The sequence below is a fragment of the Archocentrus centrarchus genome, chromosome 10 (assembly GCF_007364275.1).
Source record: "Archocentrus centrarchus isolate MPI-CPG fArcCen1 chromosome 10, fArcCen1, whole genome shotgun sequence".
Taxonomy (NCBI): Eukaryota; Metazoa; Chordata; class Actinopteri; order Cichliformes; family Cichlidae; genus Archocentrus; species Archocentrus centrarchus.
In genome coordinates, this window is record NC_044355.1 from 39,252,034 (window position 1) to 39,302,971 (window position 50,938).

Below are 50,938 nucleotides of genomic sequence, written 5' to 3' on the forward strand. Positions count from 1 at the left end.
CAGCCCTCTTGTGCGGCGCATTGCTTATAGTGCAGACCCACTTTTAGCGCCACTGTCTCCCACCTCATGGTCTATATTTTCCCCGCTTACTGGAGTTCATTCTTGCGCTGCCTCCTCACTCTGGGCTGTTATGAGTGTTTGTTTGGGTGTGCGCCCGGTCAGCTTGTGCAGGAGCGTTAAACAGGAAACGGGGGCTTGGAAGGGACAAACTACCTGCCACTCGTCTTTTGCTTTATTATAGGGCGCCGAGAGATATTCAAGGAGTTTCACTCGGAAAGAAAGTCAAGCCCAAATAAGCAACTCCACGTTCAAAAACAAGCCCAAAAAACCGCAACCCGCGACTCACGAGATTTGCAACGACTTTAGAAAAAAAACAAGCCCAAAGTCGCTTATAATAAGCGGACTTGGCAACACTGCTGGCCAGTTCACATTCTTTAAACGATGCATACCTAACTTGGCCAGTAGGTGGCACCAATACACAAAACGAACTTCCAATACACATTGTCTATGGAACATTACAGGTGTTAAAGGAGGTTTTCCACTCGTGTATGTTAACGTGTTCAATTAATTGTGAAAGAAGATGCCTGAAACACTTTAATTAAAAAGATAAGACATTTAATATATTAAAGAATCAGAAATGATCACACTTGCATGTGGGGGACTCAGAGGAAGAGACAGGCTTGTATCTGCACTGTCTCATTCCCTCCCTGAGCCTGTGTTCCTCTCTAACCAGCGTTAGGGATTATTTTTTACTCAATGAATGAAGGACAAGTGTTTAAAGGTAAACTCCAGTAAATTAATTAATAAACAGTGGATCAACCAAATAATAAACAATTAAATAATACATTAGACAGAGAGCAACTGATCAGAAAGTACCAGACTAACTTCTCTGTTTCAGTGCATCTTATCTTGAGGACCGGCCACAAGGACGCAGAATTAAAACATCAGGAGAGAAGACGTACAGGCTCCACGAGAGGAATCTGAGTCATGAAAACCAGCTTGAACAAGACTGAGTGACGAAGGTCAACTCATAGCGCCCAGAGATTGTTTATGTTTAGGTAAGAGGAGGCTGTCAGTATAAAAATGTTCTGGTTAGACAGGAACACGGGCTCAGAGGGAGAGCACACACACAGGCCTGCTGTCTCCTCCGGGTCCTCGCATATGCATGTGTGATTTTCTGATTCTTTCATTTATTAAATGTCTTACTTTTTTAATTAAAGTGTTTCAGGTGTCTTCCTTCATAAACAACCTGTTTACCTGTCACCATAACATCTTTATACTGCCACTATCTGCACATAAACAGATTCTGGGTGCTGCAAGTTGACCGTCGTCATTCGGTCTCGTCCAAGCTGGTTTTTCATGATTCCTCTCATCAGATGTTTTAATTTGTCATACGGGGCAAACTTGCTCCAATTAATGACAGAACATGGTGATGTTGGTGATGTTTTTATTGTACGTAGTGTGGCCGAATCTCCAAAATAAGATGCACTGAGACAGAGAAGTTAGTCTGGCACTTTTTAATCTGTTGCAATCTGTCTAATGTATTATTTAACTGTTTATTATTTGGTTGATCCACTGTTTATTAATTAACTTACTGAAGTTTACTTTTAAACATTTGTCCTTTTATTCATTGAGTAAAAAAATTATCCCTAACATGTCCATCCTTGAGCACGGTGGCGTGGTGGTTAGCACTGCTGCCTCACAGATAGAATACCATCTGGACGGCCTGGGTTTGATTCCACCTTGGCCCAGGCCCCTCCCTCTCTCTGTGTGGCGTTTGCATGTTCTGCCCATGTCTGCGTGGGTTTCCTCCCACAGTCCAAAGACATGCACTTACTGGGGTTAGGTTAATTGGTGACTCTAAATTGCCCATAGGTGTGGATGCGAACGGATGTCTGTCTCTCTGTGTCGGCCCTACGACAGGCTGGCAACCTGTACAGAGTGTACCCTGCCTCTCGCCCTATTTCAGCTGGGATTGGTAACCATCTCAAAGATTTATCTTCATGTTCGGCTGTTTTCAGCACTGCTGGTATATGTTTAGACTTTGTGACGGCCCACAGCGGATGGACTCAAATGCAGGACCCCAGGTTAACGTTCCAAACACAGTTTTATTTGCAGTCCAAAACTATTAGAAACAGTTCAAATGTACAGAGGTCCTCAGGTCAATCCAATTCACAAGGCAGGCAAAAACATCTCAAGATCCATCTCTCCAATGGGATCTCTTGCTCCAAAGTCTCTTAAGCACAGTCTCTCTGATTTCAGTGAGCAGAGCAACAATCTAGCGAAGACTGAAGATTCACCAATACCTTAAATAGTCTTCAGGAAAATCACCGGATTGACAACAGGTGAGCTCATTACCTCCGTGACCACAGAGAGGCAGGGAAAGTATCTGACCTGCCCCTGAAACAAAGGGTTAGGTACTCCTTCACACCACACCCACTGACAGACAGGAAAGGTAGAGAGACCAACAAGGGAACATGGAGATCTGCACAGGGAGACAAGGGCACCATGGCAGTGTCTCTCTCTCTCTCTCACACACACACACACACACACACACACACACACACACACACACACACACACACACACACACACACACACACACACACACACACACAGTGATAACAGTGCCTCAAGGATTTCTGCCCCTGCAACTGCAGCATGCAGCCTGTGGGGGGCAGTACTCCATCACCTCTGCCTATCACTAACAAAGAAGAAAAGGCGGAAGTGACCTGGAGTTTCCGGGGCGCGCGGTGGTCGGATCGTTTGTCTTCTGTTTTTGTTGTTGTGATTTTAGTTTTTCTGGAGATCAAACATGTACGACCAGGACGAAGGTGAGCTGCAGACCTGTAACAATGTTATTATTTCCCAGGCTGGATAGCTTTATTTGTACCTGGGTGCTTCAGCTTATTAACACGACACCACAGAGATGCTAACCGGTGCTAATGCTAAACACTTTAAATATTTCTGAGTGACTTCCACACCTGTCACACACCTCCAAACATCTGTCACGCAGGTAGGCGTCAGCTTCATCCACCTCACGAGCCTGTGAGCGCGGTGTCCTGAAACTCTCCAGCTCTCGCTGAGCGTTTAGAGCCAAACTGGGATTTTATGAAACAGCAGAACTGACCTGAGCTGTCCTTTTCTCAGCACACGGCGAGCGTCTCCTTTCTGTTACAGCTGCAGCAAACAAAAATCAAACTGCAGCTGTTAATGAAACTGTGTTAGTGTATTAGATGAATGTTACTAATATGCTGGAGAACAGAGCGTTACATTTACCCACGTGTCACAATAACGGGACCTTCATGAACGCAGGGACGGCTCTGATCTGAAGGTAGCTCATGCTCATCGCGCAGGTCAGCTTCCACCGATGCAGGTCTCCTCTGGATGAATCCTGAGCTCCGCCCGAGTCTCAGGCCTCAGGACCTCACACAGTCCTAGCAGCTTCTATCAGCAGAGTTCTCCTGAGATCAGTAGGCCTTCGTCCACACTCCATCAGCTTTTTCATTGTGTCTGCTGGGTTTGGTGCTGCACCTGGCAGTTTGCTGGTTATTACTGAAGTGAACTGGCTGTGCCAACTGCTCAGTAAATCTGCCCCACAGCCAGTAAAATGAAATAAATCCTATTTTCTCTGTTCCTACTGCAGAGATGATCCAGTGGAACTCCTTCTGTTTGTTTAGGATTTCTACGACCAAAGTTAAATTCCCTCCATCCATCATTGGTCCCAGCTGACCCAGAGTAAACACAACAACAGACATTACTGATGCAAACTTGGTGATACAGAACTTCAGTCTCAATTTGATCAGTTAATATTGATCATAATGTGGATTTAGATGCTCCAGTGTCATCTCTGCTAAAGGAGGTAACAAAGGAAGCTTTGAATCTCCTTCCTTTAGAGTTTGGAGACTTTAAACAGCTCTGATTACGGCCACTGCGCACATACTTCCAGGTCATTTCTTAACCTTAAACACAACTGAATACTCTACTCATGCTTCTCTGAGGACCCACAGTCAGCATGTTACCTGCAGCAGGTGGTAGGAGGCCACACCCCTAAAAGAATACATTTTAAGTGCATGCTGCATTTGTCTGCAGTCAGACAGGAAGTGATATCATTATACTTTAGTCACACAAACGGGAAGTTTAGTTGACAGACCAGGGGAGTTGCTGCTGATTGGTCAGTTTGTGTTGCTGTGACTTTTTAATTCATCGAGATGACTTGTTACAAACAGAGGGAGTAATGTGAACCTCCAAACTGTCGGTTATTGTCTTTATTCATCCCTGACTGATTGTGTGTATTGATCAGTGCTGTCTCTCTATCAGATAATCAGTATGATGAAGACGATGATGAGATCACTCCTGACCTGTGGCAGGAGGCGTGCTGGATTGTCATCAGGTAAACTCACACATGTCCATATCAGGGATCTAGCCAGAAAAAATTCACAGCCCAGTGGTATCAGGAGGACGGGTGACGAACCGGTGAAATTCTCAGCCTGGCGCAGCACCACGCGATGAAGAACCCTGCATGCGGAGCTGTATCGGTCATCTGTTATTACAGGGAGAAATACACATGCACTCAGTGAAGTAAAAACCTGTACAGTCAGTGATCAGAAAATCATTGATTGTATTGATCGTCATCTGAAACTGAAGTAATTATTCATCATCGGGTCTGTAGTCGGCCCTTTTGAGCTCACCTACAGGTAGAGATGGTTCAAGGCCCAGGATTGAAGTAGTACCAGAACCAGACTGATCAGTACTGAAGTATTGATCAGTGCCTGGGCAATTGGACCTGCAGCTTTAATTCATTCTGAATTCTGGGGTCAGGCGTTCTCTGATTGTGTTAACAGTCTGAGCTCTGATTGGCTGACAGGATATTACTGAGTCTAAAAAGGTAACGTGAGTATGACCTCTGCCCTTTTTTCCTGTGAGCTTCTGATGATCAGAGATCAATCATTTGTGAAGATTACCTGGTCATACCTGTGGCGAGTACCTACAGCTGAAAACTGTTGTCACAGAGCACACCTAGACAGGTCAGTGTCCATGACAGGGTCAACACAGGCGCTAAGCTCTTATTTTGTCATGTCTCTCTCAGCTCTTATTTTGACGAGAAGGGGCTGGTGCGGCAGCAGCTGGATTCCTTCGATGAGTTCATCCAGATGTCTGTTCAGAGAATCGTGGAGGATGCTCCACCCATCGACCTGCAGGCTGAAGCTCAGCACACCTCAGGAGAGGTTGAGGAGCCGGTGAGTATGACCACCTGGGACTTGGGGGAGCCTGGCTCTGTGACATTACTGTGACATCACTGTGTTTTCGGTGTAGCCACGATACCTGCTGAAGTTTGAGCAGATCTACCTGTCTAAGCCCACCCACTGGGAGAGAGATGGAGCACCATCTCCCATGATGCCCAACGAGGCACGCCTAAGGAATCTGACGTAAGTTGCACCTCTCATCAGTCTTTACTGTTATCTCCTGTTTCACCAGTTCTCACATCCTCTCCCATCTCACCTGCCCGTCAGGTACTCTGCACCGCTGTATGTTGACATTACGAAGACGATCATTAAGGAGGGCGAGGACCAGCTGCAAACACAACACCAGAAGACCTTCATTGGGAAAATTCCCATCATGCTTCGCTCTACATACTGCCTGCTGAGCGGCCTGACAGACCGAGACCTGTGCGAGCTCAACGAGTGTCCACTGGACCCCGGAGGTTATTTCATCATCAATGGCTCAGAGAAGGTACGCCATCATGTGACGAGCTGCCCCATCACACTGATGAGGTCACTGTTAACATTGCTGTGGTAATTTATTGATCAGAACCAATCAAAATCTTTTAAATTAGATAATTGGACTATCAATTTTATTGATGACTTAATGACTCATATTGATCCATCAGCTGGTGTGTTAGAGTTCTATTGAAAGGAGACCGCACAATAACTTTTGAGCTCCGCCCACATGCTGTGACCTGTGGTGGCGAGCCTCTAAACCAGCAGTCTCAAACTCCTGGCCCCGCCCCCTACCTCCGGTCTGTGATTCGATGTCAAAAATATATATATATACAATTTGGCCCTTTAAGTTACTTTTTTGACATTTCGCTTTTCCCTCCAATTAAGAGGAGTTAGCAAAATGTCAGGGATTGACTCTCTTGGTGGCGCTGTCACTGGTGTTGGCTCTCACTGCGGTATTGTATCACTTCCTGTTCCTGTTTCGGAGCACAGTGTTTTGCTGTCTGTTAGCTGTTATATCTGTATAACTCGATTTATCTGGATAATAACATATTTTAGTGTAATCTTCACCTACTTTAAATAGCATACTCTTTGCTGAATCACCTGTATTCACATTACTCACTTTATTTGTTTTTAGAAATTCGCTAGCTTAGCTCAGCTAGTAGCTTAGCCCTTAGCCGACTCACTACCAGCATGGCTTCTTCTCCTGTCTCTCCTGCACTTTCCTGCTCTGGGTGTCACATGTTTAGTTACTCCTCGGCCTCCTTTAGCAGTAACGGTACTTGTAATAAATGTAGTCTGTTTGTAGCTCTGGAGGCCAGGCTTTCTGAACTGGAGACTCGGCTCCGCACCCTGGAAAATCCTACATCTAGCCAGGCCCCTGTAGCGGGTGCGGACCATGGTAGCTTAGCCGCCGTTAGCTCCCCCCCAGCAGATCCCGAGCAGCAGGGAAAACAGGCCGGCTGGGTGACGGTGAGGAGGAAGCGTAGTCCTAAGCAGAAGCCCCGGGTACACCACCAACCTGTTCACGTCTCTAACCGTTTTTCTCCACTCGGCGACACACCCGCCGAGGAACAAACTCTGGTTATTGGTGACTCTGTTTTGAGAAACGTGAAGCTAGAGACACCGGCGACCATAGTCAAATGTCTTCCAGGGGCCAGAGCAGGCGACATTCATGGAAATTTGAAACTGCTGGCTAAGGCTAATCGTAGATTTGGTAAGATCGTTATTCACGTCGGCAGTAATGACACCCGGTTACGCCAATCGGAGGTCACTAAAATTAATATTGACTCGGTGTGTAACTTTGCAAAAACGATGTCGGACTCTGTAGTTTTCTCTGGGCCCCTCCCCAATCAGACCAGGAGCGACATGTTTAGCCGCATGTTCTCCTTGAATCGCTGGCTGTCTGAGTGGTGTCCAAAAAACGACGTGGGCTTCATAGATAACTGGCAAAGTTTCTGGGGAAAACCTGGTCTTGTTAGGAGAGACGGCATCCATCCCACTTTGGATGGAGCAGCTCTCATTTCTAGAAATCTGGCCAAATTTATTAACCCTCCTAAAAACTGACTACCCAGGGTTGAGACCAGGAAGCAGAGTTGCAGTCTTACACGCCTCTCTGCAGCTTCTCTCCTCCTGCCATCCCCCCAAAACCCCATCCCCATAGAGTCGGTGCCTGCTCCCAGACCACCAAAAACCAAAGCTAAAATCAGCAAAAAGCTATTTAAGCATAAAAATTCAAAAACAATAAATAATACAGCTTCATCAACTGCACCAAAGAATAAAACAATTAAATGTGGATTGTTAAACATTAGGTCTCTCTCTTCCAAGTCCCTATTAGTAAATGATTTAATAATTGATCAATGTATTGATTTATTCTGCCTTACAGAAACCTGGTTACAGCAGGATGAATATGTTAGTTTAAATGAATCAACACCCCCGAGTCACAGTAACTGTCAGAATGCTCGAAGCACAGGTCGAGGAGGAGGATTAGCTGCAATCTTCAATTCCAGCTTATTAATTAATCAAAGACCCAGACAAAGTTTTCATTCTTTTGAAAGCCTGACTCTTAGTCTTGTCCATCCTAATTGGGAAAATCAAAAAGCTGTTTTATTTGTTATTATCTATCGTCCACCTGGTCCTTACTCAGAGTTTCTGTCTGATTTCTCAGACTTTTTATCTGATTTAGTGCTCAGTTCAGATAAAATAATTATAGTGGGTGATTTTAACATCCATGTAGATGCTGAGAATGACAGCCTCAACACTGCATTTAATCTATTGTTAGATTCAATTGGCTTCTCTCAAAATGTAAAGGAGCCCACCCACCACTTTAATCATACTCTGGATCTTGTCCTGACATATGGCATAGAAACTGAAGACTTAACAGTATTCCCTGAAAGCCCCCTCCTGTCTGATCATTTCTTAGTAACATTTACATTTACTTTAATGGATTACACAGCAGTGGGGAATAAGTTTTATTACAGTAGAAGTCTTTCTGAAAGTGCTGTAACTAAGTTTAAGGATCTAATTCCTTCATTGTTATGCTCTTCAGTGCCATGTGCCAACACAGTGCAGAGCAGCTACCTAAACTCTGCTCCCAGTGAGGTCGATTATCTCGTCAATAGTTTTACATCCTCACTGCGTATAACTTTGGATACTGTGGCTCCTCTGAAAAGGAAAGCTTCAAATCAGAAGTGCCTGACTCTGTGGTATAATTCACAAACACACAGCTTAAAGCAGATAACCCAAAAGCTGGAGAGGGAATGGCGTCTCACTAAATTAGAAGATGCTCATTTAGCCTGGAAAAAGAGTTTGTTGCTCTATAAAAAAGCCCTCCGTAAAGCTAGGACATCTTACTATTCATCATTAATTGAAGAAAATAAGAACAACCCCAGGTTTGTTTTCAGAACTGTAGCCAGGCTGACAAAGAGTCAGAGCTCTGTAGAGCCGAGTATTCCTTTCACGTTAACTAGTAGTGACTTCATGGATTTCTTTACAAATAAAATTTTAGACATTCGAGAAAAAATTATTCATAACCATCTCAAAGATTATTCTTCATGTTCGGCTGCTTTCAGCACTGCTGGTATTTGTTTAGACTCTTTTGCTCCAGTTGATCTTTCAGAGTTACCGTATTTTTCGGACTATAAGCCGCTACTTTTTTCCCACGTTTTGAACCATGCGGCTTATAGCCCGGTGCGGCGTTTCTGTGGATTTTTCTTTAACCACCAGGGGGCTCTTTAGCAGGATATGAATCATGGGACGTCAAAGTTGGAAATCAAAGAAGAAAGCGCCAACAAGTGCTAGCAGCAGGCACAAAAGAGATTTTTTTCCAAACTCCCTCATCATGGAAACCACAAAAAGAACTTCCTATGATGCCGCTTTTAAGTTGAGGGCTATCGACCTGGCACTACAGGAGGGAAATAGAGCCGCTGCACGTAAGCTCGGCGTGAACGAATCAATGGTGAATTGACTTGTTATAACTCAAATTTGGGGTTGTCTGTCCCCCTCTGCTGAGTGCCGAGTAATTGTGGAAAACCGAGAGCGGCGGAGATACCAGCGGCTTATAGCCCGGTGCGGCTTATATATGTACGTTTCCAGTTTTTTCCAAAAAATTTGTAGGTGCGGCTTATAGTATGGTGCGCTCTATAGTCCGGAAAATACGGTAACTTCAATAGTTACTTCCTCCAAACCAGCAACATGTTTATTAGATCCCATTCCTACTAGACTGTTCAAAGAAGTCTTTCCAATTATTGATGCTTCAATCTTAAAAATGATCAATCAGTCTTTATTAGTTGGCTATGTACCACAGACCTTCAAGGTGGCTGTAATTAAACCTTTGCTTAAAAAGCCATCACTTGACCCAGCTGTCTTAGCTAATTATAGGCCAATCTCCAACCTTCCTTTTCTCTCAAAGATTCTTGAAAGAGTAGTTGTAAAACAGCTAACTGATCATCTGCAGAGGAACGGTTTATCTGAAGAGTTTCAGTCAGGTTTCAGAATTCATCACAGTACAGAAACAGCATTAGTGAAGGTTACAAATGATCTTCTTAGAGCCTCTGACAGTGGACTCATCTCTGTTCTTGTCCTGTTGGACCTCAGTGCAGCTTTGATACTGTTGACCATAACATTTTATTACAGAGATTAGAGCTTGCTATAGGTATTAAAGGTACTGCACTGCAGTGGTTTGAGTCATATTTATCTCATAGACTCCAATTTGTTCATGTAAATGGGGAGTCTTCTTCACACACTAAGGTTAATTATGGAGTTCCACAGGGTTCTGTGCTAGGACCAATTTTATTTACATTATACATGCTTCCCTTAGGCAGTATTATTAGAAAGCACTGCATCAATTTTCATTGTTATGCAGATGATACTCAGCTTTACCTATCAATGAAGCCAGATGACACACATCAATTAGTTAAACTGCAGGAATGTCTTAAAGATATTAAGGCCTGGATGACCTCTAATTTCCTGCTTCTAAATTCAGATCAAACTGAAATTCTTGTTCTCGGCCCCACAAATCTTAGAAACATGGTGTCTAACCAGATACTTACTCTGGATGGCATTACTTTGGCCTCCAGTAACACTGTGAGAAATCTTGGAGTCATTTTTGACCAGGATATGTCCTTCAATGCACATATTAAACAAATATGTAGGACCGCTTTTTTGCATTTGCGCAATATTTCTAAAATTAGAAACATCCTTTCTCAGAGTGATGCTGAAAAGCTAATTCATGCATTTATTACTTCTAGGCTGGATTATTGTAATTCATTATTATCAGGCTGTCCTAAAAGCTCCCTGAAAAGCCTTCAGCTGATCCAAAATGCTGCAGCTAGAGTACTGACAGGGACTAGAAAGAGAGAGCATATTTCTCCCATATTGGCTTCTCTTCATTGGCTCCCTGTTAAATCTAGAATAGAATTTAAAATTCTTCTCCTCACCTACAAGGTCTTGAATAATCAGGCACCATCTTATCTCAAAGACCTCATAGTACCATATCACCCCAACAGAGCACTTCACTCTCAGACTGCTGGCTTACTTGTGGTTCCTAGGATACTTAAGAGTAGAATGGGAGGCAGAGCCTTCAGCTTTCAGGTGCCTCTTCTGTGGAACCAGCTTCCAGCTTGGATTCGGGAGACAGACACCCTCTCTATTTTTAAGATTAGGCTTAAAACTTTCCTTTATGATAAAGCTTATAGTTAGGGTTGGATCAGGTGACCCTGAACCATCCCTTAGTTATGCTGCTATAGGCCTAGTCTGCTGGGGGGTTCACATAATGCACTGTTTCTCATTCACCTTATTTACTTTGTTTATACTCCACTCTGCATTTAATCATTAATTGATATTAATCTCTGGCTCTCTTCCACAGCATGTCTTTCTCTCCCCTCAGCAGATGACCCCCCCTCCCTGAGCCTGGTTCTGCTGGAGGTTTCTTCCTGTTAAAAGGGAGTTTTTCCTTTCCACTGTCGCCAAGTGCTGCTCATAGGGGGTCGTTTTGACTGTTGGGTTTTCTCTGTATTATTGTAGGGTCTTTACCCACAATACAAAGCGCCTTGAGGCGACAGTTTGTTGTGATTTGGCGCTATATAAATAAAATTGAATTGAATTGAATTGGTCATTGGTCCTCAGCCAGGTTCAGTGTGAACGAGGGTATGTGAACAGGTGTGTCACTGTTTCCAGGTGCTGATCGCTCAGGAAAAGATGGCTACCAACACAGTCTACGTGTTCGCCAAGAAAGACTCGAAGTACGCCTACACTGCCGAGTGCCGGTCCTGCTTGGAGAACTCGTCCCGCCCTACCAGCACTATCTGGGTCAGCATGATGGCCCGAGGAGGACAGGTAAGTCACCTGGAAGCAGGAAGTGGAGCGAGTAACCAAGAAGGGCTGTGATTGTTGAGGCATGAGTGAACTGCAGCTCTTTATGTTAAACTCAGAGATGATTAGACACTTTAAAAAAAAGAAAAAAATCTGGTGCCCTTGCGAGTTAAATTTTGTTAAATAGAGCAATTCAAGACAAATCTGATGCTTTTTGAATTTTTAAAATCAGTCAAGGCAAAAACCAATCAACATGGCTCAATCTGATTAAATTAAATAACAGTAGAAATTTGGGAAGAGGCTCTGGTTATGGCAGAATCCACTTCAGAAGTGTCTAAATAAAACATTGTCAAACCTGCACCGTGTTTCATAAAATTTCCAGTCATAAGAGCTTTAGAACGTGATATTTGGTGAGTGTAAAAATGAGCTGATGATGCACTTCAAACAGTCACAGGGCTGAAATCTAAACGCATGAATGATCGGCCCAGAGCGTGGACAGCCAACTCCTCAGTGTTGTATATTTTGATGAAATCCAGCTCAAAATGATTTTTGGACTTTTGCTGTTTGTGACACATTTTGGTGAAATATGTTATCACAAAACGTTGACACAGAATAACTCCGGAGTCTGACTTCCTCAAAATTTTGTTTCTGCACCACCAAAAAATGTACAACAAGATCAGTTTGGTCACAAAATTTCTGAACAGTCCGGTGACGTGTAGAGTGTCGCCTAAGCGTGCGATTCTGCCAGAGTCCATCAAACGCTGATCCTTGCACCTTTTTGTACTTTTGGATTCTAAAATTTACATCAAAATGAATTTCAAGAGGTAATTATTTATTTGATACTCCCAGTTAGGAACAGTTATTGTTGAAAATTGATTGACTGTTTAGATCAGCTGATTGCTGACGTGATGCTGGTGTGGGGTGAATGGGCTTTGTATGCACAAGTGGCCTTCCTACCTTACATCACTTCCTGTGTGAAAGTTACTACAAACACAACGCTGTCTGCTCATTGATCCAGAGCACTGATTATTGATTATGGTTCATCTCTCAGGGAGTGAAGAAGAGCGCCATAGGTCAGAGGATTGTCTCCACGCTGCCGTACATCCGACAGGAAGTTCCCATCATCATCGTGTTCCGGGCGCTGGGCTTCGTGTCGGACAGAGACATCCTGGAACACATCATCTACGACTTCGATGACCCTGAGATGATGGAGATGGTCAGTCTGTGACTTATTGATCATTTATTGGCTGTCTCAGCCTGCAGGTATTAAGTATTAACCCCGCCCACTACAGGTGAAGCCATCTCTGGATGAGGCGTTTGTGATCCAGGAGCAGAATGTGGCGCTGAACTTCATTGGCTCACGAGGAGCAAAACCAGGTGTGACGAAGGAGCGGCGAATCAAATACGCAAAGGAAGTCCTGCAAAAGGAGATGCTGCCGCATGTCGGCGTCAGCGACTTCTGCGAGACCAAGAAGGCGTACTTTTTAGGGTGAGTCACACCTGAAACTGATATACCTAGACTCACCTGAATCACACACCTGACAAACCGATGCGTGTCACTGTGTGCGTTTTCAGGTACATGGTTCACAGGTTGCTGCTAGCCGCTCTCGGCAGACGGGAACTGGATGACAGAGATCACTACGGCAACAAGAGGCTGGACCTTGCTGGACCGTTACTGGCCTTTCTGTTCCGAGGGTGAGGCCGAACTCAATGTTTTCACCTTTGACCTTTGACCGCACACAGTTTCCTTTCTGCTTTACAGTAAACACTTTTCGATGTGAGGCTTTTATTATGAAGCAGCTTCCTGTTTGAATATACAGTGGCTTGCAAAAGTATTCATACCCCTTGAACTTTTCCATATTTTGTCACATTACAACCACAAACATAAATATATTTCACTGGAATTTAATGTGAAAGACCAACACAAAGGGGTTTGTGTGTCCCAGTGATCCCAGGAGCTATGTTGTCTGGGGGCTTGTCCCCCTGGTAGGGTCTCCCATGGCAAACTGGTCCTGGGTGAGGGTCCAGACAAAGAGCGGTTCAGAAGACCCTTATGAGTGAAAAAACAAGGGAACAGTTTACCCTGCCCGGGATAGGGTTACCGGGGCCCCACCCTGGAGCCAGGCCTGGGGAGGGAGCTCGAGGGAGAGCGTCTGGTGGCCAGGCATTAGCCCGTGGTGCTTGGCCGGGCGCAGCCCGAAGAGGTTACATGGGCCCGCCCTCCTGCAGGCCCACCACCCGCAGGAGGTGTCGTAGGGGTCGGGTGCAGTGTGTGTCGGGCGGTGGCCGAGGGCGGAGGCCCTGGCGGACCGATCCCCGGCTATCGAAACTGGCTATTGGGACATGGAATGTCACCTCTCTGGTGGGGAAGGAGCCTGAGCTAGTGCGTGAGGTTGAGAGATACCAGCTAGATATAGTTGAGCTCACCTCAATGCATGGCCTGGGCTCTGGAACCAGTCTCCTGGAGAAGGGCTGGACTCTGTTCCAGTCTGGAGTTGCCCTCGGTGAGAGGCGGCGAGCTGGGGTGGGTATTCTTGTATCCCCCCGGCTTGCTGCCTGTACGTCGGAGTTTTCACCGGTGGACGAGAGGGTAGTTTCCCTGCGCCTTCGGGCTGGGGAACGGGTCCTGACTGTTGTTTGCGCTTATGCGCCGAATGACAGTTCAGGGTACCCACCGTTTTTGGAGTTGCTGGGTGGGGTGCTGGAGAGTGCTCCATCTGGTGACTCCATAGTCTTGCTGGGAGACTTCAACGCTCACGTGGGCAATGACAGTGAGACTTGGAGGGGCGTGATTGGGAGGAACGGCCTGCCCGATCTGAACCCGAATGGTGTTTTGTTATTGGACTTCTGTGCAAACCACAGTTTGTCCATAACAAACACCGTGTTCGAACACAAGGATGTCCATAAGTGCACATGGCACCGGGACACCCTAGGTCGCAGGTCGATGATCGATTTTGTAATCGTATCATCAGATCTGCGGCCGTATGTTCTGGACACTCGGGTGAAGAGAGGAGCTGAGCTGTCAACTGATCACCACCTGGTGGTGAGTTGGATCAGGTGGCGGGGGAAGATGCTGGACAGGCCTGGCACACCTAAACGTATTGTGACGGTGCGCTGGGAACGCCTGGCAGAAGCCCCAGTCCGGGAGATCTTCAACTCCCACCTCCGGCAGAACTTCGACAGCATTCCGAGGGAGGCTGAGGACATTGAGTCCGAATGGACCATGTTCCGCACCTCCATTGTTGAGGCTGCTGCTCAGAGCTGTGGCTGCAAGGTGGTTGGTGCCTGTCGTGGTGGTAACCCCCGAACCAGATGGTGGTCACCGGAGGTGAAGGGAGCCATCAAGCTGAAGAAAGAGTCTTATCGGGCTTGGTTAGCCTGTGGGACTCCGGAGGCAGCTGACAGGTATCGACAGGCCAAGCAGAATGCAGCTCGGGTAGTGGCCAAAGCAAAAACTCGAGTGTGGGAGGAGTTCGGTGAGGCTATGGAAAAAGACTTTCGGACGGCATCGAAGCGATTCTGGCAAACCGTCAGGCGACTCAGGAGGGGAAAGCAGTGCTTCACTCACACTGTTTATAGTGCGGGGGGGGTGCTGCTGACTTCAACTGAGGCTATAGTCGGACGGTGGAAGGAATACTTCGAGGACCTTCTGAATCCCACTGACACGCCTTCTGTAGTGGAAGCAGAGTCTGGGGATGAGGGGGATGACTTGACCATCACTGGGGGTGAGGTCACTGAGGTAGTTAAACAACTCCTTGGTGGCAGAGCCCCTGGGGTGGACGAGATTCGCCCTGAGTTCCTGAAGGCTCTGGATGTTGTAGGACTGTCTTGGTTGACACGCCTCTGCAACATCGCGTGGAGATCTGGGGCAGTGCCATTGGATTGGCAGACCGGGGTGGTGGTCCCCATCTTTAAGAAGGGAGACCGGAGGGTGTGCTCCAACTTTCGGGGTATCACACTACTCAGCCTCCCCGGTAAGGTCTATGCCAGGGTGCTGGAAAGGAGGGTGCGTCCGTTAGTCGAACCTCGGATTCAGGAGGAACATTGCGGTTTTCGTCCTGGTCGTGGAACGCTGGACCAGCTCTTTATTCTCTCAAGGATATTCGAGTGTGCGTGGGAGTTTGCCCAACCAGTCTACATGTGCTTTGTGGACTTGGAGAAGGCATTCGACCGTGTTCCTCGGGGTGTCCTTTGGGAGGTTCTGCGGGAGTATGGGGTGTCTGGCCCATTGTTGCGGGCCATTCAGTCCTTGTACAACCACAGTGAGAGCTTGGTCCGTATAGCCGGTAATAAGTCGGATTTGTTTCCTGTGGGTGTTGGACTCCGTCAGGGCTGCCCTTTGTCACCGATTCTGTTCATAATTTTTATGGACAGAATTTCTAGGCGTAGCCAGGTGGCGGAAGGCTTCTTCCTTGGTGGCCTCAGAGTCTCATCTCTGCTTTTTGCAGATGATGCGGTTCTGTTGGCTTCATCAGGGGGGGGCCTCCAGCTCGCAGTGGAACGGTTCGCAGCCGAGTGTGAAGCGGCTGGCATGAGAATCAGCACCTCTAAGTCTGAGGCCATGGTCCTCAGCCGGAAAAGGGTGGAGTGCCATCTCCGGCTCAGGAACGAGTTCTTGCCTCAAGTGGAGGAGTTTAAGTATCTCGGGGTCTTGTTCACGAGTGATGGGAGAAGGGAACGGGAGATCGACAGGCGGATCGGGGCTGCTTCTGCAGTGATGCGGACGCTGCACCGGTCCGTCGTGGTGAAGAGGGAGCTTAGCGTAAAAGCGAAGCTCTCGATTTACCGGTCGATCTACGTTCCTACCCTCACCTATGGTCACGAGCTTTGGGTAGTGACCGAAAGAATAAGATCGCGAATACAAGCGGCAGAAATGAGTTTCCTTCGAAGGGTGGCTGGCCTTTCCCTTAGAGATAAGGTGAGGAGTGCGGCCATCCGGGAGGGGCTCAGAGTAGAGCCGCTGCTCCTCCACATCGAAAGGAGCCAGTTGAGGTGGCTCGGGCATCTGATTAGGATGCCTCCTGGCCGCCTCCTGGGTGAGGTGTTCCGGGCATGTCCCACCGGGAAGAGGCCCCGTGGTAGACCCAGGACACGCTGGAGAGATTATGTATCTCGGCTGGCCTGGGAACGCCTTGGGGTCCCTCCGGATGAGCTGGAGGAGGTGGCTGGGGAGAGGGAAGCCTGGGCTTCTCTGCTTAGGCTTCTGCCCCCGCGACCCGGCCCCGGATAAGCGGAAGAAAATGGATGGATGGATGGATGGATGGACCAACACAAAGTGGTATACAAAAGTTCAAGGGGTATGAATACTTTTGCAAGCCACTGTGTGTGTGTGTGTGTGTGTGTGTGTGTGTGTGTAATATAATATAATGTGTACAAACACATATTTCATTAATAAACGTGGCTGAATCCAAACCTATTTCCATAACATCAGTAATGTAAAAGGAACACGTAACGACTGCAAAGATAACCATTTCCTGTTTGTGGATTTTAATCAGGAAGCAGAAATGTTCTCAGTGATCTGATTGGATGAGTTGTTTTCTTCTTCTTCACCAGCATGTTTAAAAACCTGCTGAAGGAAATCAGGATTTACGCTCAGAAATTCATTGACCGTGGAAAAGACTTCAATCTGGAGCTCGCCATTAAGACCCGCATCATCTCCGACGGGCTCAAGTATTCACTCGCCACCGGCAACTGGGGTGACGTCAAGAAGGCTCACCAGGCCCGAGCTGGCGTGTCACAGGTAACCTTACCACCTGAGTCTGTGACACATGTAGCTCTGTCTGTCCTGTTTGTGACCACTTGATTGTTTTTGTACTTGCAGGTGTTGAACAGGCTCACCTTTGCGTCCACCCTGTCTCACCTGCGCCGCGTCAACTCTCCAATCGGCCGAGACGGAAAACTGGCAAAACCCCGACAGCTGCACAACACGCTGTGGGGGATGGTGTGTCCGGCCGAGACGCCCGAGGTGAGACACGTGGACAGTTTCAAGATCAGTGCGCCTGTAACACGCAGAACATGTTGATTATGGTCTTGATTGTCTGCAGGGCCACGCTGTGGGGCTGGTGAAGAACTTGGCCCTTATGGCATACATCTCTGTGGGCTCGCAGCCGTCGCCCATCCTGGAGTTTCTGGAGGAGTGGAGCATGGAGAACCTGGAGGAGATCTCACCTGCAGCCATTGCTGAGTGTGTAACAGTTCACGGTCTGATCAGATTACTGATTACCCTGCAGGTGTGACACGTGTGTCCTGCTTTGATGTTTTAGTGCCACTAAAATCTTTGTGAACGGCTGCTGGGTGGGAATCCACAAAGATCCAGAACAGCTGATGAACACGCTGAGAAAACTCCGCAGACAGATGGACATCATCGTCTCTGAGGTAACCGCCGCCACCACCCGGACACATCCGCACAGGAACAGAAATCAGTACCTGGGTATTCATACAGTACATAATGATAGAAGAATATGTAAATAAATCTACTTGCTACTTATGAGATATCACAAACACTTTGATTAAAGCTCACAGTGACTCACAGTGATCAATAATTTTGTTTCCTGTGAGGTAAAAACCTGATTCTGTTAATAAAGCATGATTGATTGATATATATACTTTTTTTTTTTTTTATTGGTGCATTGTTTGCACCAATCACTAAACTTCATTGATTTTTATTACACATCAAAAGCAGACAGGAAGTTAACATAAACCTTCAAAATTCAACTTATTTAAGGGACTCAGTTATCAGAGTTTAAGGTAGATCATTGCTCAGACTGTTTACCTGATCAAACATTTGTAAGATGATATTTAAGTAAAATCCTCATTAGGACCACCAGGCAGTTGATCAGTAGATCGGTGCACCCTCTCCTGATCGTTTCAGGTGTCGATGATCAGAGACATTCGAGAGCGTGAGATCAGAATTTATACAGACGCCGGACGAATCTGTCGACCGCTGCTGATCGTTGAGAAGCAGAAACTGCTGCTGAAGAGACGCCACATTGACCAGCTGAAGGAGCGCGAGTACAACAACTACAGGTGAGACACAGCACATGGACAGAATACAGGTGAGGCGGTGTTAGAGGTTGCTGCTGATTCTTCATGTGTCGTTGACGTAAACATTTGTTGGCGCTCAGCTGGCAGGACTTGGTGGCCAGTGGCGTGGTGGAGTACATTGACACACTGGAGGAGGAGACTGTCATGCTCGCTATGACCCCAGATGACCTCCAGGAGAAGGGTGTGGCATATTGTTCCACCTACACCCACTGTGAAATCCACCCTTCTATGATCCTTGGAGTGTGTGCATCCATCATCCCGTTCCCCGACCACAACCAGGTAGACACAGCAAAGTAAACAAACAACAAATAAACCAATGGGAAGCTCCTCCCTGAACATGCAGGTTTCTTTCAGTCTCCCAGGAACACCTATCAGTCCGCCATGGGGAAACAGGCCATGGGCGTTTACATCACCAACTTCCATGTTCGAATGGACACGCTTGCTCATGTGTTGTACTACCCTCAGAAACCGCTCGTCACCACCCGGTCCATGGAGTACCTGCGCTTCAGAGAGCTCCCTGCAGGTAACGCTCACCTGTACACTGAGAGACTCACCTGTACATTGAGACACTTAACTATAACGATAGTCACACCTTTCAGGTATCAATTCGATTGTGGCAATTGCATCATACACGGGTTACAACCAGGAGGACTCTGTGATCATGAACAGGTCAGCAGTGGATCGAGGCTTCTTCAGGTGAGTTACTGGCTGCGGGATCTGTGCGCACCTGAGCGTGTTTCAGGGGTGTTAATGGTGTGTTTCACCTGGCAGGTCCGTGTTCTATCGGTCATACAAAGAGCAGGAGTCTAAGAAAGGTTTTGATCAGGAGGAGATCTTTGAGAAGCCGACACGTGAAACCTGTCAAGGTGAGAACTCGTTACACACCTGTCTGGTTTGCAGAAAGCCATCTGTCAGGCATCTCGTGAGGCGGGGGTTAATCTTGCATCATATTTAAAATCACTGTCAGGGATGCGACATGCCATCTACGACAAGCTAGACGACGACGGGCTCATTGCACCTGGCGTGCGTGTTTCCGGCGAGGATGTGATCATTGGGAAGACCGTGACGCTTCCGGAGAATGACGATGAACTGGACAGCACGAACCGCCGTTACACAAAGAGAGACTGCAGCACATTCCTGAGAACCAGTGAGACCGGCATTGTGGACCAGGTCATGGTGACCCTGAACCAGGAGGGCTACAAGTTCTGCAAAATCAGGGTGAGTGCACACCTGACATACCTGTGAGGTTAGCTGACTGTGACACACCCTGACAGCTTCCTGTTTCCTGCAGGTGCGCTCTGTCCGAATTCCTCAGATTGGAGACAAATTCGCCAGCCGTCATGGACAGAAGGGAACCTGTGGGATCCAGTACAGACAGGAGGTAATCCTGCCAGGTGAACCAATCCCCGTACATGGGAGGGGTTCAGAGGAGCAGCGAAGCTCAATTAAGTACCTTTATTAACATAAATAGGAAGTAAAACAGCAGAGAACTAGGATTTTATTTTGAAGGAGCTCATTCATGTTATTGATTTGTTTTACTTTGAAGGACATGCCATTCACCTGCGAGGGAATCACTCCTGACATCATCATTAACCCTCACGCCATCCCGTCCAGAATGACAGTCGGCCATTTGATTGAGTGTCTGCAGGGAAAGGTAATCAATGATCAGTACATTAACACTGAGTCTACCAGAGAGGTGACCCGATGACATTATTTTAAAAAATCAAAGATGCATATAAATATTATTTAATATTTTCATTTCCATGCAACAAACAAACAGAAAGTAACCAAATGCAGAGCAGAAAGCTCTGAATTTCCAGCTGAAACATCCAAAAACTGTAAAATCCTGCTGTGTAATTTTGATCACAGATAACGTGATTGCAGCTTCTACCTGTGACAGGACTGTTCTTTCTCACAATGAACTGATGTCATTCATGAGGGATATGTTTGACAGATTATAGGCCAAAAAGTCATTTACACCAGTTTAAATACAGCAAATCTCTTTTTTTCTTTGGGCACAACACCGTTAAAAAGGTAAGAGACAGATGCTGGTGTCGCTGTCACACTGAAGCTCAGTCAGCTCCAGCTGCAGTTGAGGTGGAGCATCATCTGGGTCAAACAGCTACATGTCCTTTTCAATAGCGGCAAATCCTAAAAACGGCCGTTGAACCCACCAGCGAGGGATGCACTAACTGCTGCATACCGCTTCGTTGGCACACCTGCACTGCCAACCATGACCTCCTGCAGAGCTGGGAGCGTGTGGCGCAGGGCTCCCTTTGTGACGAGTGTCTCTGGAAAAGTTGCAGCTTTGTTTGCAGCGAGGTCTGCGGGGTGGGGGGACACCCCCTCAGTGCCAAAGTGAAGTCACAGGAAAAAGTCGCTAAATTCTCACTAGTCACTTTTTGGGGGGGGGGGGTCGCTAAGTTGGTAACACTGTGTGTCACATAAACATATATATGTAGACGCCTCTTTGACTGGGTGATGTTATGTGTCCACCATATTGGAGGAGGCAAAGCTGCACTGTGAACTAATACAAGTGAATGGACTGATCTTCATAAAGCGCCTTTCTTAAAGCGTTATTTAAGTTAATGTGTTCATTCACATATTTAAATATGCGCTAATGTACACTGTTAGGCACAAAAAAATAATTTTGTTTTCAAAATGTTAGAATGGCCAAATACGATCAAAAACAATTTGTCTTACCTGTGAAAGGTGATCCCATGTGATCCCGTTTTGACTGTAAAATGGTTCAAACAACTCCACACAGCACCAGAGTGCAACATCTCTGTCATGTTACGTTGGCCGCTTTTGCCTCCTCCAATATGGCGGCGACGTTGACGTACGAGTCAGCGCTCAATGCGGCGTCTAGGTATATATGTCTATGGTGTGTCACATATGATGCCCACTCAAGGCCTGCAGCATCACACAGCATGGGCTGTGATTGGTTAATCATTCAGTATTCTTTTTGAGGTTTTGAAGCAGTTGGCAGACATCTGTTACCCGACACTGCCTCCATGAGTTGAACAGAGGAATTGCATGCTGAGTTGTATTCATTGCTGGCGAGCCAGAAATAACACATGTATGAACAAGACAGGCGGGCCATATAAAATCCAAGCTCGGGCCGGGTTTTGCCCGCGGGCCGTAGTTTGGACACCCCTGCTGTAAAGTTTCCTGTGGGTGTTGGACTCCGTCAGGGCTGCCCTTTGTCACTGATTTCTAGGTGTAGCCAGGTGGCGGAAGGCTTCTTCCTTGGTGGCCTCAGAGTCTCATCTCTGCTCTTTGCAGATGATGCGGTTCTGCTGGCTTCATCAGGGGGGGGCCTCCAGCTCGCAGTGGAATGATTCGCAGCTGAGTGTGAAGTGGCTGGCATGAGAATCAGCACCTCTAATTCTGAGGCCATGGTCCTCAGCCAGAAAAGAATGGAGTGCCCACTCCAGCTCACAGATGAGTTCCTGCCCCAGGTGGAGGAGTTTAAGTACCTCGGGGTCTTGTTCACAAGTGACGGGAGAGGGGAGCGGGAGATCGACAGACAGATCGGGGCTGCATCTGTATCACTCCAGACGCTGCACCGGTCTGTCGTGGTGACGAGGGAGCTGAGTGTAAAAGTGAAGCTGTTGATCTATGTTCCTACCCTCACCCACAGTCACGAGCTTTGAGATAAGGTGAGGAGTGCGGCCATTCAGGAGGGGCTCAGAGTAGAGCCGCTGCTCCTCCACATCAAAAGGAGCCGGTTGAGGTGGCTCGGGCGTCTGACTAGGATGCCTCCTGGGCGCCTCTTGGGTGAGGTGTTCTGGGCATGTCCTACTGGAAGGAGGCCCCGGGACACGCTGGAGAGATTATATCTCTCAGCTGGCCTGGGAACGCCTTGGTGTCCCTCCGGATGAGCTGGAGGAGGTGGCTGGTTAGAGGGAAGCCTGGGTTTCTCTGTCTCTACTGCTAATAAAGCCGCTGTGGCCAAAAAAAAAAAAAAAAAACTTGTTACTGTGTGAATCTGTGTGCTAACACGCTCAGCTAGCAGCTGAAGCCTCCGTATGAAGAATCAGTGGGTCAGGTGTTAACTTTTTTTACTGTGAAACCTCACCTGAGTAGCAGGTGTGGAATTTTGAACCTCACACTGCTCATGTAGATGAGCAGGAAGACTGAAAACTCTCTGCAGCTCAGACGAGTTAAAGTCACAACTGTGACTCATGACCTCAGAGTAGTTAGAAATTATTGACCTTATTGAATTATTGACCATCAAGGGTTAAATAAAAAATGAATGAAATGGACAATGTGATTATTAATGACATGCTAACAACTGTGTTTAAATAAAGTTTCTGTATGTTAATAAAAAAAGGATGTAATACCTGCTAACTTTACCTGCAGAGCCTGGACCTCCTTGTTGTTGTGTGAACAAAGGTAAATGTGCCCTGGCCTTTGACTTGCAGGCTGACAGGTAAATCGGTATCATTTCAGGTTTCTGCCAACAAAGGTGAGATCGGCGATGCCACGCCATTTAATGACGCCGTCAACGTGCAGAAGGTGTCGAACCTGCTGTCTGAGTATGGATACCACCTGAGAGGAAATGAGGTCAGAGCAAGGTGACACTGACGGTTAGCAGTGTCTGAGAGCTTAAAGAATATTGATACTGATTTTTGATTTGCGATCAGGTTCTGTATAACGGTTTCACTGGGAGGAAGCTGACGTCTCAGATCTTCATCGGCCCGACGTATTACCAGCGTCTGAAGCACATGGTAGACGATAAGATTCACTCGAGGGCCCGCGGCCCCGTCCAGATCCTCAACCGGCAGCCTATGGAGGGACGCTCGCGGTGAGTGATGCACCTGTCTTTACCTGCATGCTGTCTCCTCCCAGAATTTGCGTGTCTGTGCTGGATAAAGATTATTGTAACCATCTGTCCTCAGTGATGGCGGTTTGCGGTTTGGCGAGATGGAGCGCGACTGTCAGATCGCTCATGGAGCGGCTCAGTTCCTGAGGGAGCGACTGTTCGAGGCATCTGATCCGTATCAGGTGCACGTTTGTAACCTGTGCGGACTGATGGCCATCGCCAACACGCGGACGCACACGTACGAGTGTCGAGGCTGCCGCAACAAGACCCAGGTAAACAGGATAAATAACACAGGAAACAGGATTTAATCTGATCCAGGTAACTTCAGGGTGAACCCTGGGTTTCTGGAACAGGTTGTGTTCTAGATTCAGATCAGCAGGTATGAAGTCACTGCCAATCAATCTGCAGAAAACTAGTGGGAAACCATTATTGTGCAACTCCACAGGAACAACTGTTTGGGTGCAGTGCAGCAGTGCCTGCCACTTTATTTAAGTACCAAACGTGGTGCCACCCAGGTGCTCTATTCCCACATCCACATGCTGGTACCTCATTGGTGGATTGTCTGCTTATATATTTTCTACTGTGTGGTTGTAAGAAGTTGTGTGATGTCCCCGATGAAGTCACAGCTGCAACACGTCAGTTGAGTAATAAAGTTCTTCATAACAAAAGTGTTGCTGGAGCTTTAACCTTGACCCTTTGCCTAACTGTCCACTGATCGCTGACAGAGTACCACAGAGTCAGAGTAGTTTAGGCTTACTCTCGGGGTTAACAAACTCAGTTTAATTAAACCTGCTTCCTGGAACAGGAACAGCTGATGCCTTTGCTTTATTTGTTGTTTACCTCCTTTGTTTTTCCTCATTCACATTTGTCAGATCTCGCTGGTCCGGATGCCGTATGCCTGCAAGCTTCTATTCCAGGAGTTGATGTCAATGAGCATTGCTCCTCGTATGATGACGTCATAAAGCAGCTCAACCAATCGGATGCAGAACATGTTGTGACATCACGAGGAAGTGAAAGTAGTTTAGTTGTTGTTTTTTAGTTTCCTGTCATGGTTTTGTAAAAGTCAATAAATCGGTTTCTGATCATCTTGTGATCTCTGTTTGTTCTTCATGTGACCAACCTGACAGGTCACATGATCTGAAAGTACAACAGGTGAGCCTGTGGGGACGCACAAGGATGAGCTGCAGCCAATCTTGAGCTCGAGGGTCGGGATCCTCAAATCCAGGCCTCGAGTGTCCTGCAGCTTTTAGATGTGTCCCTGATCCAACACACCTGAATCAAATGGCTGAATTACCTCCTCAGTATGCAGTCAGGTTCTCCAGAGTCCTGTTAATGACTTCTATATGTGACTCAGGTGTGTTGAAGCAGAGACACACTGCAGGACACCGGCCCTCGAGGCCTGGATTTGAGGATCCCTGTCGTAGGATATTGACCAATGACTGAGTCAGCTGATCAACAAAAACTCAGATAATCAGATAATCACGCTCACGTTAAAGACGTCTGAAGGGTCATGTGAAAATTGGGCTGAGAAAAATATAAACATGTATGTTCATATTGATCATTGATAAGCTGAAGTACCGATTATAGATCAGATTCACACAAACCATCAGCATTACAGTTTATTAAATTCAGAAAAAAAACATGCAGTTTAAAGTTTATATTTGTATTCAGTCTGATCAATAACTAATCAAGCATACCTGTTTGATCTTTTCAGAATAAAAGTCTTCCTCTGGTGCTCAGAGAACAAAGACTTCACAAAGTAAAAAAGAAAATGTAGTGTAGAAAAAAAAACTGAAGTTTGACAATCTAAAAAAAAAAAAAGAAACTCAGGTTTTTCTGCGATGCTCCTCAGATCAGCTGATCACAGCTCGTCTTCCTTCGTCACTGAAAGGAAATGACATCATCAGGTTTATTACCAGGTCAATAAAGTGGAGTTCTCGTTTTAGAAATAGAGATTCATTCGTGAGTATTGGTTAATTTTTACTATAGTTTCTAATTAGAAGCAGGTGTGTCTTTGTCCCCTCACAGCAGATGACTGCCCCTCCCTGAGCCTGGTTCTGCTGCAGGTTTCTTCCTGTTAAAGGGGCTCATATGGGGGCATTTTGACTGTTGGGTTTTCTCTGTATTATTGTAGGGTCTTTACCTACAATACAGTGTGAGGGCCAGTCAAGCACCTTGAGGCAACTGTTGTGAGTTGGCGCTATATAAATAAAATTCAATTGAACTGAAGTTTGTGTTGAGTTTCTAAACATGTTATTTAATTTATACATACGCTGCTCAGAAACATTACAGGAACTGAAATCACATCAGATCTCAGTGGAAAACCTCCTGCTGGATATCTGCACTGATATGGACTGGGTGGTGTGTGAGGAATCGAAGGATGCTACATCGTTTGATGGAAATGAGAAGGATCAACCTACAAAGGCTGAACTCATACCCTGAAAATCAAAGTGATCAATGGTGCAGCAGGCTGGAACAACAACAGCAGTCCTCAGTAGTTTGTGTGGCCCCCACATGCGTGTTTACCATGTCTGACAACATCAGGGCTCCTGATGAGATGATGGATGGTGTCCTGGAGGATCTCCTCCCAGATCTGGATCATCACTGAGCTCCTGGACAGTCTGAGGTGTGACCTGCAGCATCAGATGGACTCAAACATGATGTCCCAGAGGTGTTCTGTTGGATTTAGGTCAGGTCAGTGTGGGGGCCACTCAGTGGTATCAGTGCCTTCATCCTCCAGGAACTTCCTGCATACTCTCACAACATGAGGCACCAGGAGGAACCCAGGGCCCACTGCACCAGCGTGGGGTCTGACAGGTCCAAGGACTTCATCCTGATACCTGATGGCAGTCAGGGTGCCGTTGCCTGTAGAGGTCTGTGTGTCCCTCCATGGATGTGCCTCCCAGACCATCACTGACCCACCACCAAACATGCTGAACGATGTTACAGGCAGCATAACGTTCTCCACGGCTTCTCCACACCCTTTCAGGTCTGTCACATGTGCTCAGGGTGAACCTGCTCTCATCTTAAGGACCTTCTCCGACCCTGTCCAGCTCTCCTAGAGTACCTGCCTGTCTCCTGGAGTCTCCTCCATGCTCTGAGACTGTGCTGGGGGACACAGCAAAGCTTCTGCCAATGGCACGTATTGATGAGCCCTCCTGGAGGAGTTGGACTACCTGTGCAGCCTCTGTAGGGTCCAGGTATGACCTCATACTACCAGCAGTGACACTGACCCTAGCCAAATGCACAACTAGTGAAAACCAGAAAAGATGAGGAGGGGAAAATGTGAGTGTCCTCCACCTGTGAAACCATTCCTGTTTGGGGGGGGTCTCATTGTTGCCCCTCTAGTGCACCTGTTGGTAATCTCATGAACACCCCCCCCCCCCCCCCCCCGATACTTACTGACCTCATCAATATCACAGAGGTTTAATTATCTTGATGCTGAACTCTGATTAAAAAGAGTTTCTTTATTTTCTTTTGTTGAGCAGTGTATATGTTTAAAAGATTACCCAAGAAGCAAATATAAAAATAAATTGTTTTAATCACAAAATGATTTCATGGGTAGAAAAAAAGTTTCTCCCAGACTCAGCTGACTATGGTGGATTTATTATTATCAAAATGAATTAAACAAGCAGATGCTAAATGACAGGAAAAATGAAAAAAAGGTGTCCAACTTTTATGAAAATTGACATTTTCTGTTCAGGATGAAAACACTGTAGTTCAGTTCAGTCTGAAGGTTATCTGTAGCAGCAGCTCACAGTTAATTTATGACCTGAAACTTTAGCTAAACGAAGGAGTCAGGCTGTACCTCACAACTGAAGAAGCAAGTATGTGAGGAATATTCCTGCTTTTCCTGCATTCTTTTGGATTTAAAAAAAAAAAGTGTTAGCTCCTTTTTTAAGTAGATACTTCTCCAAAGTGCACTTTTCCTGAGAGAAGCATCATTTTAGCATCATTGTTCCAACACTTTGAACAAGTGCAGCAGACAGAGGGAGAGGAGTGCTACAGGAAAGAGGCACTGAGAGGAGGAAGAGGAGATCATCGGGGAGAGGGGAAGAAGACAGCAGCAGGTATGTGTGGACACATTAAATGTAGTACTATTCATATAAAACCATGCTAGGCTCCAGCTGCCTTATTATTCATTTCATGTCAGATACTTTAAAGTGTTTGGTGAAGCTGTACTCATTGAGGTGCTCTTCATTTAGAGAACTCATTCCTGTATGACATGCTGTCTGATTACTGAAGAAAGAGAAACAAAACCTGTTCAGCAGAACCACACAGTCGCGCCCAGGGCTCTGGAACTGGGTCTGGAAATGCCTGGAATCAACTCCAGATCTTTTATCTGCTTACTTTGTCACAGAATAACAAAGGAACAGGCCCCACCTGATACAATCTTGATAATGTCCCTGCAGGTGTTTTATTTTAAATCTTAAAGGCTTCAGTAAACGGCTGCCCAAAACCTTTATGACTTTAGGACTGTTTCCCAGACGTGGATCAAGTCTTGTTCTTGGACTGGAAACTTTTTTCTTCATTGAACTGTTTTTAGTCTAGGAAGAAGCTTAATCCACATTTGGGAAACTGAAAACATCTGGATCTGATGGTGGTGTTAAAAGTTTAGAAAAGGCTTAGGTAAATCCTGATCCTACGTGCTCCTGAGTCCAAGATCAGTGATGTCACTGCGTGTGATGTCGCTGTAGGTGTTACCTTTCCTGACAGTGATGTCATCAATTGATTCAACCACATGAATTGCTCCAACGGCTGAAGCTTCTCCTTTGGCATTCATGGCGTGACACTCATATGATCCTTCTTCTTCTTTGGTCAGAGGCGAGATCTGAAACATAAACACCAAGGCCCATTTTAATTGGTCCGTCAGAATGCTGCAGTAGTGACATCATGTGTAAACTCAGTGTTTACTGACCAGCACCCAGCCGGTCACTTCGTGTTTCTCCGGTCCTCCTCGAGTCTGGATTGCCAGATTGTCACGGTCTCCGGGAAGAAGCTCCATCTTCTTCCCACTGAGGACCTGAAAGAAGAGACCCATCATCATCATCATCCTCATCCCGACCTTAGAAATTTGACTCCAACCCCTTATTGATTCTGTGACCCGGTGTCTTCTAACCCCTCTGGTCTTTAAATGGGGTTCTCACTCAGACACATTGAGTGGAGCGACACGCTGGGACTTCAGTGGCGGGACCGTACCTGTGATCATTGGCCATCCTGCTTCACCACAGCTCTGATCTGCTCAGATCTTAGTGAAACCCTGTGTGTTTGTTCTCTTCAAACAGGCTGCAACTCATCATGCCGATAGAAACACCTGAGCACACCTGAGCCTGCAGGTAATGTACTGAACAACCCATCAGCCTGTCAGAATATTTTTCTGAAGTCAGAAAAATAAGCAAAGCCCAGGAGCATTACTATTAGCTCTGAATGATTTGGCTGGAACAGCTGCAAATAAATCCTTACAATTCTAATAACAACAACACTAATAATAATAATAATAATATGTTGGGGACACAGGCCGAGGAGGAGGAGGAGGAACAGCAATCTTTATCTTTAGCTCATTAAGCCAGAGTTTTGATTTAAAGGCCTGACTCTAAGCCTCGTGCACCCTAACTGGAAAACACAAACAGTTTTGTTGATTATCGTCCTCTGACTCAGAGCTTCTGTCAGACTTTCAACTGATTTAGTGCTCATTTCAGATAAATGATATTATTATGGTGGGTGATTTTAACATCCATGCTGAAAACAAAGCATCAACATTTAAACGATTATTAGACTCAGTTGGTTTTAGACATAGAAACGGAACATTTAAGTTTTCCCTGAAAGAGAGCTGTAACTGAGTTTAAGGATATAATTCCTCCCCTATTTTGCTCTTCAGTGCCATGAATGCCTAAACTCTGCTCCCACAGAGTGTCTTGTTAATAGTGTTACATCCTCACTGCATACAAATCTGGATATGGAGGCTCCTCTGAAAATGAAGGCAACCAATCAGAGAGGTTGGGTTTAATTTACAAATACACACCTTGACTCAGATCACTTGTGGCCTGGAAAACTAGTTACTCTGTTGACTCCTTGAGCTGTCAGCAGCAACAACTTAATGAATATAAGTTTTTACTAATAAAATGTGTCTGTTGGAGGTTTCTTCCTGTTAAAAGGGAGCTCTTTGTCCCCACTGTGACCAAGTGCTGCTCCCACAGGGTGGTCTGGTTGTTGGGCTTTTCCCTCTAATCCGTAGGCTCAGTTCCTTACAGTGTAAACCACTTTGAGGCAGCTGTTGTTGTGAACTGATGCTGTATAAATAAAGGTGAGATGAATTTACCAGATGACGTTAGCTGCTGTTCAGAGAAAGATATGAATGAGGATCATTTCCTGCGTTATGTTTATAGGTGGAGAATTTTCATTCTTTCTACTGGCAGCAGCAGGAAACAGGAAGTCAGCAGGGAAGCCAGCAGGAAATGGGGGGGTGAACAGGGAGTCTGCACCTCCGAGGAGTCACGCCAGAACTTTGAGTGTTTATTTTCATGGAGGAAAAACCCACATTTTAAGCTGCCTCACAAGGTGCTGTGTGATGAGACACACTCACCTTCTTCCAGGTCAGGACAGGTGTGGGCACACCCACCACCTCACAGCTCAGGTACACCTGAGAGCCACTCACATTGTACACTTCACCTGGAGGAGTAACAATGAGCGGAGCTGCAGACAGAGAGAGAAAAGATGAAACAGGCCCAGACAGAAAGTCCTCAGTGAACTCACAGGAATTCAGTTTGCTCTGAGCATGCTCAGTGAGGCTTTTCGTGTAGAAAGGAATGTGATGTTTTCATTTGGATGGAGGATTATCAGAGACATCAGCCTGTGACTGACGGACCGCCTCACAGTCCACTGAACCAACATTACGTCAAAGGATTAAAATGAATCTTGTCACCCTGAACTTTGTCAGTAGGTTATTTTTCAGACTGTGTGAAGCCTGAAAGTCACAACTCAGGGCAAGAGACCCATTTTTCATGCTGAAGGGTTCAGAGAAGGACAAATAAAATGCTGAAGGTTATAAGGACATCACTGATACCCTGACCTGTGACCTCACCTGTGTGTCAGTCTCACCTGAAGCGCAGCGACCTTTGTTCTGCATGTTAATGGGTTCTTTGGCCTCAGTCTGGGCTCTCAGGCTGGCAGTCTTCAGTGCACAGCTGTTCCTGTAGGTCACACCATCCGTCCCGCAGACCTCATACTTGCTCTTGCAGACACAGAGTCCCATCTTGTTCTTCTTGTTCTCGCTGCTTCTCACGCACTCCAGACCAGAGCCGCAGCGGCGAGCTGCAGCCCGGCGGCCTCCACACAGCTCACCTTCTGCAGCAGCGCAGACGGTGCAGCATCCACAGGAGTCCAGCAGAGAGCTGGCAGCACAGCCCTCCACCGGGAGAGGAGCACACTGAGCCAGGTCACAGGGTCCACAACCCGCAGGGGCAGAGAACTGGACCGAGAGGACCGGGAGGATCAGAGAGAGGAGGCAGAAAGACTTCATGTCTGAGCCGAGAGCAGGTCTGAGTCCTGAGTCAGTCTGAAACCATCTGAGAATGAGGGGCTGAAACTGAGCAGCTCTGAGTGCAAGACTCCGCCTCCACCCAGAGCTGATCCCAGCCTCAGCCCAGAAACACAGCGCAGTACAGTATTGGTGTATAACTGCATACCTGTGCTGTATCCTGTATTACAGTATGTTACAGTACTTCCACTCTATAACTACAGAATCAGACAGCTGAAGCTTCATTCATGTTTCAGACACACACAGATATCAAAACAGGAAAAATCTGATCGATCTGATCAATCAAACAGCTGCTCTGATTGGTCCCACCGTTGACGGGGTGCTGAACTATTTCAGTTTACTGAAATTTCTGCAGCTGAGTGTCTGTGGGAAACAAACAGGCAGTTGTAGGTCATGTGTTGACTTCCTGTTATTGTTCGGACATCAACACAGAGGCTGAGAGTTTGAGTTTAATGAAGCACAAGTTCAGAGTCTGAGGGTCAATTTGTTTATTTGTGATCGAACAGACAAACACAAGTCTGACAAAAAATGTCTGAGGCGATCACATGATCGGAGGCGTTCAGTTTCTTAATATTAAATCAAAGATCAGAAGAGGAACATCAAAGGTCCTCACAGGAAGTTGGATCATCAGATGGTTCCAGTCAGTCAATAAATATTAAAACTCCTGAATGAACCAGTCTGCTGTCATCAGCTTGTTCACAGCAGACATTTGCAGCTGCATCAGCTGATGACACGCTCATTTGTAGTATCTGGCGATGAAGGCGGACAGCAGGTCTCTGTACGGAGACGCCGAGCGAGGCGTCGGCAGCCGAAGGAGTCGGTGGACTGAAGGAGAGCGAAGGAGGAGGTTGTGGCTGAATCCCACCAGACTGGAAGCAAACCAGTACAGAGCCATTGACTGGGAGGAGAGACACAGGAACATCTTTTCAAAATAAAACACCTTAAGCAGTTTAACATACAAGAATGTTCTTTCAAAATAAAACCCTAAACAGAAGATGGTGACCTGGCAGGAATGCGAGCGCGACTCAACACGTTTGAACGTTGATCGATTGGACAGATCTGAACACGAAACATTCCTCACTTGGAGTCGAGCTCACCTGTGTCTGAGCCAGGTGTACCAACATTTCATGGACGGAGGAGAGGTGGAAAACATTCTCTTTCTTTCTCTTTCTTAGCCTGTCAACTCTGGCACAGGTATGTGTATAGGAAAAATAACATGAATAAATAAATAAAAGGACAAAGATTAACTAGAGGAGCCTATAGAGAATCTATAGAGAATCTATAGTCTCCTCTTGAAAGAGCAAATATGTCTGGCACAACAGAGCCTTCAGATCACAATTCTGCTCACAATATCTGTCAGACATGACCCGACCCATTCAGAGTGAGCCATACCTGTTCCATAATCATGTTTCACCTGTAACATATCAGCCAATTAGAGCTCAGATCAGGCTCAGAGAGGGTGGGGCTGTGACACTCATGGTCAACTGACATAAAGGATGAAGATTTCCTGCTATTCAGCAACACTGAATAATTTTCATCTCATTCAACCAGTTCAGTACCCCTTCATCACCTGTGCACCTTCATCACCTGTACTGTGTCAATGAGTGAGACCCTCGCTCTGCACATCTTCATGCTGAATCCTGATAAAAGATGACAGGAATCTATAATCTGTGGTCACAGATCAAACTCTGATTTCCTGTTGACAACTGAATGGGGCGTGTAGCCACTTCGATCTGGTCTCAGAGCTCAGGTAGAGAAAAGTGCACCTTGAACTCACAGAGGGGACCGTGGCAGCGATGGGGATCATAAGCAGAGAAAATCCTCTGATGGCGTTCAGCACCAGCCGCTGGGTTTGAGATGCTGAGACTCTCTGCAAAGAAAATACCTGAAAAAGAATAGAACAGGAAGTTTAGACTGATGACTTCACAGGTCAGGTCATTACATACTTGCTGACAAACTGACCTCCACGATCAGCAGGTTGGTGAGTCCCAGACAGACAGGTAGGATCCAGGTGGAGTCTGGTATGGTGAGGTCAGGAAACCACAGAGCACCTCCTGTTGCTAGCTCCCCCTGCAGGTCTGCCGGAAACACAGCGGTCACGTTACTGGACCAGAACTGATCCAGACCCAGTTTCAGTCCTGGATTAAGGCTGCTACAAATTGAATCCTGGACTAGGCAAAAGTTAGCTTATCTTACGGTACTGTGCAAAAGTCTTGAGCCAACCCTCATTTCTTTATACTTTGCAGGAAAATTAGAAAAAGGTGCAGAAAGTTATTGACACATGCAAACATAGATGGAAATACAGCATATAAGACAAAAACACGTCTAACAGTGTTAAAAGTTGGTTTATTTGGTGTGACCTCCTTTATCCTGAACCCTCTGAGGCAGCTCCCTCTAAGTTCTTTGAGCAGTCTTCAGGAACAGTTCTCCAGGCTCCTTGAAGGACATTCAAAGCTCTTCTTTGAATGCCAGGATGATCCCACCCTGCTTCAGTAATGCTGAGGTCTGGGCTCTAGGGAGGCCGATCCATGGCTGATGGTGTTTTTACTGCACTGCAGTGTGTTTGGGATCATTGTCATGCTGACCTGCTCTGTACCAAAACCTTCAAATGTGGATCCATCCCTCCATCAGACCTGTTCCACTGATGTTCAGTCCAGTTCTGGTGTAATGTGGCAGACCTCAGCCTGACCTCCCTTTTTCCCTTCCTTAAGAAAGGCTTCCTGACAGCCGCCCTTCCACTCAGACCATCTCTGATGAGGCTTCAGTGAACAGCAGATGGATCAGCTGAAGGTCCAGATGCAGCTCTCAGGTCCCGTGTCAGGTCTTTGCTGGATTTCTTCCTGTTTCTTAAGGACGTGACTTTCAGATCCTGATCATCTGCTGTAGAGAGTTTTTTAGGCTTCTTCTTCTGTCCTCCATGTGTCCAGTTTCCTCAGATTTTCTAAGGACTCACAGCACAACATGCTGAGATATACTAAGTTTGCAGCTAACAGCTCTTTTTCTGCTGACAGAGTTATCTTTGGCATTTTTCATACATTCAGAAATGGGAACAAATGATGTGTTTCTGTGACAGGCTGCTAATAACAAAGAGCCTAAAGATACAGTTTAAACTGGTTCTTTGCTAAGTTGTCTTTTATGTGTAGACAACACTGGTTCATCCCTGAGTTAGGAGCGTTTTTATGCTTGAATGATTCACAGGTCAGAGGTCAGAGGCTAACAAACAAAAACGTTCCTCTGAAAATGGTCGGCTACAAGGACTCAACTGAAAATGAGAGGAAAAGCAGCTGATGTCCAAAGAAGAACTTTGAAAGATCTTCACAGAGCTGGAGAACTGTTGCTCAAGAGCACTTCAGAACATTACAACAAAGTCTGTCTCCCCGGAAGCAAAATATGCTTCCCTTAGGCAGTATTATTAGAAAGCACTGCATCAATTTTTGTTGTTATGCAGATGATACTCAGCTTTACCTATCAATGAAGCCAGATGACGCACATCAATTAGTTAAACTGCAGGAATGTCTTAAAGACATTAAGGCCTGGATGACCTCTAATTTCCTGCTTCTAAATTCAGATCAAACTGAAATTCTTGTTCTCGGCCCCACAAATCTTAGAAACATGGTGTCTAACCAGATACTTACTCTGAATGCCATTACTTTGGCCTCCAGTAACACTGTGAGAAATCTTGGAGTCATTTTTGACCAGGATATGTCCTTCAATGCACATATTAAACAAATATGTAGGACCGCTTTTTTGCATTTGTGCAATATTTCTAAAATTAGAAACATCCTTTCTCAGAGTGATGCTGAAAAGCTAATTCATGCATTTATTACTTCTAGGCTGGACTATTGTAATTCATTATTATCAGGCTGTCCTAAAAGCTCCCTGAAAAGCCTTCAGCTGATCCAAAATGCTGCAGCTAGAGTACTGACAGGGACTAGAAAGAGAGAGCAGATTTCTCCCATATTGGCTTCTCTTCATTGGCTCCCTGTTAAATCTAGAATAGAATATAAAATCCTTCTCCTCACCTACAAGGTCTTGAATAATCAGGCCCCATCTTATCTCAAAGACCTCATAGTCCCATATCACCCCAATAGAGCACTTCGCTCTCAGACTGCTGGCTTACTTGTGGTTCCTAGGATACTTAAGAGTAGAATGGGAGGCAGAGCCTTCAGCTTTCAGGCCCCTCTTCTGTGGAACCAGCTCCCAGCTTGGATTCAGGAGACAGACACCCTCTCTATTTTTAAGATTAGGCTCAAAACTTTCCTTTTTGATCAAGCTTATAGTTAGGCTGGATCAGGTGACCCTGAACCATCCCTTAGTTATGCTGCTATAGGTCTAGGCCGCTGGGGGGGGTTCCCATAATGCACTGTTTCTTTTCATTCAGCTTATTTACTTTGTTTATACTCCACTCTGCATTTAATCATTAGTTATTATTAATCTCTGTCTCTCTCCCCCCTCACAGCCGATGACCCCCCCTCCCTGAGCCTGGTTCTGCTGGAGGTTTCTTCCTGTTAAAGGGAGTTTTTCCTTCCCACTGTCACCAAGTGCTGCTCATAGGGGGTCGTTTTGACTGTTGGGTTTTCTCTGTATTATTGTAGGGTCTTTACCCACAATACAAATGGTAAATGGTAAATGGACTAGTTCTTATATAGCACTTTTCTACTCAGATATGAGCACTCAAAGCGCTTACACAACACGTTTTACATTTACCCATGCACTCCCATTCATACAAGCACTTCCATGATTAATTAATTAAGCTAAGTGCTTTAATTATCTAACATTCACTCACATTCATACTCCGACGGAACGGTCGGAGAGCAACTTGGGGTTAAGTATCTTGCCCAAGGATACATTGGCATGCAGCCTGCAGTAGCCAGGAATTGAACCACTGACCTTCCAATCAGTAGGTGACCTGCTCTACCTACTGAGCTACAGCCACCCCACACAAAGCGCCTTCAGGGGACTGTTTGTTGTGATTTGGAGCTATATGAATTGAATTGAATTGAAAATATACAGAAATGAGGAGTGGCTCAAGATTTTTGCACAGTACTGTATATGGTCTTTTGTTGTCTTATCTTATTGTCTTGGGTTGGGTTATAGACCGGGATCAGGTAATGTGATGTGGTCCAGGTTCTTACCAGATTGATCCAGGCTGAGATTTCGGAGGGCCAGAGAGAGACTGATCCAGAGCGGCAGCTGAACCCAGACCAGCAGACTGGCTTTGAAGGGATGACAGTTATCCCTGACGTAGAGCTGAGAAACGATCCGCCGCAGGTTCTTCTTGAACTGGAACCTAGAAGGGGGACAGGCTGATGTTCTAACTGGGTTCTAGTTAAGCCTCCTTAGAATGTTTTATCTCTGAGGGTTCTTCTTTTGTGTGTTTGTTGTCAGTTTGTTTGTTGCATCTCACCGGCTCTGTCTCTCTGTCCAGCCTCTCTCTTTCGTGCGAACTGAAACTTCATAATGGAGCCTCTTGGCCAGCTTGGAGATTTCCACCTGGAGTGCCTCCACCTGCACATCACCTGGAGGTTATTATGGTTAGACTAGGGGGGTGGGTTTACCATGATTACTACTGAGTGTTTTCCATTGCAGAAAATCCTGTTTCAGGTGTAGCTCACACCTTTGCTCTGACCTGTAGGAACTCTTTCAGGGTGTAAGTACCTTCTCTTCTTCTGATTGGTTAAGCTCAGGACAAAGCAGCAGCCTCTCAGAGGCTGGACACAGTCTCTTTTGAGCTGCAGTGTGTTCCTCCCAAACACAAAGAGGCCAAAAAATTTAAAGGCAATTAAAAGTCAATGTGTCGGCTGAGAGTTTGGTAAATAAAGGAAACAGATCAGGAAGTTGTTACTGTAAATGTTCCTGCAGTGGAAAACAGCTCAGAGTCTCAGAGGCTTTTTTTTAGCTCAATTTAAAAGAACATGTGGAGGAGGAAGAGGAGGACAGAAGTCATGGGAGAGGAGGAGGAGGAAGAGATGTTTGGATTCTTGAAATATTTCTTCCCCCTGAGGACGGACTACAGTCTGAGGTCAGATCCACAGACGTGGGAGCACTGCGTTCTGTTTTTAAAACCAGAAAGACGGATGACAGGCGGCAAAAACATCACGAGACTCTCATCAAATTCTGATCTGAGATCACGCGATCGATATGTTGGACGTCTCTGTGTACACTGACCGACTTTTCTCAGCTTACTATACATCTCTACTATAAGCCACATTTAAGCATACTTTCATGCAGTGCTTCAAGCAGACCACTGTCTGGGACCAGGCTGTACTGAAGTGTAGAGAATGAGGTACTGCTCTTCATGTGCTCCACAGCCAACTTATTACCTAATGACCACGTCTTTGTACTCAGCAAAGGCGTGGACCCCTGAGGGAACCCACACAGGAAAAACATGCAAACTCCACACATGAAGAACCAGCTGGGGTTTGAACCAGCAACCTTCTCACTGTGAGGTGACTCTGCTAACCACTACAATGACATCAGACAGGCAACCGGGAGATGAAGCCCCACCCTACTGACCTTGGAGATAATGACCAGCTGGTAGGCAGCGAGCGGCAGGGTGATGAGCGTCCTCACTGACAGTGTCGCCACGCCGATGCTCAGCCACCATGGAAACCCACTCACCTGCTGTACGCTCACCAGGAGCTGTTCACACAGGTGAACCGGTGCTGAGTCCGACAGGCTGCCGTACCATCCACCCGCAGCATCGCCACCACTCACACTTGACAAGACCCGCACACCTAACAGATGGGTGCCCCCTCCTGGTCTACGAAGGTAGAGGGCAGCAGGGCAGGTGAGGACAGATGGAGGTGACTTCCTGAGGATCAGAGCTGAACAGAGTCCTCGTACAGGAAGCCTGAGGGTCCTCACGGACCCACCCGCACTCAACATGGCGACCCGCACAGTCCTGAAAAGACGACACAGACAGGCAATTAGAGTCCTGAAAATATCATCTGACCGAGTGGAGAACCAGCACGGCACAAAATGTGAATACTTCGGCTGGAACACTGAGGGGGCACGAGCCTTCTGTCCTCCTATCAGGAGATTATTTACAGATTATCATAAATATCAGATTATTTACAGATTAGAGAATAAAAATGTTCACTGGTGGAAATCCAGTTTGAATGCAGCATCCTCAAACAGTGAAAGAACAAAATCACCGTAGCTGAGCTGCAACAGCCAATCAATCGATCAATCAATCAGACTAGCGGAACAAACAAGGCAAAAGTCTAACATGTTGCTGTGTAACTGCCTAGGTTAGCCCTAGGGTCAGGGTTAACCCTGACCTTGCTGATGAGGCTCCTCAGAGCTAAAGAAACATTTTCAGGATTTCACACGTGGACGTCCTACGTTTAAATCTGTGATTCTTAGTGGTTTCTCATTGGTGCAGCCTGAACCGTGGCCGACCTTTGAACCCTGAGAATTCATGATATTTAAATGTGGATTAAAGCTGAAAACTAACAGTCACACCTGACTGTGATCAGGTTATTTTCCTGTCACAGTTTGTGTGGAGAAGAAGAAGAACGAACTTCCTGTTTGTGTTTTTTAAATAATCTTTATTGACATTAATATGTGCAACAGTGTACGCACTGTTACATTTCAGGTGTAAATAACAACCATTCCTCAGACTGAACAATGCAAGGGACAAAGTATCAAAGTCATGCACATAAATAGAGTACCAGTCAAAAGTTTGGACACACTCAGAGTGTGTCTGGTACTGCAAGGGAAATAAATCACTGAATAGAACCAAGCTGGATGCATCAAATGAACTGAGAGTCATTTTAGGGCTTGAGTTACACTCAAAACCACAACACAAATCCTGTTCCAGCCAGTGTTTGAAAAACCACACTGAGGACAGTAATTCCTATTATTAATAACTGATTCTGGCCATTTCAGTTTCAAAACACATTCATAATATTAAAATCAGTCGCATTAATGTCGCCCTCCTCACAGATTTTAACTATATCAGCTTTCCTTAAGTACTGACATCTGTTCCTCCATATAAATTTTAAATTGACATGATTTATTGTTTTCATCATTTTTGTGGATTTGGGCAGAGAGGAGGCTAATTTTTCTGATATTTGAGACATTTTTAGTCAGTTATTGTTCCATCTTTAGATATAAATATTTTACCTCGGTCCGACCATTAAATTATAGGCTGTTTGCAGGGTAACTGTTAATATTTCACATTTATTTAAGTTCAGCTGTAAAACTCTCCAGCTAACAAAATTAGATTTTCATCTTTAGGAAATACAGTTGTGTCATCGTCTACTGACTGATTTATACTTGCCTGTCATTACATGTAACCCTTCAATGTTTTTGATCTAAAAGGATCTCATTTCTGCCACCGTTATAAACAGCAGTGGTAAGCTGCTGCATCTTTGATCTACAGAGCTGTTTATTTATACAAAATTTCAACTGTATCTATAAATTTATTACCAAACCAAAGTGCTTCAGCGTTTTCAAAATAAAAGGATGCTCAGCTGAGTCGAATGCTTTATAAAACAAAAGCTCATTTTAGTCTGACACGAGTCTGACTGCGTCTCTGATGATGAAATACCTTCCTTCAATCTAGCAGCAGAGAATAAACTATAATCAGTCTATAGCATCCTGATCAAAGTGACTGATCCGGGTTTCACAGCTGACATTCTGCAAACACTCCTCTGAGGCTTTAAATACATTTATCACCTCGATCCAAAGGAACTGACAGAGGTTACCAGTGAGCCCACCTGATTTATTGAAAGCCGTCTTCATTATACCTGCATCAGTTCGTCGGTTTTCAGGATTCACGCAGCTTCTTAAAAGTTTCATGAGTGCGGTGGACGTTCTTCTTAATTTGATCGAAACAGATGTCAGATTAATCGGCAGAATGAGTAAAATAAAAACACTAATTTCTTTAATAATCCCATTTATCATTAAACAGTTGATTGAATTCCTGTCTGCTCTTCTCCTGACTGTTAGAGGATTTTTCCCCCCGTGTGATCTTATAAAAGCACCTCGAGCTCTTTTCTCCAACTTAACCTGCAGCTGCATGAACATTTCCTTTCGTTTATTTCTGAGAAAACTGCTTTCAGATTCTCTTTCTTTTCCATTAATGTCTTTACAAAGAAATGTTGAATTCCCTAAATTTAAACTTCCTGTTTGCGTTTTTTCAGCTTCCTGTAAGAAGGAAATTCCGTTCAGGTGTTCCTCAGGTAACTGAAAATCAGCTTTGTTATTGCAGCTGAGGTAAATATACTAATAATTCAATGTTTTTACCTGCACATGCAAATGTGTTACTGCGGTCTAATGTCCTTGAACAGCGTCATTATCTTTAACATACCTGTATGACGTCAGCTGTTAGGTACTCTGTCCCTGGATCCCAGAAGAGAAACAAATCATTCAAATTCGGACTTTATTTTTGTTTTTTCGTTTCTGTTCTTTCACCTTACAGGTGCCATCCACACGCTGCACTGCGTCCCACTGTTATGACATCACACTGTTTACCACCTTGTGTCGGATGAATATGACGTCACTCGGGAAGCTATAGAAAAAAAATTTCATTTATTAAAAAAATAAACACGATCACTGAATCATCAGTTTATATGAACACGAACCTATTTTCTCGCTGCAAACAAAAAGCTCACAGAATCCGTTCAAAACCAGCTGAATCTGTTTAAATAACCGGCATTCACACCTTTTATTTTGAAAGATCAGAGCGGAAACGGATAGTTCCGTTTCCTCCGTCAGGCTGCAGTCATGGCCGAGTACGGCCACACCGGGCTCTTTACTGCTCTGCTCCTCTTCACAGCGCTCACGCTCCGAGACATTTATCTCGGAAGATCGAGCACGCAGGGTGGACACCAACCGCCCGACGACCCGGCCGTCTTGCCGAACACGGAACCCGGGAAGCCCGCCAAGGCGCTGCTGTACAGCAGCCCTGTGCTGCGGTTCCAGTACTGGTGAGTTAGCACAGAGGCTAACGGCGCGTCAGAGTTAAAGAGCTGAAGACAGCGTAGAGAGAATGGGTTGAATCCGCCGACCTCATAGGCAGGCTCAGTTTGTGCCTACCGTCATATTGAATTTACTCAGATTTGATTGGATGATCAGGTTCAGGTTGGTTTTCTGCCGATTGGCTGTCGGTGCTTCTGATCAGCTTATTGACCACCGTCACAATATTAGGATCAGTAAAACTGGTAGTCAGTTGCCGCTCGTCACACATGGTTGATGTTGGTCATATGACTTAACCTGACAGGTGTGCTTCTCTCAGTATCTCCTGAGGCTACAGTAAAGTCTTCCAGGAGTACTCTCAGGCCATCAGCCAGGTGTACCCGGACATCCACATCCAGGGAGAAAACTACCCCCCCACCCCCTTCAGCAGGTGAGCTGTTCCTACTGCAAGCTCTGCCCCTACCCTCTACTGCTGTCTGTAACCTCGCTCCTCCCCCCTCAGGTGTGTGGCTCAGCTGATCTCATATTTGAAGCTTCTCTCCATCCTGCTGATCATCAGTGGTCAGAACCCCTTCCTCCTCCTCGGCCTCCACACCCCGCTGGCCTGGACCTGGAGTCAGAACAACAAGGTACCTCCCATTCACTGATGGGTGGGCGGAGCACGTGGGTGTGAACTTTAAATCTGTGACATGCGGGGCAAGGCTCTGTCTGTGCTGTGATTGGCTGATCCCTTAGTGGCTTAATATTGGTGCAGCCTGAGCCACGGCTGACCTTTGAACCTTCAGAATTCAAAATAAGGCTCCTCCCACGCTCCTATTTCAGCTGCTAATGATGAATTAAATAAACCAATAGAATTTATTTCCAGATGCCATGATCATTAAAGTGATCATGTGATCACACTGCTGTCAGCCGTGGTGCTGTTACCATGGTAACAGGCACTGTGCTTGTGTTGCAGATCTTCTCTTGCCTCATGGCCTTCTTCCTCTGTAACATGATGGAGACTCACTTCCTGTCCACCGGCGCCTTTGAGGTCACACTGAATGGTGAGTTCTGACTGGGCCAGAGTGCTGTGACATCATTGTACATGTGATGCGGCATTAATAACAGTACTCAGATTACTGTAGTACTTCAATAGGCTCATATCACTCTCATATCACAGTACTGTAATAAGTAATCTGATTACTGCTGTTTATCTCAGTCATCAGAAGCAGAACTGAGCCTCTCTGATTAGTTCCCTCTGACCTCACTTCCTGCTGTAATGCTGCATGATCCAGTTTGTTCTAATGTGCGAAAGTACTTTGTTACCTTCAGATTACAGGGTTTCTGCGAGGTAGTAAAAGGTAACAAACAGAATTTGACTTGGTAGTAAATTTTTCATCATACATGTTACATAATACATGTTAATTAGAATAAATCGTTTGACCCTGCGACAGTCTGGCGAGCTGTACAGGGTGTACCCTGCCTCTTGCCCTATGTTTGCTGGGATAGGCTCCAGCCCCCACCCTGAACAGGGTAAGTGGAAGAGGACAGTCAAAACAACCCCCTATGAGCAGCACTTGGTGACAGTGGGAAGGAAAAACTCCCTTTAACAGGAAGAAACCTCCAGCAGAACCAGGCTCAGGGAGGGGCAGTCATCTGCGGGGGGGGGGGGGGGGGGGGGGGTTAATAATAATTAATGATTAAATACAGAGTGGGGTATAAACAAAGTAAAAAGAGGTGAATGAAAAGTAGAGCTGCAACTATTCCTCGAGTAACTTGAATAATTCAATGATAAAAAATCCTCGACACAAATTTGTTGCTTCGATGCTTCTTTTAAACTCTGCAGCTCAGGTGTCTCCAGGTAAGCTGAGCGTTTAACCACATTAGCAGTATTAAAGTTCTTTGTCGCTGCCAAAGATTTCCATCATTTAGAAAAACAAATGACCCTTTAGCACCAAGTGGATCATTGCTACCTTCACTGCTCTCTACACCCCTGCGTGCACGTGCGTGTTGTGCGTGTTGTGTGTGTGTGTGTGTGTGTGTGTGTGTGTGTGTGTGTGTGTTGTGCACGCCGTGCTGAATGGATTGCTACCACTAGTGGTGGACGATACCGGGAATTGTGGTATTGATCCGATACCAAGTAAATGCAGGGCCAGTATCGCTGATATACCGATACCAATACTTTTTCATATTTAAGCTTCATAGATCCAAAGGATCCAAAAGACCTAGGATAGAATTTCGCCAAACATTGTACGTGACAACAAAATACTTTATTATCACAATCAACATTTTTGTTTAGAAACAATGTAACAGTAACAAAACAAAGTTTGCCTTAACATTAGGAAAATAAATCTTTTTTTTGAGGTAGAAAAGGAGAAACCACAATACAAAAATAAAATAATTCTCCCCTCACTGACTGGACATCTTTTCTAGTTTCTTCTTTCTTTGTTCTTTGTTTTTCAACAAAAACACTGATAACACAACAGCAGCAGCTGTTTTTTGTGCAGTCTGTCTGCACACAGGGAAAGAGGCGGAGCCGTTACTGAGACGGTGAGCTCAGGTGGAGTGAAAGGAGACATTTTTCTAACGTTCAAAGCAGCAGCGCTTGTTCCTGTAACCACCTTAAAACCTTTACTGGGAAACAGCTGGAGGTCCTTCATCAACCACCTGATCAGCAACATGAAGAAAAGACAACTTTGTAGCTGCTCCATCCACCTTGTTTGTTTCACACAGGGAAAAACTGCAGTACAGAAGTTAAGATATGCAGATGAACTGTTAATACATAAAAAGTATTTCTTAGCCAATTTAATCAATGGAATATTTGATAAAATACTTGATTACTAAAGTAATTGAGAGTTGCTACCCTAATGAAAAGAAACACTCAGTGCATCATGGGACCCCCCCCCCCCCCCCCCCCCCAGCAGCCTAGGCCTATAGCACCATAACTAAGGGAGGGTTCAGGGTCACGCTGAAACAGGATGTTTCTAATTTTAGAAATATTGCACAAATGCAAATAAAATCAGTCCTACATATTTGTTTAATATGTGCATTGAAGGACATATCCTGGTCAAAAATGATTTCTCACAGTGTTACTGGAGGCCAAAGTAATGCCATCCAGAGTAAGTATCTGGTTAGACACCATGTTTCTAAGATTTGTGGGGCCGAGTACAAGAACTGCAGTTTTATCTGAATTTAGAAGCAGGAAATTAGAGGTCATCCAGGCCTTAATGTCTTTAAGACATTCCTGCAGTTTAACTAATTGATGTGCATCATCTGGCTTCATTGATAGGTAAAGCTGAGTATCATCTGCATAACAATGAAAATTGATGCAGTGCTTTCTAATAATACTGCCTAAAGGAAGCATGTATAATGTAAATAGAATTGGTCCTAGCACAGAACCCTGTGGAACTCCATAATTAACCTTAGTGTGTGAAGAAGACTCCCCATTTACATGAACAAATTGGAGTCTATTAGATAAATATGACTCAAACCACTGCAGTGCAGTACCTTTAATACCTATAGTATGCTCTAATCTCTTTAATAAAATGTTATGGTCAACAGTATCAAAGCTGCACTGAGGTCCAACAGGACAAGAACAGAGATGAGTCCACTGTCAGAGGCTCTAAGAAGATCATTTGTAACCTTCACTAATGCTGTTTCTGTACTGTGATGAATTCTGAAACCTGACTGAAACTCTTCAAATAAACCGTTCCTCTGCAGATGATCAGTTAGCTGTTTTACAACTACTCTTTCAAGAGTCTTTGAGAGAAAAGGAAGGTTGGAGATTGGCCTATAATTAGCTAAGACAGCTGGGTCAGTGATGGCTTTTTAAGTAGAGGTTTAATTACAGCCACCTTGAAGGTCTGTGGTACATAGCCAACTAATAAAGACTGATTGATCATTTTTAAGATTGAAGCATCAATAATTGGAAAGACTTCTTTGAACAGTCTAGTAGGAATGGGATCTAACAAACATGTTGCTGGTTTGGAGGAAGTAACTATTGAAGTTAACTCTGAAAGATCAACTGGAGCAAAAGAGTCTAAACAAATACCAGCAGTGCTGAAAGCAGCCGAACATGAAGATCAATCTTTGAGATGGTTATGAATAATTTTTTCTCTAATGTCTAAAATTTTATTTGTAAAGAAATCCATGAAGTCACTACTAGTTAACGTGAAAGGAATACTCGGCTCTACAGAGCTCTGACTCTTTGTCAGCCTGGCTACAGTGCTGAAAACAAACCTGGGGTTGTTCTTATTTTCTTCAATTAATGATAAGTAGTAAGATGTCCTAGCTTTACGGAGGGCTTTTTTATAGAGCAACAAAGGTAAGATGTGCATTTTTTTTTGTCCTGGATATTATAGTTTAAAACACAGTGGGCATTAAACCTGTGTCTGTGGTACCTTTTCCTAAACAGGAGGAGGTAAGAGGTCATTTTTTTAGGACTAGTCAAAGGTTTCCTTGTACAGATCAGGCAGTGACAATGCGGTCATCCACTCTGACCTCACTTCCTGGTGTAACACTGTCTGTTGTCCCCTCAGATGTTCCCCTGTGGTCGAAGCTTCAGTCTGGTTACGTCCCAAACATCCAAGAAATGTTTCAGATACTCGATAACCACCTGAAGATGAACCAGGTGGATCACACAACCTTCACCTCCACTTAGAGCTGCAAGTGAACACACACAGGTAAACACAGGTGCCCTGAACATGGTGACAGACTCACATAAAGTTTGTGTCAATGTGAAATCAAGGATAGGACAATACCGGTGAGGAATAGACAGGAAAGAGAAGTGAGATCAATACAGGTGAGATACCTGAAACACTTGAAGAAAACATGTGAGATGGTGTCACCTGTCTGTTCTCAGCTGTGTTGTATTCAGGTCTCTCTCTTGTTACCTGTGCTGTATTCAGGTGCTCCAGCTTGTGAGGCATTCTCCCGATGGCGTTCATGAAGGGCGGGCCTTAAAACAGACTCTGTGGGGCCCGGCTGGATGTTCCTCGCCAAGAATTGGGTGCCTCCTCTGCACCAGGTCACCTTCAGCACTACAATACCCAAAATGCACTGCTTGTAGCTCTGTGCTAATTAGCTTGTAGACAGGAAGTGGATTTGTGGCAGTAAGCTGTTTAAAGTAAAGCTTTTATTATGAAAATAAAGTCTTTAGGTCCATGTTTCCTGTCTTGTTTGTGGCTCCACCTGTCTGCAGATCATTATCAGAAACACTCTCCACCAATGTGCCCTCTAATTTTTTATGTGTATGTGCATACACAAAAGCTCCCTGAGCACACTGAGGACGACTGTGAGCAATGTCAGATGTGCACACTGTGGCCACACACCAGTATTACAGCTGTTATAAACCAGGCCCATAGGAAGTTACATGGCTTATTAAAAGAGTCAGATTACAGCAGTTCCATTAGTTTGCTTTTAATATTAGTGATTTGGCCCACTTAGAATGGAAAAAAAAACTTGTCATCCATGAGATGTGAGATGTGTATTATGTTATATGTGAGGGTCGTGCTCTGGAAGAAATGAGACATTGCATCTTTCAGGCATAACTTTTTGTTCACATTAAAACATTCACATTTTTGCACAATGGAATGTGTGCTGTAGCCAGAGGTGGGAAGTAACGAAGTACAAATACTTCGTTACTGTACTTAAGTAGATTTTTCAGGTATCTGTACTTTACTTGAGTATTTATTTTTCTGAGTACTTTTTACTTTTACTCCCTACATTTTTACACAAGTATCTGTACTTTCTACTTCTTACATTTTCAAACAGACTCGTTACTTTTTAACACGTCAGGGAGAAGTTTGCATTTCCGGTCAGTGCGCCGTCAAACATCAAACGATCTGAGCCTAAACGGAGGAATAATAACACATAAGAGACAATCGTACTGGTGTATCCTCCATCACCGGCTTATCTCATACAAAGGGATTAAATACGCAAACCCATATAATTAATGTATCATTTATAGCGCTATAATCGGGCCGGACCGAGTCCGTAAGTTGCGCTGCGGCACACAAACAGCTTAGCTAGCGCTACTGAAGAGGAGCGAGCATGAAGGGAGTAACGTGTGGCAGGTAAATGCAACGTTTCTAAATGCTCAACAAATATCAGCAAACACACAAAGTGTGTGCAGTTTGTCACACAGTGTGTCTGCTAGCTAAAAGAAGAGCTGCTGTATTTCAGGGAGAGCAAAGAGAGAGAAGTTCACTCAGAGATGGAGAAAGAGGACAGGAGAGGAAGAAGAGAGGTTAGAATTAAAGGTAAGGACTGGAAAATAAACTGAAGTATGCTGACTTTGTGTAATTCAAAGATTCTATGAAAATACTGCAGTTTAGGTTAGCTTGTTGTACTGTATTTACAGTAAAGCTCTGTGTTGGTGCACTTTGTGTTCATGGTCAGAGTTACAGGTTACATCAGTGCAGCAGAGATGAGTTTGAATCAAAGCTGCTGATGCTGAGATTCATTCACTGAGTCCAACATTTCTACAGCCTGTATGCTGTCAGTGTAGGGGATGGAGATCAGCTCAGAGAGCTGTGAAATACTGGGTTACATCTTTGTGAGTTCAGTTCATCCACACAGAGCAGTAAACCTCAGAGCAGCAGCAGCAGGTCAGCTGATCACAGCCTGCACACCAACATCATTTACTGCAGCTACAATAGAAAGCTGTGATTCTTCTCCCCATGCAGAGCCACTACAGCTGATCTTAGGGTTCCTCCACCTTCTGAATCCCACTGTAACCCCTGAGTATCCTCATGTTGGTGTTTAGGTGGAGGCACAGTCACCCTCTACTATGGAGGACACAGAGAACAGAGCTGTGTTTAAATTCCCTTTAACAGTTTGTGTCCTACATAAGCTGAGTGCACTCATTAGGATTAAAATTTAGATTGGAATAACGTTTGTATTCTCATGTAATATTATTTTATATTATTACAATAATATATAATGAGCTTCGGTTAGTTTTACACAAAAATAGCAGGTAGAAACATCCTCCAAAGAACTACTTTTACTTTTTTACTTTGAGTACATTTCAGAGCCTGTACTTTTTTACTTTTACTTAAGTAGAGAAGTTGAACCAGTACTTTGACTTTTACTAAAGTATTTTTTAACATAAGTACTTGTACTTCTACTTAAGTACAGAATGTCAGTACTTTTGCCACCTCTGGCTGTAGCTTGTGATACAGTATAAATTCCTGTACAAAATGGTACGGAAAAAATTTTTATTGGTCTAATTAGTATGGCAGGAGTGTCAAACTCAATCATATGAAGGGCCAAAATTGAAGACACAGACAGAATTAAAAATAATTTTAATCAGCAATATGATTTGAATGGTCAGAATACAGCACCTTTTTCCTCAACACATTAAATAAAATATTAAATTATATTCTTCTTCAAAAATGATACCAGGAAAAATTAGAATATTTCAAGCTGATGAAAATTTGCTAATTTTTCACGGAATTACGGTAATTCAAAATTCCTTTGATCAGCCGGCTCAGCGGTGTAAACAGCTGTTCACGCCAGGTAAGCGCACGCAACGGGTGCCTCAGCGACAATCGCCGGCACTGTTTGCGTTACGGTGCTAATGACGCGTTGTGTCTTCGGGACTTTGCTGCACAGCGCTTCCTGCTGTGTGACGCAGTGATGCACCTGTGCAGGTCTCCCTCTGCATCTTCTCCCTTACTGTCCTTTTCCCCGCACATTTCCCACTTTTCATTTGGCCATTTTTGGAGGTCCGTCTTGCTTATATGTCACTAAAAAGTGCTGTCTGCTGATCACTGATCAATGAGTCATTGGCAACACAAATGGGTTAGCGCACAGGTCTTGGCCTGCAGCAACTGTTGCACTGCATTATGGGATTTGTAGTATAAGTCGTGCGAGCGCTGTTTACCATTGGCCATTAATAATAGCTATTTGAAATCATCTCGCGGGCCAAATCCGGCCCACGGGCCTTGAGTCTGACACGTGGTTTACGGTTTATGTTGGATTCAATTTTTTGCGCTGCATAGATTTTCTTGTGCGCTGAGTATGTGCGAGCAGTGCGCAGGCGCGCAGCTTAGAGGGAACATTGCTCTCCACCACCAGGGATCTTTGCAGCCTTACGACTGATTCATTCTTCACTGTAACAGTTCAAACACCTCTTCAGGTGAGCAGGTGTTCAAACAGGTGTTCAGTCCGCATTAGAGTAACAAAAATAAAATGTTCAAACACTGAGGTAAATACACAGGTGAGTGCACTGTACCTATAGGTGAGTCATGGTCACATAAGATTTTTTAATGTCATTGTCCAATACAATGAAATTTGGTTGGAGCCATCCTCCAGGTGTCGCCATAATAAATACAAAGTAGAAATACAAATAGAAATGGGATAAATAAGGAAATGGTATCTACAGTGTACCAAAGACTGAGTGCAGTGTGGTGGATGTGAAGGTGGAGCTGTAGACTGCTGGGTTTGTCACTGTGTAGCAGCTCTGTGGTAGAAGCTGTTTTCAGTCTTGAGGTTCAGAACTACAGTGTCCTGCAGCGCCTCCCAGAGGGCGGGGGTGGGGGAGAAGAGGCAGTGTGATTATGGCTGGGACCCACCTGGTGCAGCAGTCCTGTATGTGCCTGGCGTGGCTGATGTTGACCCTTGATGCTCTGCACGACCTCCACTCTCTTGCTGCTGATTGTGATCGGGTGATGAGGAGGGGCCTCGGTCTCCTGCAGGTTGACTAATTGATGTGTGTAATGAAGATATATTCACCTGTATTCTCATTTATGCAACCTGCTGGAACCTGCTGGATGGCATCATGTTGGGGTGAATTGAGATTTAACAGTCCATTAATGGATGGACATCAGTATCATGTTGTGGTTTCCATCACAGTGCTGATGAGTCTGCTCAGAGCTCTTTGATCCTGACAAATTTCTGCACCTTTCTGCACAAATCCAAAGAGCCCACAGAGGAAGGTAGGTGGAGTGGCCGTGATGTAAGCTGGTCAGCACTTCCTGTTTGGAGACACGAAATATCTGAACCCTAACAGTTTACCTTCAGGCTCTGTTACTAAAAAGCTTTGACCTGATTTGGTCTGTGGAGCCTCTGGATCTTAATCCATCTTTTTTTCACCTGTTAAAGTAGACTGTGATTGGGTGGGGCTTCACACAGTGTGACACCAGGGCCCTGCACCATGAAGTGAGGTCAGCATACCCAGGGTATCTTTCCGTTTTATGGCCTGACCCTAACACTGGCAAAAGCTGGCTATCTGCTTATTAAGGTAACCCAGGGTTTTCCTGCGTGTTCACATGAGAAGGGCGGGGCTGGCAGCATCGACCAGTCTAAAAGGGGGGTTTCACAGGTCATGTGACGTTTCTTCCACAGGAAATGACTCCTGTGCCACCTAGACCAGAGATAATGGTGATTAAAATCTACAAGAAGCATTAAAATATAACAGTGCAGGATGAATGATGCAGACAATCATTAATCTGGTGATTTAGTGCACAGAGCGATAAACATTTTAATTCCAGTTCATTTTATTTCTGAGTCGCTCTGAGTGCTGCTGTTTATTTCTAAGCTGACGGCTGCACATCAGAGCTCTGAGACTTTAAACTGGATCCATTTAAACTTACTGTCCCAGCCTGATAAAGGAGATGTGGACGTCATCAAAGGGAAATGAATGTGACTGAACGGGTGTGTGTCTGTGTTTCCAGCAGAGACTCAGCAGCAGCTCAGAATCAAGTAAAACCACAGTTTCTACAAATGAATACACACATTTCTGTGACAATGAGACACACAGCTGTGCTCCATTCAGTAATTTTTGGAAAATTAACAAGCTGCACACATAAAGCGTATTCTCCCAGCAGAGAGTCAGCGTCACACTTAAAATATGCTGTAATTCAAAGACAAAATCACACACTCTGAACATCAGCTGCTGCTGACGGCTTTAGTTTGTCTTCTCTCAGCTGCAGACTCGCTGCAGTTTAAGGGTTTCAGATTAAATATAAAAACAGAATTCAGACACAGCCTCAGTCTGAATACACATCTGATCTGAGATCAGTGAGTACAGTGTGTCCTGTTTGAGGACACACTGATATGAATGCTTAGAGACCCATAAAACTAAAATTA

The 50,938-nt window shown here is 45.2% G+C and overlaps 4 protein-coding genes across 5 annotated transcripts; 2 read left to right on the forward strand and 2 right to left on the reverse strand.

Annotated features, from left to right (window-relative positions):
• The first annotated feature begins 2,815 nt into the window (after nucleotides 1-2,815).
• Nucleotides 2,816-24,488, forward strand: polr2b (RNA polymerase II subunit B). The gene is made up of 25 exons (XM_030739551.1): nucleotides 2,816-2,834; nucleotides 4,321-4,393; nucleotides 5,090-5,240; nucleotides 5,317-5,429; nucleotides 5,514-5,733; nucleotides 11,397-11,555; nucleotides 12,583-12,747; nucleotides 12,824-13,020; nucleotides 13,107-13,226; nucleotides 17,085-17,271; nucleotides 17,353-17,496; nucleotides 17,576-17,715; nucleotides 17,795-17,906; nucleotides 18,403-18,557; nucleotides 18,656-18,854; nucleotides 18,930-19,098; nucleotides 19,175-19,271; nucleotides 19,347-19,441; nucleotides 19,543-19,793; nucleotides 19,867-19,956; nucleotides 20,122-20,229; nucleotides 23,031-23,144; nucleotides 23,225-23,385; nucleotides 23,480-23,675; nucleotides 24,276-24,488. Exons 1-25 carry the CDS (start codon nucleotides 2,816-2,818, stop codon nucleotides 24,363-24,365), a joined length of 3,525 nt encoding a protein of 1,174 aa, XP_030595411.1. The 3' UTR covers nucleotides 24,366-24,488.
• A 519-nt stretch (nucleotides 24,489-25,007) lies between these two features.
• igfbp7 (insulin-like growth factor binding protein 7) lies at nucleotides 25,008-30,982 on the reverse strand. The gene is made up of 5 exons (XM_030739442.1): nucleotides 30,502-30,982; nucleotides 29,987-30,096; nucleotides 28,322-28,426; nucleotides 28,108-28,234; nucleotides 25,008-25,287 (listed from the first exon to the last, which is right to left on the reverse strand). Exons 1-5 carry the CDS (start codon nucleotides 30,920-30,922, stop codon nucleotides 25,265-25,267), a joined length of 786 nt encoding a protein of 261 aa, XP_030595302.1. The 5' UTR covers nucleotides 30,923-30,982; the 3' UTR covers nucleotides 25,008-25,264.
• A 431-nt stretch (nucleotides 30,983-31,413) lies between these two features.
• On the reverse strand, nucleotides 31,414-40,755 carry cox18 (cytochrome c oxidase assembly factor COX18). Its single transcript, XM_030739612.1, has 8 exons — nucleotides 40,614-40,755; nucleotides 40,260-40,460; nucleotides 37,457-37,844; nucleotides 36,348-36,448; nucleotides 36,076-36,230; nucleotides 32,903-33,018; nucleotides 32,718-32,825; nucleotides 31,414-31,838 (listed from the first exon to the last, which is right to left on the reverse strand). The coding sequence occupies exons 3-8, from the start codon at nucleotides 37,826-37,828 to the stop codon at nucleotides 31,677-31,679; spliced, it is 1,014 nt and encodes a 337-aa protein (XP_030595472.1). The 5' UTR covers nucleotides 37,829-37,844; nucleotides 40,260-40,460; nucleotides 40,614-40,755; the 3' UTR covers nucleotides 31,414-31,676.
• selenot2 (selenoprotein T, 2) lies at nucleotides 40,641-46,011 on the forward strand. Of its 2 annotated transcripts, none has more exons than XM_030739613.1 (6): nucleotides 40,641-40,878; nucleotides 41,172-41,297; nucleotides 41,370-41,496; nucleotides 41,823-41,910; nucleotides 45,385-45,528; nucleotides 45,754-46,011. In XM_030739613.1, the coding sequence occupies exons 1-5, from the start codon at nucleotides 40,676-40,678 to the stop codon at nucleotides 45,504-45,506; spliced, it is 666 nt and encodes a 221-aa protein (XP_030595473.1). In that variant the 5' UTR covers nucleotides 40,641-40,675; the 3' UTR covers nucleotides 45,507-45,528; nucleotides 45,754-46,011. The 2 variants fall into 2 exon arrangements, with proteins under 2 accessions (XP_030595473.1, XP_030595474.1); XM_030739614.1 differs by having other exon boundaries at nucleotides 41,187-41,297.
• The last annotated feature ends 4,927 nt before the right edge of the window (nucleotides 46,012-50,938 follow it).

Excerpts from the sequence above, each read along its gene's own strand:
- cox18 (XM_030739612.1), bottom strand. The coding sequence starts at position 37,828 with ATGTTGAGTGCGGGTGGGTCCGTGAGGACCCTCAGGCTTCCTGTACGA. Across the intron at positions 36,449-37,456 it reads AGCTGGTCATTATCTCCAAG|GTGGAGGCACTCCAGGTGGA; the intron begins GTCAGTAGGGTG and ends GGTGATGTGCAG. Across the intron at positions 33,019-36,075 it reads TCTCAGCCTGGATCAATCTG|ACCTGCAGGGGGAGCTAGCA; the intron begins GTAAGAACCTGG and ends TGTTTCCGGCAG.
- polr2b (XM_030739551.1), top strand. Across the intron at positions 11,556-12,582 it reads TGATGGCCCGAGGAGGACAG|GGAGTGAAGAAGAGCGCCAT; the intron begins GTAAGTCACCTG and ends TTCATCTCTCAG. Across the intron at positions 23,145-23,224 it reads ACCACCTGAGAGGAAATGAG|GTTCTGTATAACGGTTTCAC; the intron begins GTCAGAGCAAGG and ends ATTTGCGATCAG.
- igfbp7 (XM_030739442.1), bottom strand. The coding sequence starts at position 30,922 with ATGAAGTCTTTCTGCCTCCTCTCTCTGATCCTCCCGGTCCTCTCGGTC. Across the intron at positions 28,427-29,986 it reads CTGTCCTGACCTGGAAGAAG|GTCCTCAGTGGGAAGAAGAT; the intron begins GTGAGTGTGTCT and ends CTCTTCTTTCAG. Across the intron at positions 25,288-28,107 it reads TGACATCACTGTCAGGAAAG|TGACGAAGGAAGACGAGCTG; the intron begins GTAACACCTACA and ends ATTTCCTTTCAG.